This window comes from Ascaphus truei, chromosome 7, assembly GCF_040206685.1.
Source record: "Ascaphus truei isolate aAscTru1 chromosome 7, aAscTru1.hap1, whole genome shotgun sequence".
NCBI classification, from domain to species: domain Eukaryota; kingdom Metazoa; phylum Chordata; class Amphibia; order Anura; family Ascaphidae; genus Ascaphus; species Ascaphus truei.
Genome location: NC_134489.1, coordinates 6,922,517 through 6,994,605, shown reverse-complemented (window position 1 = coordinate 6,994,605; position 72,089 = coordinate 6,922,517). Strand labels below are relative to the sequence as shown.

Below are 72,089 nucleotides of genomic sequence, written 5' to 3'. Positions count from 1 at the left end.
GGCTCATTGACACATTCTATTTCAAAGTACGTTGACTATTTTCTACAGCCCATGGTCACCAGGATGCAATCTTTTGTGAAAGATACCACTGATTTTATTAATCAGCTCAGTACCTTATCAGGTATTACAAGCAATACCATACTGGTGACCATGGACGTAGCTAGTCTATACACAAATATCACACATGAAGAAGGCATTGAGGCTAGCAGATGTCATTTTGCGCAATTCACCAATCATCAGGGCCCTCCTCCTGATTTCTTGTTACTATTAATGCACATTATTCTCAATAAAAACTATTTTAAATTCGAGAATAAATTCTACTTACAGTTGATGGGCACTGCGATGGGGTCCAACATGGCCCCATCGTATGCTAATTTATTCATGGATACATATGAGCAGAAGCATATCATGAATAATAACACATTCAAAAATAATATTACCAAATATTTGCGTTATATAGATGACCTGTTCTTTATCTGGGATGGCACAGAAAGAGATCTATTATTGTTTGTAGACCAACTTAACACAATACCCTCTACCATCCGCTTCACTGTTAATTTCAGCAAAGAAGAGGTGTCTTTCCTCGACACAATTGTCTATAAATCCAATGGATCGCTAGCCACTAAACTTTATAAAAAACCAACAGATAAAAATACTCTCTTATCAGCAACCAGCCATCATCCAGGCGCATTGAAGAGAGGCTTGCCATATTCGCAATTTCTGCGTGCAATACGGATCACAAGTGACCAATCACAGCTGGACGAGGCGCTAATAGAGATGAAAGAAAAGTTCCTGATGCGGGGATATGCATATAATGATGTCTCTCTTGCCTTGGAGCAGGCCAAAAGTGTGGACAGAAGCAGGTTGCTGACACCTAAAGACCAAAAGACTGACGATAACCGGTTCAACATTAGAAGCACCTTCAGTACGGCATCTGGCTTCATCAAGAGGTGCATACGTAAGCATAGCCACATCTTGACCAATGACAAAGTGATTGGCAATAACTTTATCAAACCACCCAGATTCTGCTATCAAAGGGGCCGAAACCTGGGCGACTACCTTACAAAAGCAGATCCTACCGCCAAGTATGCTGCAAAACCAACGTGGCTATCCAGACCAGCAGGCGTGTATAAATGTCACGGTTGCATCAACTGCCAGTACTTGATATTGGGGAATTCCTATCCACACCCTCACACTGGCATCCGCCAGAAGATCAAGGATACAATGAATTGTGAATCCAAATACGTTGTATATTTTATACAATGCCCATGTGGCCTTTATTACGTGGGAAAGACAATGAGGATGCTTAAAGAGAGATTAGCCCTACATCGTTCTGCCATACGGAAGGCACTGGCTGATACTGAAAACAAGGAGGATTTGTCACATCAACCAGTAGCAAGACATTACAAAGAGAAGAGGCATGGGCTCGCCACCTTGCGTTGTATGCCAATTGCCCAGGCACGGACTTCGGGGAGAGGAGGGAATCGCAACAGGACACTACTACAGCTTGAAGCCAGACTCATCTACAGTTTGGGCACATTGAGCCCACGGGGTCTAAATGAGGACTTCAGATTAAGCTGTTTCCTGTAATCTCCGCACCTGGCCCATTGAGCTGCCTTCTGATACTAGGATTCATCTTTAACAGCAAAACCAGCGCATACTGCCTTGGGGTGTCAGCCAGTTAGCCGCATTTCCTCCATCATGTCTGGCACCTTAGGTCCCTTGCAGTCAAGATCCACCTGTGGCAATGTTTGCTGAAAGCGAGACACACACAATTTATCACTAGTTTCTCCATGTGACAGTGTCTGCATTATGTGTTTATGTTGGTATTTAAGGTGTCGCTCCCTGAAAGGATACATAGTCATCAATGCATTATCATTTCTTACAATACGCATTATGCGTTCTATGGCTGAGTGCTTTCAGCATTTATATACTGTCTTTTTTGTTTGTGCAAATTATTATGCTTTGATGCACGATTTCACTTTTTATGTATGCTGGTGCATTACAGTGTGTCAGATACCTCAGGTCCCTTTTAGTCAAGAGCCACCTGTAGCAATGTTTGCTGAGAGTGTGACACAGCATGTATTCTAATTTATTACCAGTTTCTCTATTTGACATTGTCTGCATTATGTATTTGTGTTGGTTTTTAAGGTGTCGCTTCCTGACATGATGCATAGAGTCATCATTGCATTATCATTTCTTACACTATGCATTAGGCGTTATATGGCTGAGTGCTTTCAGCATTTATATATTGTCCTAGATTCCAGTCAGCCACGTCATCCACACGTGTGTATATATGTTTTAATCCCTCACATTTTTTTGCACATTTACGGTGAGCACATCAGATGTTTCACATGTTTCGCTTAACTTGCAGTTACAATGTGTATTTTGCACGTCCCTGAAATAGTTAATCCATCCAGGTATCAGCTCCAGATCAGTTTAGCCCATGCGCACTCTCTCCGGTTATCCAAGATATCGCTGGGTCTGGCAGACTTATGTAGTCTCTCAGCAGTTACATTATGCAATTCCTGAGCCTTTATGCGCATGCCTAAACACATATCAGGTAAACAAATATAGAGTTAATATATTCAAAATGGATGCTCTTTACCTGCTGATACTGTGGATGCATGTCACATAGGCAGGTGAGGCTAATTAACTGTGATTGGTTTTGTTGAATTGCACTGGGGTTTGGGGTATATATATGTATTGTGCACTGCATTCAATTGCACCACCTTGAGAAAGGTCCCACTGGGGGACCGAAACGTCGTTTTTTGTGTCTTCTATCAAATATAGAACATTTTTGATTTACTTACCTGCGTGCTGTCCCTTGATGTCGTGTTGCAACCGGTATCGTATGGTCTGTTATTGCTTTATGGGATAAGCACCAAAACTTATTTACTTGCATATGGTGTGCCGGCTGTGCATTGGATTCTATATATATATATATATATATATATATATATATATATATATATATATATATAAGTATATATATATACTGACCCCCTGGAGCAACCGCTGGGGCACACAAGCCCTCTGGAATCTCAATTGCTGAGGTAGTTGATGTATCATCATCGGCCGCCCAAGTATTGGGGTCACCTTCATCTTTTGTAGAGAATGCCATTGGCTCTAGCAGCGTTGGATTGTGATAGTGTGCTCTGTTTACAATATATATATACTGTATATATATAAGAATTCCGTTACAAGATGTATGATGCATGCTATCTGTAGTCTCACAAGAGGCTGAGGTGTCCGCCGATGGATGGGGGACTGCAGAACAGGCTTCTGGAGTACATACCCGATATTTACTCCATGGTACTTAGCGAAACCATCTGCTGTAGGTTCCAGATGTATGAAGGTAATCTCCCACAGTAGAATAGACGCCTCTCCCACTGGAAAGGTTACACTCCAGGCAGAAGGTATATACAACAGGAACGGTTTAATTCTTCTCTGCTCCCAGCACAATCACTTAGCAGCTCTGCCTAATGCAGTCACAGCTCTCAAACTACAGATGGTCCCTGGACCTGCACTCTGGGTCAAGGGCCCCCGCAGCAGTCCTAGCTTTTTCCTTGTCCTCTAGCAGAACCAGTGGTATATGTAATCACTCACTCCCCGAAGGGAAGTTAACCTGGGCCTGCCAGTGCACAGCAGCCTGGGTGTGATATGCTGTCTCTCTCAATGGTAGAGACCAACTAACAATTTTGAGATGCAATCCCCTTGAGTACACTAGGGGGAGGGTACAAGGTCTGAACCCAGGATTGGGCAATCTCAGACCTTATCCCACCTCCTTCCCTGTCTCTCAAGGGTACTGCCTGAGTGGGAAAAACCCATGATTGATCCCAACACTGTCTGCTGTCCACTGCCAGGACTGATATGTCAGTACAGGGCAGAATATTAGCCACACCCAGACATGGCTACACTCTCCCTCTGGTGGCATCCAATGTTCCATCACTTGGAGTCTAATTTGGTGTATCATCTACCATTTGATAACTTGAAACATAATACCAACCCAAAGTGTTTATTACAGTATTATGCACATTATAACATATACTGTAAAACACAGTAAATAAGTTGAATATGAAATAACAATCATATCACTGTTTAGACAGAACCCAGGTCCCTCCCAATGTGGAGAACCTAATTACTCAATAGATTACCCCCTTAGGCTAAACTATACCTAGGCAAATCTCATACTCACTGCACCTTAAAGCCTCTGCAGTGTCCCATCGCACGGACATTATATATTTGCTACCTCCACTAGTTACACTACACGCAATATCGTTATCATCATCATCATATTCATCATGCTCATCCCCAAAGGCCCAATCCCGCCAGTCCTGGGAAGGCGTTGCAGGTTTAAACAGGCTCCGAGCCCACCATTTAGGGTTCTTCCAAAAGGAGTGTCTTTATAACACATGGGAGGTGGTACTAGTGGCAGGGGCTGGGGCAGTAAAGTCTTTCAACTCTCGGTCAGAGTCCTTGTTCTGATGCCCACCCTCACTGGATACCAGTGCGATACTGACAATATGGGTTTCTGCAACGGGCTGAGGCTTACGCCCCATAATATGGTCCTGGTAATGGGCCTGCTCTTCAGGGTTAAGTGTCTTAATGCTCAATGAAACCGCAGTCTTTTTCTCTCCAGGTGGGCCCATACATGGTCCATAACGTGTCTCACCCCAGGGGGTACATGCAGCAGTATTCACCATAGCGGTAATCAACCGTTCCTCATCCGTACCGGTGGTCGCCTTCTTGTCGATGTCATCAGGTTCTGGTCTCGCAGGATCCTGATAGAGGTCGATGTCCCACACCAGAAGTACGTCAACATCCGGTTTATGTGTTGGGGTGTCGTCGTCGTCCTCCGCGTAGGGATCACTGTCTCTGGGTACCCTCTCGCTGGAAGTCTCCATCGGTTCCTGCTGGGAGTAAGGAGGTGGGCTCTCACCTCTCCGCTGACTCTCTGGAACCCTGGGACTTGCCAATTGGGATGCTGGTTCGCCGACCAGGAACCGCCAACTATGGGATGCTCCTCCACCGCTCAAGCCGCACCGTCGCTGTCATTGGGACTTGACTGCACCGTCGCTCGATGTGACAGGTACTGTTGCCATCTTTGGCGGGATCTGTAGGGGTACACGCCGGCTGGTGAAGCATCACAGACACCCGGCCACTGCTCTGACTCGATGAGGGTAGGGACACCTCCGTGGGGAATAGGCACTGGAGCATTGCACTGTCGTCTATGGCAATCAACAGGCAGCATTTTAGCTCTGGTACCATGACCAACTGTGGCTACTTCTCACCCCAGGCAGTCACCATACCCAGTTGCTCGATTTCTGTCAGTTCCAGCTCACAGACCGTCTCTGGCACCATCTAAGGGACTAGGTCTGGAACAATCTTGGAAACCGCTTGTATCATCGGGGTACACTGACCCCCTGGAGCAACCGCTGGGGCAGACAGACCCTCTGGAATCTCAATTGCTGAGGTAGTTGGTGTATCATCATCGGCCGCCCAAGTATTGGGGTCACCTTCATCTTTTGTAGAGAATGCCATTGGCCTTAGCAGCGTTGGATTGTGATAGTGTGCTCTGTTTACAAGTAGCTACCCAGACAAGGTCTCTGCCCTGGAAGTCACACCTGGGGCACAAGCACTTTAGATATCGTGTCCCTTCCACCTTCACTACCAGGAGGCCTCCTGGCAGACGGTAGTGGGAGAACTCACAGTTTGCCATCTCTCTTGTGGACGAATTGCTTTGAGGTAGGAGAACCGGTAAAGTAGCTCCTCTCGCTCTGCAGGAGAACTGAGGGTGCGGTCGAACACATCCACCTCCTCCCTTAGTTGAGATGGTCTTTCGGCATTGGCTGTCACAGTGCCCCCTCCCTCTGGTGGAGATTAGAGTAGGGACGTACTGGGACAGGGCATAACTCTGGTTCCTCTCTGAGCCAGTCACATTGCTTGGGTGCGGCTCTGGCTTTCACGCCAGAACCTTGCAGAACCTTGCAACAATTGAGCATGCAACTTTTCTGCAAGCAGCACATGCGCTCTCCAATCTTGGGGGAGAGGCCATCTTGACTGACGGACTTCACGTGGTGTGTTCTCGAGCAGAAGAACCACCATTTTAAGATCACTGTTATACAGGACCACATGTCCCACACGATTCCAACCAGAATCCGTTCTCTGTATTTCCTTACAGCACATGGTTTTACTGTCTACCAAGCGTATGCATACCCCAGGCTAGAAAAACTCCTTCTTATATGCTGCACTCAATCACAGTCCATTTTGAGCACACTGTGGTTTACGGTGTGTTAATGGCTAGTGATACTGGTATGGTTCTTCAAGCAGAGAAGTATAGGCCCCTGAATACGGCAGGCACTTCCCCTAAGACAACACCCCAACAGTACCTTGCACGCCACCCCACCTGGCCCTGACACCCTAGTCTCCTTCAGCTGATCCTGGCAACTAGTTCCCTTCCAGACATCCTATGCTGCATCAGCCACAGGGTGACTTCGAACAGAATATTTATTTATAAAATGTTTTACCAGGAAGTAATACATTGAGAGTTGCCTCTCATTTTCAAGTATATCCGTGGCGTAGAGTTAAGATGACAAATAATACATGCCCACGGACGAAGCAGGTGGCGAAACATGCATCGGGGCTTGTCTGTCTCTTCAGGACTCGGTGGTGCCCTCAGCTGTGTTTCCCCCTCCCTGCTGGATCTCGCAGTCTGTGCCCCTGTCATCTTGGAGTGGTTGCGGTTTACTACCTCTGAACCTAGGAACACTCTCTTGGCTGTGGATGTTTGCTACTACCTTGCTGGACTGGTCTAAGTACTTCTGTGACCCCCTTTAGGCATTTGTCATTGTTACCTGTCATGTACATGCCTCTCTGTGTGTGCTTTATCTACAGGCTCAGCCCACATCATGTGATTTTGCTGATATTATATGTATCTATCTTTACATTTTCACCTCACACAGGGGGCCTTCTTTAGGTAGCCTTGACCGGCCGGTCAGAGTTATTTTGGGGCAAGAATTTTCTTGCCTTTACACTTTCATGTAAAGGGTTAATTCATTGTTCATGCCGTGTAGCACTGCTTTCCAGCACACATCTCCACATCCCAGGTTCAGTTTCTGTTCCCCCTAATCATTTTGTGGTATTTGTATGTATGTATAAGCTCATTGTTGCTTCTTTCCACTTATCTTAGAGGCTCAGCATTATTTCAGCTTTGAGGACACCACTGCTCCTTTTTAATGATTTATAGCTGTATTTATTTATTTATAAAATATTTTACCAGGAAGTAATACATTGAGAGTTACCTCTCGTTTTCAAGTATGTCCTGGGCACAGAGTAAAACAAAATAATACATGGTTACAAATACAGTTACATAAATGAACAAGGTATACATTATATACAAGACATCGCATGCACAGTTAAAGAAAATATATATTATGAGCGTATGAAACAGTTACAGACCAGATTAAAGTGTGAGACAGCCTTAGATTTGAAAGAACTTAAGCTGGTGGTGGATATGAGAGTCTCTGGTAGGTTGTTCCAGTTTTGGGGTGCACGGAAGGAGAAGGAGGAACGTCCGGATACTTTGTTGAGTCTTGGGACCATGAATAGTCTTTTGGAGTCTGAACTCAGGTGATAGGTACTGCATGTGGTAGGGGTGAGGAGCTTGTTCAGGTAGCTGGGTAGCTTGCCCAGAAAGTATTTGAGGGTGAGACAGGAAAGGTGAACTTTGCGCCTAGACTCTAGTGATGACCAATCTAGTTCTTTGAGCATTTCGCAGTGATGTGTGTTGTAGTTGCATTGGAGAACAAAACGACAAATTGAATTGGAGAGGGTGTCAAGTTTGCTAAGGTGGGTTTGAGGAGCCGAGCCATATACTATGTCTCCATAGTCAATAATTGGCATTAGCATCTGCTGTGCAATACGCTTTCTGACCAGGAGACTTAGGGACGATTTGTTCCTGTAAAGTACCCCTAGTTTGGCATAGGTCTTGGTTGTCAGGGAATCAATGTGCATCCCGAATGTTAAGTGGGAGTCAAACCATAAGCCCAGGTATTTAAAACTAGTGACAGGTGTTAGGGTGGTTTTAGCGTTGGTTCTAATCAGGAGCTCAGTCACTGGAAGCTTTACAAATTTAGTCTTGGTCCCAAATACCATTGTTACAGTCTTGTCAGTGTTTAAAAACAGTTTGTTTTGGGAAATCCAGTTTTCGAGTCTCAAAAAGTCAGACTGAAGAATGTGTTGAAGGTCAGAGAGGCTATGGCTGTGTGCATACAGGATTGTGTCATCTGCATTCATGTGTATTGAGGCTTCCTTACAAGCTGTGGTAAGATCATTAATGAACACTGAGAAGAGTAGGGGCCCCAGAACAGAGCCTTGCGGGACACCAAAGGTGATATCCAGGGGGTTGGAGTTAGAGCCTGAGATGGACACATGTTGGGATCTTCCTGAAAGGTAGGACTGTAACCAGTTTAAAGCATGTTTCCCTATTCCAGAGCTCTGGAGTTTGTTAAGCAGGATAACGTGATCAACTGTGTCAAAAGCCTTTGCAAAATCTAGGAATACTGCACCAGTGAGTTGTCCCCGTTCCATTCCACACTGGATTTTATTGCAAACTTTTAGCAGGGTAGTTACGGTGGAGTGTTTGGGACGAAACCCAGACTGGAATTGGCTAGGGAAATTTGTCTTGGTGTAGAAATCGCTTAATTGGGAGTGGACACATTTTTCCATAACTTTGGATAGAATTGGGAGAAGTGAGATTGGCCTGTAGTTTGAGACAGTGTTTTTGTCCCCACTTTTGAAGATTGGGACAACTCTGGCAGTTTTCCAGGTCTTAGGGATATGGCCTGCAGACAGGATAGAGTTGACTATGGACGCAATTGGTTTGGCAATGGCTGGGGCACCAAGTCGTAGGAACCTAGATTGTAGTAAGTCGGGTCCACATTGGCTGCTTAGTTTTAGTTTGAGGAGCGCTTGTGTAATCTCCTCTTCAGATACTGGGCTAAATTGAAAATTGTGGGCAGTGTTGGGAGGGGGTGGGACTATAGGGGTACTCACAGGATGAGATTCAGGTTTGGGGTTTGTGCTGCGTTTCGCTAATAAGTTAGTGGCACACCCCACAAAGTAATCATTGAATGCATTTGCAATGTCAGTGGGGTTTGTCAGAGTAATATCCCCCTTAGTGATATTACTTGGTTGTTGATGGTTAGGAGCCTGGAATATATTGTTGATAACCTTCCAGAAGTTAGCTGGGTTTGATGTATTTTGGTGGAGATTGTCAGAGTAATATTGTGCTTTTGCATGCCTTGTTTGCCTTGTGCACATGTTCCGCATGTGATTAATACATTTTGATATTTTTTGTATGCTAGAGTGCTACTTTGGGGATTCTTTTTTCTGTGTTGGTTTTCATATCATATTCATCCCCAGCACCGCCAGTAGTGGTTACTATTTACAGTGCATTTAACTGGCTTTAGCACTTCTCACTTTAGGTCTGTGCAAGTTATGACTGACTGACTGACTGACTGACTGACTGACTGACTGACTGACTGACTGACTGACTGACTGACTGACTGACTGACTGACTGACTGACTGACATACATAGTTAAGTTATGGTGAGTACAAAAAGTGACAAAAACCCTCCACAGCAAAGCATATAGCAAATGGAAATATACTGTATGCTCATTTGCATGTCTTAGGCAGGTCTGCAACCCCACCTTTCATCATTATCACCCAGCACACAGCAATTCCACTGCAGCAAGGGATTCTGGGAAATGACATGCAAATGAGCACACAGTATATTTCCATTTGCTATATGCTTTGCTGTGGAAGGTTTTTGTCACTTTTTTTACTCACCATAACTTAACTAAGTATGGTAAACCCCATCCTCATTGCTTCATTGCAAAGCCAGTTAACCAACCCCACACTGATGAGACCCATTAAGGTCGAAACAGCTGTCTGTGGGTGGTTTTCTGGGTATGCACCTTAACCCTGGCTGTGCTCAAAGCTGTGACCATGCAGCAAGCTTAAGCCTATAGGGAATCGCTTTTTCCTCCGCAATATCACAAAGATACGCCCTTTCCTCTGTTACTCAACTGCTAAAACTCTGACTCAGGTCCTCATTCTCTCACGTCTCTATTACTGTAACCTCCTGCTGCCCGGCCTTCCTACCTCTCACCTGTCTCCCCTACAATCTATCCTAAACGCTGCTGCCAGAATCGCTCTACTCTTTCCTAAATCTGTCTCCGCATCTCCCCTCCTGAAATCCCTCTCCTGGCTTCCGATTAAATCACGTATCTCACACTCAATTCTCCTGCTCACTTTTAAAGCTTTACATTCTTCTGCCCCTCCTTACATCTCAGCCCTAATTTCTCGCTATGCACCATCCCGACTCTTGCGTTCTTCTCAAGGATGTCTTCTTTCTGCCCCCTTTGTATCTAAAGCTCTCTCCCGCCTTAAACCTTTCTCACTTTCTGCCCCACACCTCTGGAATGCCCTTCCCCTCATTACCCGACTAGCCCCCTCGCTATCCACCTTTAAGACTCACCTGAAGACACATCTGCTTAAAGAAGCATATGAGTAGCACTGGATAATCATGGACACATGACACATAAATCTTGGCCCCTGCAGACGCACTTACTGGTATTCCCTCCTACTGTCTCTGTACGTTCTCCCTACCTACCAATTAGATTGTAAGCTGCTCGGAGCAGGGACTCCTTCCTTAATGTTACTTTTACAGTATGTCTGAAGCACTTATTCCCATGATCTGTTATTTACAGTATATTATTTGTTATTTATATGATATGTATTACTGCTGTGAAGCGCTATGTACATTTATGGTGCTATATAAATAAAGACATACAATACAATACAATATACTGTAATTAATGCCAGCTCAAAAAGGAGTAAAGTTGGAGATTTAGCAGCTTTCAAAGGAACCAAGTTCGAAACTAATCTTAAACACAAAAGGAAAAGAAAGCGCATGATCCATATTATAAATATTAATGTATTGGAGGGTTAGAACAGAAAAAAGTACACTCCAAAACACAGTGATGATAGGAAATCTGATAGCATATAATTACCACACTGGGACTGTTAGAGATCACTGGGAGGAAGACACCAGAGAGTCAGGGGACACTTTATAAACCTGTCACAATATGGGGATCAACTTCCCAAAATCAAATCTGTCTGAGGGTGCTGTGGAATCTCTCCACAAATAGCAAACAGCTTCTTACCTTGCCTCCAGCATATATCTGTTAGGAACAGACTGTCGCTGTAAAGGTTTCTACTTTCTACTTTGATCCGGTTGGTGAATAAAATCAAACACATTTTTCCATATTGTCTGCACAACGGAGTGAATATTAAAGCTCAGCTGGAAGAAGCTGATTATGAGACCAGTGGGATTAGTGCTCTGAGTCTCACTCGCAGAGGAACGTCCCACCTTTCCGCTCCTCTGTTTGAATCAGCAAAGATTGGTCAGAGCTGATTAAAAAAGGAGTCACCAGCAGGATTAAAACCTCTCAAAGTTTTGAAGGATTGCTGTGTCCCACACCTACTGCATTTTGTTGTGACTCTGCGACTTCGTATGGGACCCCTGAGGAAGTCGCAGAGTCGCGACAAAACATGTTGGACAGGAGGAGGGTGAGGTGAGTTAAGGAGCTGTAGAGATGGGAGAAGGGGATGAGGAGGGATCATGCACTGTGGAAGGATCCCGGTGTTTGAGCAGGAGGGTGAAGAGCTGCAGAGTGGGGTAAGGTGGGATCCGGGTGTGTTAGCAGGAAGAAGAGGGTCAGGTGAGGAGCTGCTGAGAAGGGGAGGGGGGTTTGGGATCTGGTATGTGTGGAGAAAAGCTGTAGAGCAGTGAGAGTTTGGATACCCTCTCTGGACAAAATCCAAATGAAAGGCTTAACCGGGCATTACCATTGGCCTAACAAGTCTTCCAGTAACATATTAGCTGCTGCAGAGTCGAACGTGGGAACAATGTGGGAGGGCAAGACAAGCCAGCAGGTACTAGCGAGTCTTTGGGATGGAGAAAAGCATGTTTGAGACCCCTGATTTTTACCAGTAAACATGTCACTGTCATTAAATCTAGAGGTTGGCCAATCCTCCCAAATCCATTTACAGGACTTTCTCAAATTTTCTCCCAAAAATCTGTTTTTTTGGTTTAAAATCCACCAATGGATTTGGTCGGTTTTAAACAGCGTGGATTCATCAAAAACTGCCATTGGATACAACCTGTGGACGGATTTGTAGAATCCAATCCACAGATTCAGCAATCTGCTGGACAATCCGTAACAACCTGCCAACAGATTGCTGAATCCGCAGACTGAATTCTATAAATCCCTCCAAGGGTTGTGCAATCCGTGGAGTGTATTGGTAATAATAATAAAAAATATGCAAAATGTGAATCACCGTTTTTGAAATTGATCCGCTGAAATCTGCGGACCAAAGGAACCGGTCGATCCACTGCGGATCCATATCCGCACCAAGTAATTGCCCATCTCTAATTAAGTCTCATTGATCCTATATGGGGCTGACCCTTTAAACATGCCACTTTAATTTGGTTACTTTGGTCCTACATGGGATCGGTACTTTAACCCAATATACAGTATATGCCACTGTTATAAAGTTACTTTGGTCCGACATGGGATAGACCTTTTGACCAATTACATATGTCAGTCATTGGGTCACTTTGGTCCTGTATGAGATTGACCAATTACCCAATACACAATAAAACATATCACTGTCATAAATTCTGTCAGATTTATCCATAGACGGCAACGTTCTTCCCTATCTCACTCATTCCTCATGTCTACTGTATGTTGCAGGCTCCTGACCTTGGGATATTGTATCCTCTGAACATTGTATCGCTGCTGGTTGCATGTGGTACTCCAAATGGAATAATATCAGCAAATCTCTGTATCTCGTGAATCACTGCATCCATATAAGGCATCTTGCTCCGATCATCCACCGACGGAAAGCGGCTCGGACCAATCACGTGGTCTATCTCCTCCTGGACTTTTCCTGTAGGAAGGTATGAAAAGAGACAGATTACAGTGTTTTTCAGGCCCCTCTTTACTAAACAATCTTACAATAAGGCACCTTACTACGCTGGAAGACACCATACAGCTCATTCATGTCAACGGGGTGCTGGAAGATGTCTTATGGCAGTAGATTGCTTAGTAAATATGTGTCAATGTAATGGATTCACAAAGCTCTTCTAACGAGTATTAGTGAAGATCAGGGTTGAATGCCATTCAGGTTATTTGGCTATAAGATTTCTTCCCACATTGGAAGGTGTTTTACAGTATGTAAGAAAACTGCTTAGTAAACATATGTCTATATAGTTGTGCCTGAAGAGTAATGTAGTGTGGGTAATACTTACTTTCAATGTCTGGGTATTTGAGAAGGATGAGGAAGCTGTATTTCAACGTTGTTCTTGTGGTTTCCGTCCCAGCCATGAACAGGTCCAGCACAGTCCCAAATAAGTTATCAAAGTGGAATTCAGTATTTGGGTTGTGTTGCTCCCGTGGATATTTACAGGAGAAACATAATATCTGACACTAAATATATATATATTTAATCTTTTTTTTAAATGTTAAACTTATTGTCACTGTAATCCCTGTAATAACCCATGTAATTGCTTTAACCCCTGTCTAAAACAACTTCAATAGAAAGCCTGTATTGGTCTGAGGAATCAGCAGGGAGCTGGTTAATAGCAGCTACAGCACAGATAATTAACCAGTCTTCGCCTGGCTCATCAGACAGGTAGAAAAGCCTCCTGCTTGAACTGCAGAGGAGCTCTTGACAAAAGAGGAACTGTATTGCCAGCAACAGACTAACAGGAACAGTTGACTTGAGCATAGAAGGCCTGTGCTACCAGCAAAATACCCAGAAACTTGACCCTCTACATCCAGGGAGCAGCGGACCCTGGGATGCGCCAGAGGGTGGCCCCCCAACAGACACAACCCAGAGACTGACAAAAAGAGTCTCCTGCTTACAGGTACTTCTTTGGACTTTGAGGTCATAGGTTTGCAAGGGGCATATCATCCCAGCACTGCAGATAGGGACTGGGAAAGAGCGTTATTCCTTACAAAGGGATAGCATGTTGGTTTATTTGGTTGCTACCTTAAATATGTGTTGTTTAAAGCTGCGGACTGAATTAAAGCCATGGTACATTTTCCCCAAATATGTATCCCTGGTTGTACCTCTGCACTTGTCTCTTACAGTCACACACACATATATATATATATATATATATATATATATATATATATATATATATATATATATATATATATATATATATATATATATATATATATATATATATATGTAGAGGTATCAGTACCGTGTTAGCCGAGCTTCAATAATCAAAAAATAAATAGATGATACCGTACTGTGGCTAACGAAATGCTTTTATTTTTTGCGAGCTTTCGAGATACACTGATTTCTTCTTCCGGCGATGTTACAATGAATGAAGCAAGCAAAGGGTATACTTAAAAACAGTGTCTCTTGGAATGTTATCTGTGCTGGTCCTTCTCCCGGTGTGGATGTGTTTTATGGCTAGAGGTGTCAAAAGGTTCTTGAAAGCAAGTGAAGAAAGAGTGTGTATGTGTATCAGTGTGAATAAAAATGAATGGAGAGCCCACAGTATATACAGTGCTGTACACAAGGTGTGTGTGGAGTGGATATAAATGGTGTGGGTGGGTGTGGAAATGTGAGAGTTTGTAGCACAACTAAAAGCGTGTGTGGATACTTTGTGGTCCCTATTGGTGTATAGGGATGGAAAAACAAGGAGTATAAGTATGTGTGAGAGACAGCTGTGTGTGCATACATATAGCACAGTATGTACAGACATGGCCTTTAGCGCTCATGGGAAGAGAGTTCACTAGTGTCAGTAATGACTCATAAAATTTCGATCTCTGTTTAGGCCACTGCTAAGTGTCCCGAACAGTTGCATAAATTTGTATTCATGCAACCGTCTCTCTTTCGGTCAATGAAATCTCGGGGACAGTTGACATCAAGGGTCTCTTTGTGACTTGCCACAGACTCTTTCACAAAGGCTTTTAACTTGGCAACATTTGTAAAGACCTTCTGGTGAGGGCCTGGGAGACGATACAGGGGTTTGGGAAATATATTCAGAAGCTGGAAGAAAAAGTAACATTTCATGTTACATATATAGGCAATAAATGTATGAATAATTGCAAATATTTATATTTGTATTCTGTATGTTCTCTCTGTTAGTATTGCGGTTTATCTTTCCAATGAATTAACACTACTCCCTTCCCCCCCCCCTCCAAAAAACTGAAAATATAAGTGTCATCACAGGGTCATTAATTATAAATTAATTTAAAGTATTAAATGTTTGAATTTTCCCTGCTTTGTTATGGAGTGTTCATAAAATATTCATTCATTTTATAAACAGCAAAAAGTTTTTCAAGTTGTTTTTTTATGTGAACATGTGGGAAACGTGATGCATTTTATTCACTTTTAAAGAAAAAAACTAGATATTTGTTCTTGGATTTTTTTTAAGAAATATGCTATTTTCCCAGCAGTGAATGTGCATAAACGTCTGTTAATGGAAATGTACGCAAAAGGTTTCCCACATCTCTACTTACAATACCCCACGGAGATGCCAGTATCTGGAACAGCTCCCGCAACAAGGAGAGCAGGGTCATAAACTTCTCATCTTCATAGTCAGAACGCTCACCAAAGATGATGGAGCAAATTACATTAGAGACAGACAAGCTCAGCAGATTGGTTGGATCAAATGGAGTATCTGAGGACAGACATCAAGTTTTACTCAGTATTACAACAATGCTTAATAAAGACATGAGAGCCTGACCTACCTGTAATAATAAACACGGTGCAGAATTAGCCTTTCTTTGTTCAATTTAACTCACTGTATTCATCTTACTTTAGCACACCTGTACACTTTTCTTTACAAAAAATAGACAGACTTACACATCATAATGTTCAAAAATCAAGAAGCTTGTAGAAGCCTTTTTATTATTGTATATTTACTTTAGACGGGGCTTTTTTTGTGTGACAGTACTGTCCGATATGCCATACTTTCACCTCTGTTTCCACTGCTGCAGGTTTTTGCCCTGCTTGCAGCCTCTGCTTGCTGAGGGGGCGGGGCCATCACTCCAAACAGCAAATCCCTCCCCGCCCCCACCTGTTACCCGGCCCCACGCATGGCTGAGCACAGAGCATCTCCAGACAGACTGGAGAAGTCCTATCCCCTCTCCCCAACCAAGCAACATTCCTATAGGGGAAATGTGTTTGTGTGTATGTCAGGGAGGCGACTGTTATGTTTATTGGGGGAGGGGGGTATTATGTGTATTGTTTGGGGGTTATGTGTATTATGGTTGTGGTTATTATGTGTTTTGGGGAGGGGTTATTATATGTATTGCAGGGATGTGTATTGGGGGTGTTATGTGTATCAGGGGTTATTATCTGTATTTGGGATTTATACTGTACGTATGTGGGGGAGTTATTGTATATGAGGGGTTATTATGTGTATGTTTATATGCACCACTCCATAAAAGACATTATGCCATTACAAAAAGTGCAGAGAAGAGCAACCAAATTAATAAAGAAGATGGACAATCTGATTTATGAGGAGAAGCTAGCTAAATTAGATGTTTACATTATTATAAAATAGGCATGTAAGAGGGATATGATAACTATATACAAATATATTTGAGGTCAATAGAAGGAGCTTTCAAAAGAATTATTCATCCAAAGGGCAGTATAAACGACACAGCTTCATATCATAAGGTTGCAGGGAAGGAGATTTCACCAGCAACAAAGGAAAAGGTTCTTTACAATAAGGGCAGTTAAAATGTGGAATTCATTACCCATGGAGACTGTGATGGCAGATACAATAGATAGCTTCAATAAAGGTTGAACATGTTTTTAGAAAGGAACATGATACAGGGACATACCAAGTAAAAATGGGAAGAATGTTAATCCAGGGAGAAATCTGATTGCCATTGTTTGGAGGCATTGGATGATATCTCACTGGGGTATTTAGTTTGCCTTCCTCTGGATCAATATACTCTACATACAAATATAGAGTAAAGTATCTGTCCTCTAAATTTAGCATAATAGACCTTGATGGACATGTCTTTTTTTCAACCTCATCTACTATGTAACTGTGTATTGTTGGGGGGGGGGGAGGCTTAGTGTGTATTGAGGAAGGAGGGGTTATTGAGTTTGGGGGGAAGAGGGGGTGAGATAGAGATGTGGCGGTGAGAGAGAGTGATTGGGAGAGATTGGGGTGAGAGAGGAAGTTGTGGTTTGGGAGAGAGCCAGAGAGATGTTGGGGTTTGGGAGAGAGACAGAGAGAGATTGGAGTTTGGGAGAGAAGTGCGAAAGAGAGAGATTCGAGGTGGGAGTGAGAGAGAGGGAGGAAGGAGGGATAGCATGTGAAGCTGTCTGTGGCCTGAGTACCAGCACCTCTTTTTATAATTTATAAATTATACCATATCATACAGGAATCAAACCCAGGACCTTTCATATGCTAGTACCAATTCTCTACCTGCAAGCTACAGGGTTTGTGTGATGTCACAGACTCTAAAAATAAACTTAACATATAGTACACAATGCAGTCCAGGTAGGGAATTGGTATTAGCATATGAAAGGTCCTCGGTTCGATTCCTGCATGTGTATTATATAATAAATGTGTTTTGTGCAATAATAAAGCAAAGCCAAAGTCTCTGGACATGCAGGGATGAGAAACCCTTTGTGATTCCCGCATTTCCAGAGAAAAAGGCTGGTGCTGGGTTCGGAGGGGGAGGAGAGATGCAGGGACAAAGAAGATAGTCTCATGGGTTGGAGATCGACCGGGGGGCCATCCGCCTGAAAAGCGGAGCAAATAGCTACCTCCCCAGCCAGAGCGGCGCCAGCCCAGCAGGAGATATCCTGTCGGCCGGTGGAAGCCGTTGTCGAGTTTTCATCATTTAGCTATTAGACAGTGAGTGCTGGTACTTACGTAGATTTGTTAGTACTATACAGGGGAATAAGGGTCCCCTTTTGTTCCGTGCACCCTGCAATTGCATATATTTAACACCATCAGAGTGCTGTCTATCGTCCCCTTTTACACAAATATAATTATCTACCCCATACCTTACACCTGCTGCACAGACTACATTTTCTGAATGTCTCTCGGCTATATCATCCTGGATGGCCCTCCGCCGACTCAAACTTCCTTTCAAACCTGGCCCTACTACCTCCTTCAATATTACTGTTGGAAGTACTATCTTTCGCTCAGTGACTCAAGCACGCTGCCTAGGGGGTCACACTCGACTCCTCTCTTACATTCTCTTCTCACATTCAAAAGGTAGCAAAAAAATTTAATTTTTTTCTCCGAAATATTAACAAGTACGCCCTTTTCTCTGTTGCTCAACTGCAAAAACTGACACAGACATTCATTCTCTCTCGTCTCGACTACTGTAACCTCTGGCTGTCCGGCCTTCTTGCCTCTTACCTGTCTCCCCTACAATCTATCCTAAATGCTGCTGCCAGATTCACTCTACTATTTCTGAAATCTGTCTCAGCGTCTCCCCTCCTGAAATCCCTCTCCTGGCATCCTATCAAATCCCGTATCACATACTCAATTCTCCTACTCACTTTTAAAGCTTTACACTCTTGTGCTCCTCCTTACATCTCAGCCCTAATTACTCGCTATACACCATCCCGACTCTTTTGTTCTGCTCAAGGATGTGTCTACCCCTTTTGTATCTGAAGCCCTCTCCTCTCCTACCTTAAACCTTTCTCACTGACTGTCCCACACCTCTGGAATGCCCTTCCCTCAATACCCGACTAGCACCCTCTCTATTCACATTTAAGACCCACCTCAAAACACAACTGCTTATATGTTATTTATATTATTTGTTATTTATATGATTTTCACGTATATACTTCTGTGAAGCGCTATGTACATTAATGGCGCTATATAAATAAAGACATACATTCATATTTACTTCCTGTTTTATAAAAAAAATGTCTTCCCTAGACATTATATCTCATGCATATTATATATATTCTAAGCTATATATTATACTATTTTTATAGTTAATGCATATATATGCTTTGCAAAGCATTGAAAGCATATGCTGCAATAACTGCTAGCAGGCAGAAAACTCACCATAGTCTTTAAAAACTAGATCAGAGAAGGCAGTGGTCCCCCTGGCACTGAATGAATCGCTGTGATCTACGAAGGCCTCTTTCACAACTTCATAACCAGCCAGTACCACCATAGGGCTGTCTGATAAATAGATAGTGAACACAGGTCCATACAATTTGCTGAACTGTGGGAACACATACAGTATACAATGAGCAGATAGATAGATCGTTACATTGTAATACCCTTTGAGCAAGGAACTTCTGGACTATCATTTTATTGTGCGTAAATTGGTGTTGTTCTTCTTGTTATTGTCTTCCACCCCATTGTACTACAGTGCTGAACATAGTGCAGTATAATAATAATAACAATAATAATACTAATAATAATAATAAATAACTGAATTAATTTAATATTCATAAATAAAATAATGTTTATTCATATTATTAAGAATACATAATAATAGCATTTTTTAAAATTAAGCTGACAGGGGTACACCATTGTACATTGAATTTTCAAGTACTGAGTCTCTGTCCTGTAGCTTTCAATCTCTTGTTTCTCTACCAGTGTACTGTATGCAGCCCTGTTCACATGATTTTTCAGGCACAGGTAAATGCCCTTTAGAGCTTACATTCTAATTTATGTGGTGTCTGAGACATAGAGGATAAAGGGATCTGCACAAGGTGACAAGGAGTTCACACCAGAGCACTAAACAGGGTCAGCCTCTTCAATGTGATCTTACCATTAAGCTAATGCTGCAAACCCATTTTACAACAGGTTCGCCTCTGGGTAACCAGTCATGTAAGGCTTTACCCTTATTGGCAGGGCCATCTTAACAACATTAGGGGCCCTCGGGCAAAGCAGTGCACGGGGCCCTGCCTACACTGTCGCTCCCAGCCTCCCACGCGCACACTAGCAGCAGCAGGCACCGAGAGTGCTGCACTGCTAGGCTGCGAGCGGTTGTGACGCGAGCCGGGGTGCCAGGTGGGGGGAGAATGAGCGGAGCCGTGGTGCCTGGCGAGGGGAGAGTGAGCCGGGGTGCTGGGCGAGGGGAGAGTGAGCCGGGGTGCCGGTCGGCGGGAGAGTGAGCAGAGCCGTGGTGCCGGGCGGGGGGGGAGTCCGAGCCGGGGTGCTGGGTGGGGGGAGAACGTGCGGAGCTGTGGTGCCGGGCGGGTGGGAGAGTGAGCCGGGGTGCTGGGCGGGGGTAGAGCGAGCCAGGGTACCGAGCGGGGGGAGAGCGAGCAGAGCCAGGGTGCCGGGAGAGCGAGCAGAGCTGGGGTGCCGGGCGGGGGGAGAGCATTGGTGGGCACGCATGGGCCAAGCGTGTGGGGCCCCCCTATGCTGTGGGGCCCCCAGGCAACTGCCCAGCGTGCCCATACGTTAAGACGGCCGTGCGTACTGGCCTGATCTAGTGAGGGAAAATCAGTTTATTTCCCTGTGTCTCCGACACCACATAAATTATATTGTAAACTCTAGATGGCAGGGACATGTGCCTGGAAAATCCAATGAATAATGCTGCATACATTAGACTTGTATAGAATCAAGGGAACTCTATGGGCATAGAAAATACTAAGTTAAGGTTTCAGACTTTGTATTGTCCATGACTTTGTAGCAAGTAGACATTCTGAGTGGGCTACATGATTCTCTCTCTGCCTGCCATGAATGTTTTAATTTTAAGGTTACTCACCTTCACCAAGGACGTTGGCATTTCCTTAGTGCTCATCTGCAGAATGTTGCCCAACAGGGGAAGGGGGGGTGGGCCTGGGGGCATGTTTTTTCTTTTTAGTTTCCCCCTCCATGTGAAGAAGTAAACCACGCATGTGACACATGTAGCCAGAAGAAGCGTCCCAGATACTCCCAGCTCCATCGATAGAGAAGCACGATTGCTGGAAGTGTAAAATGTTTATACCGTGGAAGTGCCTGTGGCAGCTGAGATTAGCTTGGATCAATGACTGTTCAGTGAGAACAAATGGGATATGTCTGTTATATAAACCTGTGACTTCCTTAATGCACAGTTCAATGTACAGGATTTGCAAGGGGTCACGTGGGAAGCAGAATCTACATTAGAATACAGTAGCATTCCCTATAAGGACATGCATGAGCACTGGGTACAGTGCACACATACCGTTTTCTGCATCAACTTGATGCATACACCCCGTAACGCTTGTATGAATTAAGGTAGACATGTTAAATTAAAGGTGCAATCCTGCCAAAAATGAAAATTTATTGTTTTATATAATGGGAAGTCAATAGCAGTTAACATGGGATCAAGCTCCGATATTCCTTATTTGAGCTTAATTAATCTAGACCTTCTTATGACTTGCGCTGAGCTGTCCCTGCTGTGGACATTCCTCTGACATCCTTGCCTGGCCTCTCCACTGCCTAAAAGAAGTGTCAGATTCCAATATACTGGGCTTTACAATTTGTTTACTGTCTTAGTGACATAGGCTGTGTTGCTGCAGTCTCCTCTACTGCAATGCTGAGGTACTTACTGGTTCTGCTCTCAGTTTATACTAAACCCTTATTCTGATTCCAATTTCCCTGACAATTCTCTCTGCCTGCTTGTTGCCCTGACTCCTTGCCTGCATTGACCATTGCTTGCCTGACCACTCTACTTGCCTGCGCCTTACCTTGACCCCAGCCTGCCTGACTACTCTTCGGATCCAGATTCCTGGTTCCAACTCACATTCTGACCCAAGATACTAAACCATCATCCCTGTGGATTTCCCCATGGTGCCTGATAGACCTAAGTTACTTTGTACTATACAATATAGTTTATCAACCCATTCCAAATCTTTAGATCCCAATTTTAATTATGAAATGAATACCCATTATCAGATGTTAGTGAATTTAAGCCCTGCCGTCACTTGTCTATACAATTCACATCTTGTTCTATCAATAAATTAACAGTGCTACACTAGATTACATCAGACAACTGATATGGCAGATACTGTATGCACAATAAGCAAATGCAAATAGGATGTGTTCAAAGTTATAACCTGTGATTATCAGTTATATTTAGTCTAGTGTACAAGGTTTATAATTGGGTCATGGGGAGGGCAGAATGAGATGAGAGAGAGCTACAGTATATAACCCCATATTTCAGCAAAACCCATATACAGTAAATACTCTACCATTACAAGTTTCATCTGGGTGCCAATGGAATTGAAAGAGTCCATGTGACCTTTGGCAGCGTTAATCTTATCATGATCCTGTGTATCACAGACCCAGTATGGTTTTTCTCCCTCCAGCAGACAAGAGATGTACATGAGAATTGTGCCAGGTAGTATTAGGACATGCAGATTGGGCATGCTGTGAAGTGGCTGCAGGCTTACAGTAGCGGCCGGGCTAAATCTAATGCGGCTGCCCACGCAGTTTAAAAATAGCGCGGGCGGCGCGCGGCTCTCTTCGGCCGAAAACTGTCCGGTTTTCCCGTGCCTCGGGCGCTTTCAATAGTAAGCGCCATTAGCGCTTATCTATTGAAGCGGCCGCCACGCGGGAAACTCCGTTTTTAAATGGAGAACAGACCCGCGGCTAGCCCGCTATGCACCCGGCAAGCTTTAGAATAAAGCTTGCCGGGACAGTATAACCTTTTGGCCAAAGGATTTACCTAAATGACTCTTACATATGAGCAGATAAGCACTGAGGTATTGTACTATATGTTGTTTCATTTTGTATGTTGCGCTGGGCCTTTCTGTTTTTGTTTGTCTATCTTGCCACGCTCAGTAGCACTGCTTTTTGACACTAATATATATGCTGTATATATGATGTGAGGGTGGGTTTTGGGGTTCTGGAGATTGCTGGGTTATGCAGCTGTTGTTGCTTTGAGGTGTGGCCCCTCCTCCACAGGCTTTAAGCTCGCCCCGCCCCACTTTCCAATTAGCAGTTTTTATCATGATCCTGTGTATCACAGACCCAGTATGGTCTTTCTCCCTCCAGCAGAAAAGAGAGGTGCATGAGAATTGTGCCAGGTAGTGTTAGGACCTGCAGATTGGTCATGCCGTGAAGTGGCTGCAGGTTTATAACCTTTTGACCAAAGGGTTTAACTAAATGACCCTTACTCATGAGCAGATAAGCACTGAAGTATTGTACTATATGTTGTGTCATTTTGTATGTTGCACTGGCCTTTCTGTTTTTGTTTCCATATAAAGTAAGTACTCTACCATTACAAGTTTCCCCTGGGTGACACTTGAATTGAAAGAGTCAATGAGACCTTTGGCAGAGTTAATCTTTCTGGGCCACATTCGGTGCAGTAACGGAACTGTTCATGGCCACGAGAATAGTAGGTCTGGCTACATCTGTAGATGTTCTTCATTTACACACTAATATTACCTACAGTATGGAAGGTAGCATGAAGGCCCCACTCTTTATAAAGCACCCGTTATCTTTTAAGAAGTATCCTGGGTCAAATTTCTCTGGGTCTTTAATTTGTTCGGGGTATTTCAGGGCTGAGCTAAGCAGTAGGAGCAACATGGTGTACTAACATAAAACATGCCAGAATGATTGAGTTTGGACCTAATGACATGGGCAGACCAAGACATTAGCAAAATAAACCTATGGGTAGCAAGCAGAGCTTTGTAATCCACTTAACAGGTCTCTGCTAATGAAAAAGTTAATACATTTCCCCTTACCTGTTCCTGTGGTATTTTCTGCCTGTATATGCCAGATGTTAGTGCTGTGTGTATGTCTATTTGTGTGTATGTACAGTATGGCTATGCCAATGCTACTGTACTGTATGTTTGGTTGTACCTGTGTGAGCATTTGTCTCCTGTGTATGTGCAGACAGAGGTGGTTAAAGTTTGAGGCACAATCTGTCACATCAGGGGGTTGCCGCATGACCAGAGGTCACAATCTATGCCCAGACCTTAGGTATCTGCTACCACCAGAGCCCTTGAGAGAAGGCTGCTCAACCCTATACTTGCTCCTGGGGCTACCTGAGACACCGGTCACACTTGCTAGACTTGGGAGTAAATAAACGTAGGGTTTATTACTGGGATTGGGTACAGCAACACAAACTTCCAACATTCAGGGTAGATACAGAGAAGGGGAGAAATACTCACCCTGTTCCAGTAGGTCTGGCCTGCTTATATTAGCCTGAGTTCCCATTCACAAAATGGGAACCCCTGGTGTTTCTAATCCCAGGCAGGATCAGAGTCCAATTTGGCTCTAATGACAATGCTCTAATTTTGATAGGCAAGTCTCATCAGCAGGTGGTCAAGCTCTCCCTGGTTCCTCAACAATGGGCATAATCCAATCACAGTGTACAGTATACAAAACCCATGTTTAATTATCTAAATCTACATTCACACGTGTATTTAATAGAGAATTCTCTGACATATACATTTAAAAAGTTGATTATATTTAGCAGGGGAGTTTAACCCTTAGGACAAGTCACAATCCTTCATGTTTTCTGTACTTGGCATTTTTAGCCAAAAGAGATTGCAAACGTTCCCATTTCTCTATCCCATTATTTATACTTTTATGTATCAAAAACTTGGCTGTATTGTACTAAAAAAGCCATCAATAGCATCACTTAGTATATGCAGATAGCAAAATGGGTAGACTGGGTGGGCAAAGTAGTTATTTTCTCCTGTCAATCTACAGTATGCCTTATCCAACAATACAGAAAGATAATTGTCATCCCTTATTAGTGTAATGTTGTTTCCCCCACCCTACGGGAGATTCGGCCATTACAGGTAGTGTGGTGCAGGTAGTGTGTTGGTAACAGGAGGGCTGAGCTGTTTGCCGATGGTTGTGGGGACTCAGAATCAGGTTTCTGGTGTACATTACCCATGTGGTTCTCTATCAGTGCAGCACCTCCATCTGCCGCAGGCGCCAGATGAATGAGACGATCTCTTTCGGTAGAAATGGTTACCTCTCCCACTAGTAATATCACACACCAGGCCGGAGGTATATTGAGCACAGTAACACGGCAGTTGCCTGCCAAATGCAGTGTCTGGATCGGCTACTTAGCTGAAGGATGGTCCCTGGACCTACACTACAGGCCAAGGGCACCCGCAGCAGTCCTAGCTCTTCCCTACCCCTCTATCATAGGCAGAGGAACGGTACACACTAACCCTCCCCGAAGGGTAAGAGAACCAGAAAAGGCCCAATGCAGCCTCTCTGCTGTGTGCTCTGCCTCTCTCAAGCGGGGAGAGGCACTGACCAATTTAGGAAGTATCTCCCTTAAGTACAGCAAGGAGGAGGGCACCAGGCCTGATTCAGGATTGGATATTCTCAGGCCTGATTACACCGCCTCCCCTGTCACTTAAGTGCAATGCAGGGAGTGGGAAAAACCCATGATTACTACTTGCAGGTCTGCTCTTACCAGGGCTTACTGCCAGGAGGAAGACCAACCAGTACACATGGCTACACATGGCTACATTAGTGTCAGTGAAGTAGTTGTATGGGGCAATAGGAAGAGACACTTGGCTACAAAAATGTTTTTTCTTGTGCGAAATTTGCATTAGTGCTAATTGAGATCTATAAACTCATCAAAAAGAAGAGTAAATTATCTAAATATCTCTCACTTCAAGAAGTCTAGTTAGCTGTAATGAGAAAGTGGAGGGTGGCGGTGGGGGGGGGGGTAGATTTCCTGTGCCGGTGCTCAAGATAATTGATAGGGACAAGAAACTTTAATAAAGTTCGGATGTAAGAAATAGTGAAGATCCAATAATGTAATGATGTAGATGTTCCAGGAAATATATAACTGCTAACCAATGATAGCTACTATGATAGCCTGCATGCATGTGAAGTAACAAGACGGGAATGGGAGTGAGGGTCCAGGAGGTGGAACCTGCTGCGGGAGCCCCTGTGGTGAGCCTGCGCTCATAGTACAACCACTCCTGTCACTTACTGATCCCCAGATGTATCCTGCTGTTCTAATGAGGCATTGAATCAATGAAAAGACAAGATAAAACGACTCACATTAGTCTGTGATCTCTGTCCTGTAGCAAAGTAAGGCAGCGTTGCAGTTCCTGGCCAGCGCGTGCTCCAGCAAATTAAGATATCCAAAGTAGTGGACTCTAGTTAGCTGGAATATTGCAGCAAGTGGGTGCTATTTTTTCTGTGACAGTACATATGATAAAATAAGTTTTCTCTATGAACTTTGATCCCATGTCTATGGTTTTCAACCACTGCTAGGCAGCTTTGAAATGGGGCACCCACTTTTCTTTAGCAGTGCTTTTCTCAGCTAGAGAGAACCTGATTTTGGGAATTTAACCTCTCAAAGTCACATCGCTGCTGGTTGCATTTGGCATCGGGAGGTCCATCGGACTGATATCAGTGTATCTCTGCACTTTGTGGATCAGTGTCCATGTTACTGTAAAGCATCCTGCTCTGATCCTTCGCTGATGGACATCACTTCTAGCCAATTACACAGTCATTCTCTTTGTGGATCTCTTTAGATAGGTTAGAGAATCAACACACAGACACACAAAGATAACTCATACTTGTATATCACATTTTAAAAGTGTTTTACTAATGGAGAGTTAGTATTATATGTCAGCCCCCAGCACATAGAAAGTCAGATCTGCCATATGTTAGAATGCAAAAGGTGATTAAGTACCCCCAAAGCAATAAAAGTATGATAAATGTAGTGAAGGCTATCGCCACTAAAAATAACACATGGTTATCCTAAACATTTAATAAAGTCAAGGATTTAATAGGGTCATATGTTTCACAATAGATAGAAAAATGGGCAGGCTAAGTGGGCCAAGTGGTTCTTATCTGCGGTCCAATCCCTTGTGATGTTCTGGGAATGTCATACAAGCAGCAGATTCCTTTGACATGCATTGGCCCGAGGGGAGCTTTATTAGAAGGAAATCCAAAATGTGAAACATTTTGATAAATGAAAACATGAAAAGTTGAATAAGACGTGCATGGCTGTGTTTTCAGAAAGCACAGGATGGGAACTTATTAATTAGACCCAGATGTCCAGAGTAATCCTTCCTTCCACCAGGAAAATTAAACGCAGATAAAGTTGTGTTACCAACGCTGAGCAGATATCACAGACATCGATTAAGCAGTGGATAAAGGTTTCCTGCATCTCAGCTCTTCTTTTATTATCAGGAAGCAGTCAATGAAGTCCCACGACAGTTCACCATTCAGTGTTTCTTGGTGTGTCTATCACTAATTCTTTCAGCTTGGAAAAATGTGCAAATGTTCATGAGTAGGCAGAGGATATTCTGGAATATATTAATACACTGTGACAACAACCACATGTACAGTATTGTAATAGTTACTGTAGTATGTGTACAACAAGGGACACTGTCACCACAGCGTGACATCTGTCCATTCTGCCACCATATACTTTATCTTATGCTGCAGAATACTGATAATTGCTTTTTGGAAGGCTTGTTTTTTTACTATATTAGAGGAGACAGAAATGTTTTTAGCAATGCTACACTTATGTTTGTTTTCTCTTGATAGGTGTATAAAATATTAGAAGGCCATTTATTATTTGGGACTTCACCTTCATACGTGTTTTTTATTAAAATAAAAAATAATTACCTAGACCACTTGTTTGCTTTCCCCTACATGTCTTACTTGGAATAAATGATCTTCTGTTATTGGTTTTCAAAAGATTTTGTCAATCAACAAGGAGGTGGTTTGATAGACTCAGGTAAATTGTTCCAGAATTGGGTGTTTTGAAAGTGAAGGAACAGTGACCGGATTGTTCATTGAACCTTGGAACCATAAGCAGGTGTCTGGAGGTGTATCTCTGGAGATAACTGCTGTGTACAATATGGTTGAGAAGCTTGCTCAGATAATTGATTAACTTGTCCATAAAGCATTTGGAGATAACACAGGAAAAATATAAGTTGTGTCTGGACTCAAGTGATAGCCATCCTATTCTAAGAATCATATCACAATGGTGGGTATTGCAGTTGCATAATAAGACAACATACAGTAGCACATTGAGTTGTAAAGAAAGTCAAGGTTGGTGAGGTGAATGTGGAGTACTATACAATACACTGTATCCCCCATAGCAGTGGTTCCCAAACTTTTTCGGTTCAAGGCTACCTAAGGCGATCAGGATTTTTCCACGGCGCCCAAAGTGAAAACAAAGTTGTATATACATATCTAACAGTTGCAGTGCACAGTTGGTGTCTCTCAGACTCGCAGACACTCGCACAGACTCTATTAAGTTTGGAATAGATTAAATGTGTCAGTTTGTCAATATGCAAGCACAGTTAGATGGGAATATAGCCACGTACAACAATATTTAAAGCTTGTAACTGAGGATAGATTAGTGTTAGAGTTAGTACTGATCCAGAGCTGAGTTATGGTTCCCCTACCTGTGGGAACCCTCTGTTTCCTGAGAGCGTGTAGTGTTGACCAGTGGACACAAAATGGTTAGAGGTCAGGCCCATTTCTTAGGCCAATAGAAAGTTGCAACATCATTGGGAGATGAGACATCAGGAGATAATGTTGCAAATTTCTATTCTTGACCCCACTGCCATATTTGCTTCACAATGACCTATAACAATTCACAGGAGGTAGGCTGTGGGGGATGAGACTGGCAGGCTAATCCCCACAGAACATTCACCCCCCCCCCCGGCCCCTGGTTCCCACGGCTGCTGCCCGGAGCAGGTGGCTGGCGTGGGGGAGCTGAGTTGGCGTTCATGGGGGGAGCTGCGTTGACAGGTGCGGAGGCAGCTGGGTTGGCGGACGTGGGCTCGCCACGGTGCTACCCCTCCATCCCACATTGGGAGCGGGGGGAAGCGGGCCCACAGGCAGCGGGCCGGACACCTTGCTTCCCTGCGCATGCGCACCGAGACCTCTGCTCTTCGCATCCGCACGGGGATCGCCGGCATTTTATTTTTTCTGCCAATTTTTTTTAATGAAACGGGCACGGCCACGCAGGGGGCCCGTGGCCAGGTCCCCTGACTCACCGGGCCCAGGACACCAACACCGGCTGTTAGCGGCCCTGCCCATTATGCACCGAGCCATCAGAAACACAACAAAACTCCATTCTCATTACACCTACCGATCTCAGTTCCATAGATTCAGTTAGTTAGTGTAGCAGTGTAACTACATTTTTTTGGGCCCCCTGAAATTTTTTTGAAAGGGCCATCTAAAGAAAAAACAAAATAAATGTAGTTTCCACCTGTGTGCCCATGTGAGTGGCCTTCCAAGCACCCCTCCTCTCACACACCTTGCTCTCACCGCTCACGGTCCCTTCTCTCATCCTCACACTCTCCCCTCTCATTCTAACTCCCCCCATCCTCATGCTCCCCCACTTTTACTGTCCCGATCTCTCAATAGCTTTCGTACTCTTCCTCCATCTCTCTCACTCACTCTTCCCCCACTCCTCTCTCCATCACACAGCCTCACTCCTTACTCATTCCCCCCACCACATACACACAATTCCCCCCTCATACACACATACACACACAATTTCCCACATACACCACACACACAATCCAAGGTGGTTATGCTACTGAGTTAGTGTTATTCCGATATTTGTGCCAGAGATACCCAAATCACGGCACGTTTGTATAGAGGAGCAGGACTTTCAAACTTGTCAGGATACAACTAGCATCCCTATGGTACCATGGTACCCAAAGACTATTGGTGTGTGGAAGACATCCTGCGTACGCCTATCGAAGTGACGCAAATCTCTAGGATACCCCCGTAAACTCTGGTCGGTGAGTGTAACCCTGAAGTTGTGCAGTGTATTGCTCCTGTTGGCTCTAGCCAAAATAAACTTGCTTAATTAACTTCTTCGTTCTGTATGGGGTTTGCGATCTCGTGTAATCATCCTGGTTTCCCATGACACAATCAATGGGATTTTTACCTTTGATAAATCTGCTTTGTTGTCCCAGTTTTGCAGCAGAGAGGCTATTATACACAGACCTCAAAGTTTGTACAAGGAGTTAAGGTCCTGATACTTCAACCTACGTTAAACACGGAGTTAATATCACACACAGTAAAAAAAAAAAAAAAGTACTGGGTCTTATTACTACAATTTTATGACGGCAATATGAGGTAATAATTTACTGGGCGCAATATTTACATGTAGTTGAGATTCGCAAATTAAATCAACCGTTAATAACGCATCGAGATCACATTACTAATATTTCTATCATAGGCGTCTGTAATATCTACTATTACAGTACCCCTATGGTAAAAATACCATTAACGTCTTTGATACTTGTGGTTACCAATGTATACCACAGCCATCAAAGGGTGGTAATACAGAATCAAACTACACTACCTACACCTCTTGCCTTCCTCAATGGCTAGTAAAGCATTGCAATGCTTTAGTTACCACTAAGGAAAACAAGGGGTTATCCTCTATACCCTGATTAGGTATTTAATTAAAGTAAGAGAAGACAGGAGAGGAAAAGAACCCTATAAATAACAATATGATAGTTAAATCATGGCAACCTGTGGTCTTACACTGATTCAGACCCTGTAAAAGAGGTCTGGATGTGAGTAACACCACTTAAACAGTACTGTATGACCTAACTGAGGGGTGCGCAAACGTACTGTCATGCGCCCCCCTCTCTCTTCCCCCCCCCCCTGCACGGCTCCGGTGTCAAATGACACCGCTGGGTCATGTGACACGTCGTTGGAACCATGGTAAGTTAAGAAGTTACAGAGGCCTCACGTGATCTCCAGAATTTATTTTAAATGCCTATGAGGAAGCACGAGGCCTCTGTAACAGCCGCACCCCCACCAGAAAATCTAGCACCCCCACTTTGCAAACCTCTGACCTAACTAAAGTAACATTAAATCCGTGTGTTAACTATAAAGCCAGGTCCCAAGTGGCTGCTCGGCGCCTGCTATGGTGTGCGCACCACACACACAACACAGCCCTTTATGGGGCAGGCCCCAGTGGCCGTGTGTGTGGGCACGCAAAGCGCCATGATGCGTACACTGGTAGGGAAGACAATAATTTTGTCTTCCCGTGCCCCGTCATGGTCGTGCCCCCCCCCCCCATCATGGCCCCATCTCCGTGCATCCCATCGCTCCCCTACAGACCGCACAACACGGCTTTCAACTGTGCACGCGCCGCCAGGCTGCCAGGCGCGCGTGCTGCGGGTACCACTGGGGCCATAGTCCAACGGCGCTCTGCTGATGTGTTGTTAAAGGCTCTTTTTCCTATCATTTTGCATATTATTAGCACTAATGTCCATTAGCAAAATGCAAGGGTTCCTATGGCTGAAACTCCTGTGGAGTTTATAAAAAGCACATACTGTGGGAGCATGGTGCAGTCGGTGTATGCGCTATACAAGACAGATAGATGGATAGATAGACTTTGAAGATCCCCATTAGCACTTAATGAGATGTTAACTGAAGTTGACATCTTGTTGACTCATGGATGGAGCTCTGTGGATCTACCCCATAGTGCTGCTAAATGTTAACCCCTTAGCACTGTTTCATGTCACGCATTCCATGCTATTGTCTACCATTGTTTCAGGTCACTATTGACTACTATTGTTTCAGGTCACTATTGACTACCATTGTTTAGTTTCCGCTTTTCTCTTGGTAGTGGAAGAAACAGAAAGGAGACCGTATAACATTGGTAGTGTATCTGCTGAAAGGGTCTATACATTTACGTGGTTGCAGGATTAACATGTTTTGGCCAAAAGATTGAATTAAATGACCCATACTTATGGGAAGAAAAAACATATTGAAATGAATGAAATCATTTCCCGTATTGGATGTGCATTATGGCTTCTTTGTTAACCTTTAAAAACTAACCATAAAGGAAATGGGAACATTTTAATTTTGCTGCTTTTTTCTGGGCTCAGATAAAATGGCCAGAGATTTCTCCATGTCTGTGTTACAAATATCTGTAGCCCTGCTTTGTAGGTATAAAGATTTATCGCCCTGCTTTACAGTATATGTATTTGTATAGACAGACATAGGCTTCATCAGGAAGCCAATCAAGTGCAGCAAAACACGCATTGAGTTTTGGACCATCTGAAGATCCGTAAAGGAGGAGAGGGAACCCAGAAGTAGCGTGCGTGTCAGCGTGGATGTCCACCCCGGGAAGGGGGAAGTGACATCAATCGAAGCCGCAGATGCAGGGAGCAGCTGCAGTGAGGTTGCGACAAACTGCAACTGTGTTGCCCTGCTTATCCAAATGCCCGATATACACTGATACCATGCAAACCTCCAATTTTACGTTTGTGCTGATAAATTTGTTTATTGTCTGCACTATTGATTCTCTTCTTCTGTTTGAGCTCCTGAAGATTCCTGTGCATTACCCCTGGAAGAATCTGCCACTGTGTGAGAATTTTGCATACTATTCTGCTCCACTTGTGAGTAGATTACCTATAGATCACCTAATTTTGTCATCACATTTTATTGTCATATTGTGATTTCTTTTTATTTTCATTCTTTTAGTAAAGACATGTTTCTTTACATTAACTTAAAAAAAAATGTTTTACAGAGAAAGATAAAACATGCCAGCTTCCAGCATGGCATTTTCTCCAGAGGTTAGAATTTGGGTCTTATTTATGTATCAGTGCTATCATATAAAAAACCATGCTCTATTCAACTTATTTCATGGGCCCTATTAGAGATATGTAAACCTCTTCACTTTGCAAAGTTCCCATTATTTTTTTAGAATCAGCAAAATGTTGAAACAAAGGAAATGTATTTATTTGCGTGCTAAAACGTGTGCAATTCTCAATTTTAGTTTTTACTATGAATATTCGTTACATTTGCCAGTGTTTTCCAACTTTTTTTATTGTGAAAGTTGGTATTATGACATGAAGGAATTAAGTTGTACATCTTGTCCAATCTGGGGAGCTGTTAATGCTCCCTCATTTATGAAGCTACAAAATTATATTTGCCACCAGCAAGGGCATTAGCGATTTAGCAGTATAACCCGGGGAGCATGACACTGAATTCTGCCTTGTCAGCGAGGCACAGTGTACATCATGTACGTCCGAGGTCTGGCGCCATTGCTGTTTGGTTCCGGCGTGACGTCAACATCCTTCTTATCCACCGTTGGCTTCAAGTCGAACTTCTGTAAGATGGTGGTGAGGAAGAGGAAGAGCTCCATACGAGCCAAACCTTCCCCCAGACAGGCGCGTTTCCCTGGAGTGAGAGAGGAACAAATAATGAGTGGACAGTCTAAAAAAGAAGTTCTTACTATAGGGGTATTCATGGCTCACCAACAGATCAAGATGTAAAAGTAAAAATGTTTTCCCAAACGAGTAAACAATGGCTCCACACTCATAGGGGGTTATTCTTTAAAATGTGATAGTGTGAATTTCCATACGATAGTGCCCATTAAAGCACTACCGCAGTTTAATGAGTAACCACCATAGCCTTATCTTGTAATTTCGAGTTGGCTTTAGTTTTGAAATGCACAATGATTTAGTTACCATACCAAAAGAGGTCTCTACTCCTAGTTCCTTTCTCATATACCCTTGGTATTTATTGGATTGTTGGGGGATTTTTTCCCTTTTTGTTGTTTATGAGTTTTCATGATTAGATATAGATACAACATTAGTCCGTATTTCCTCTGAGTTGTCTATATTCTTTTTTTCAGGCCATAGGTTAGCGGGGGACTTACTAACAGTAGATATATTTCTAATTTCTTATTTAGAACTAAGATTACCTTTTAACAAACATATGAGATTATTCCGGGGCAATGGTTGATTTTGGATTGGGGACCGCTTATATTTATTTGGCTACTTTAGACATCCTGAAGGCCTCCTTTGTTTAAGAGATTTGAAGGTGTATTCTCACCACCATAATATGAATGAGGTATCCATCCGTTACAACATCAAGTGTACATGTGTTCTTACTTGCTACGTGTACCTTTTATTTTGTACATTTTGTTATAGACTCAAATTGGAATTGTATTTATTATGGCCACCATATATGTGTAGGTCTGTGACTAAAAACCATCTTTGTCTTCGGTTGACCCATGTGGCCTGTCTATCCTGGATTTAACATTATGGTGACTGTATGATGCCTCTCTGAGACACACGATAACTGATATTTCCAGCAGAAAATCTTATGACATGATGACGTCATCTCTGGTAACCCGTTTGGATCACCAGCCTCCATTGATGCACTCACGCGATTTGGAGCCATGGAGTGACTATACCCGATAGGGACAGCCTCTTCAGATGATTTCATCAGATCGGGTCCTTTAAGATGGCGGATCATGCAGTGGGCGGACAGGCATCTTTTCCATGATTGAACTGTTTCTCTGTTTAGCTGACTGTGTATCGATACTTCTCATTTGTAACTTGCTGATTGTCGAAATTACACTGGAACATTAATTTATTCTGAGTATATTTTGGGAGCCTTTTTTGTGTGAGGAGTTATAGGGAAATACCAGTAGCACTTGTCCTTTGGGAATGGGCCTGAAGACAGGGTTCACGTTGCCCCCCTTTTTTAATTACTTTATACCTTTTTTCCCCTTTATTTTTCTCTCACTTTGTTTGGTACTTTTTGTCCTTTTTGTTCCTCCCACTGTTTTCCGTGATTGTATAGTCTCCCCATGATATTTATTTTCTTTGCTCTCTTGTGCTGCGTACTCCACATCATTGTTTTTGTTGATATGTGTTATTTTTGATTGACTTGTCATATTTTTGCTTTGTCTATATTGTCAGTGTTGTGTATACTGTGTTCTCTGCACTAATCCTGTTGTATAGATACAACCTAACGGACTTTTCAGTAAATGCTGCCTTTTTCTGATTTCACTTTGTCAGGACATCTTTGACATTTTGAGAGCTGGGAACTCCCCTTTTGTTTTCTTATCTTCAGATTGTTGTCATCAATCCTGATGACATAAATAAAGCACATCACTCTAAACCGCCCAAGGAGTAATTCACATGTACTGGTCATCGCACATATCCTTATATAGTTCAAACGAACATTGTTCTGTATATTTTAGAGACAGAAGTTACATGAGAGAGTGGCATATGGTGTGAGGATAAGCGCACGGTCCCGTCCCCATTGTGTATCTCGCAACGTCTCTAATGATGCGTGCCTGCCAAAACCTGCGCCCAGGCACAGCGCTGCTGTAAGGGCAGACACCGCAGGGGCCGTTCCCAGGCTCCGCACACCTGTGACGCATCCCACGACATCACAATTGACGCACGTCAATCACAGCCTGGCGCAGACACCACCCTGCTCGGAAGACTGACACAGCGGGGACCGCCTCCGTGACGACATGGGCACCGCATAGCGTACACGGAATACGTGCAGACGTCACATAGGCACTCAAGGGGTTAATGGGATAACATTCCACAGCAGCTATGGGCTCCGCCCCTGCCTAACACTATACTGATGCTCACTCCCTGCAGCCTTCCCATTGGCTCCCTCTCCTTTATACTGTATGCTCAGCCAGCCCCTTGGCAAATTGGCTGAGCATAATCTTTGTGTGCTTACCTCCTTGCTTTCTGTTGCCTTGACGTTCCTTGTATTTTTGACCACAGCTTGCACCCGGACTCCCGACTTCTGACCCCTGGACCACGGCTACGGACTCAACAATTCTTCTCTCTCTACCCCTGAACTCTGGCACTGTATCAATGACTGTCCGATCTCTCCTCTCCTTGACCACGGCAAGATCCTAGACCACTCTGATATCTTCTACCCTGACCCGGCTACACGACAACCACTCTGCATTCCGGACGTGCCTGCTCGGTTGTAGGTCGGTGGCCATCAATATCCCCACCTCAACCTCGCGATCCTGCCTTATTTGTGGTGAGCACTCATGACATATGGTTCCCCTGAACGATTTTGCAATTCACCTTCTGTCTCTACTTTCTGCAATAAAAAAATTTGTTTGACCTACAATATGATGTTCTTGATTACCATGTAATTTCGTGTATTTTAAAGTAATTATTTTTTCAAGGGTGCAAAATGTTTTTGCTTAACAATCAACTGGCGCATAAACTGATGTCTGTGAACAATATATCAGAAATATGTTGAAACCAAGGTCATCAAAAACAGAACATTTTAATAAAAAAAAGAACAATTTATTAAAATAAACATGATAAAATACAAATAGAGCACCTGAACCATAGTGCAATTTTTTTTGACCATATAGTACTGGCCAAACACCTTCTAAACATTGGATTTTAAATCCAGATAATTCCAGAGAGGAAAAGGTTATTTTGGAAAAGAAACAGAGTATGTTTCTTTATAATCCTGTCTGGTTTCCACAGTCTCGGCCCTTAATCCTGAATCTGAGGTCTCTTAATCACAGATTTGATTGCATGTTTTGTGAATTTCCAATTTCATGTGAAAAAATGCCGTGCTGTTATTTTGAAAAAACACAAATGTCCTTAGAGTGTTTCCACAGTGGAATTAACCCTTTGTGATCAGTTTACGTCGTTGGTATTTCTTACAGGTAAGGTCTATCTACGTATACACGTGTATACGAATTTCTCAAGAGTAGTAACCCCACGATATGTTACATAGTAACACCCTCAAGATGAGTATTGGCAGAGTTAATATAGGTATTTCTGGTTTACTGTGCTGCTCCGCATGAGCAGTGCTTTCTTTGCAAGATACAGACTTCACCTTATGTCTAGTTGCACAGACTGAGGCGCTGCGGACCATGGAGCAGGATGCCGTTTGTCGAGTCCCCTACAGCAGAGAGTCGTGGTTTGCTGCCATCTTCCGTGACTTGCCCTACTCTGGTAATTTGGATTTTCTTCTACTCATACAGCTATTTCAAAAGCGTCCAGCCAGCAGCCACTTTGTAGCTACAAATGTGTATGAGTGGAAGAAAAATTCCACGTTAGCCGAATAGGGCAAGTCACAGAAGATAGCAGCAAACCACAGCCTTAGTCCTGCCAAGTCAGCAACAAGTCTGTAAGAGCTGCTCAAAGGTGTCACAGAGAGAAGCTCTCTCTCTCTCTGTGTCTCACCAGAGTAGCTATTTTCAACAATTAAATGCATCTTTAAAAAAAAAAATCTCTACAGGATTGAAACAGGGATTGTCCGGAAACCCATACAGAGGTCTGTATCTCCTGAAGCAAGTGTTCCTGGAGCTGACATTAATGGAGTTCAGCTCATGTTAATCCAAAAACCCATTGATCGGCATTGTGGATACCTAGGCCTTCAATGTGGGTTAGCCCCCTTCATTACCTTAGTGACTAACCGCTAAGGAAAAGAAGGGGCTAACCGCTCCTGCTACCGCCCAGGAGGCCTAACTACCCTCCCTGGGGCAACTACCACTATCACCCAACAGTCCTACCCCCAACAAAAGTACTTTCTCTCTCCCCCCCCCCCCCCCCCATTGATGGAAAATAGACCTATTAGCCAAATGTGGCTAATGGTGCTTTTGTCCATTGAGAAGAATACCAAATACATATTAAAATAAAATACACATTACAATAAAATGAAAACACAAGCACTAGCCATTTAATCCTCAAGCCTCCCTCCAAATAATACCGTATATACAGAAACATATGTGCTCAAAAAGGAGCATATTTTAGATACTGGGCTAAAAAGGGTGCATACCTGGGATATATGCAAAGTATATTTAAATAAGTCGCATACGACAATTCTTAAAAGGATTTTCATAAGATCTATATTGAATAAGCTAAGGCAACTTGTGAGAACAAAAGCATGTCGCAACAGTGGTGCTATGCATCAGCTGGTTTATCTTGCACTACAAGAGATGCCGCCCAAAACAGCAGAGATTGCACGTTTTCATCCTCTTGGGCCCAACACCAGTGCCTCATTAAAGAAATTCTTCTAGGAGGTGTGGGGTGGGAGTAATTTAAATATATTTTGCATATCTCCCAGGTATGCACCTTTTTTAGCTCAGCTGTCTCTCCATACTGTATGTTATGTGGAGGGTAAATTACTGGTATAAAATGATATAAGTGACAATATATAGTTAGACTATAGATATATATTTACTTTCTTCATGCAAGACCAATAACCTCAGCTGATATGACATGGATCTAATTGCATTCTCTTCACAGGTATGTCCCTGATCTGCAAGTCCTGTTTTAAAAGAATTACCCTCCCGGCTTGTAATATTGATCTCTCTTGGTATGTCCCTGATATGCAAGTCCTATTTTAAAAGAATTACCCTCCCGGCTTGTACTATTGATCTCTCTTGGTATGTTTGTATATCAAAAGGTGGAATATTTTTTTTTTTCCCCTCTTAACTGTTTACTGCTAATTGACCAACAGGAACAAGCTGATTTATTGGGGCGGGGGGGAGGGTCATGTGACTGCTTTAGATGTATAAAACAAATATCCCCCTGCATTGGCAGGATAGCATTGGCATCTTAAGAGTGATGCATTTAAAGTGACAATAATAATTAGACTATAGTTTGACTAGAGGTGACTGGGGACTGCATCCTTTCTGCAAACTCTCTTACTTAAGGCAACAAACAGTGAGCTTATATGACCACACTTTGATCCCATGCTTGTTAACCTGCATATTTTAACCCCACACCCCTTTACAACGTATTTCACTGCAGCCTCTCCCAAAACTGACAGCACAAAAATACCTCCCACACTAACTCAGCCCACTGAAACCCAGAACTGACCCTAGCATTGCAATGCAGCAAAACATTTGACAAGGAACAGGAACACCCCTTCTGTTTAGTCTGCTCACACTCACAACAGCTCCATGCAGCACTGCCTACCTCTGGCATAATTAACCTGCTATGTATCTTAACTTTTTTCTTTCTCCTGGCCTCATGGAGATGTTACTCCCTCTATACACTACAAACTCCTCCATCCTGGCCCACACCAACATCACCATACACCCTGGACTACTCAAAAGCCTTGCACTATCTACAGAATGTTGGTGGAGAACTCTAAAAACCAGCACACCAACCACTGCTCACTCTAATGGCAAACACCACAAATTTACAACTTGCAAACAACTACCCAAATTTCTACTCGTACTATTACTCTCTTTAGCAAGTGATATTGAACCTAACCCAGGTCCTCCCATTTCAAATCTGTCCCATGCCCCTGAGAATTCTACCTTTAAATTCCAAAAAGGGCTATCTGTCGCCCATATAAATATCTGGAGACTGTTGCCCAAACTAGACGAACTAAGGGCATGGTGCCTTATGCATAAACCCAAAGCCATCGTTCTTACAGAAACATGGCTGACCCCTAAAACCCCTGATGCAAATATCGCCATTCAGGGATACTCCATTTTTAGGAGAGATAGGTCAAAGAGAGGAGGAGGGGTGTTATTTTATATTGCAGACACATTACAATTTACACTGTTAAATTGCCCCCCAAACCCACCCTCTTTTGAAATTCTATTTGTCAAAATCTGCCTCCCCTTTTCTAAGCCCATCTTGCTCGCTGGCATCTACCGCCCCCCTAAAGCCCCTCTACAATCCCTGGCTGATATCACCCAGTTTCTTGGCTTCATTTCCTCTCTGAACGAGAAGATTGAGCTGCTAGTTCTTGGGGATTTCAACTTCAACTGGCTTGACCCTAAAAACCATAAAATCCAGATACAACTCAAGTCACTTAACCTATCACAATTCATTTCCCAACCTACACGGACAAACCTGAAATCGCATAACCATTCCTTGCTAGACTGGATTCTCTCCTCAAAGCCCAGCAGAATCCAATCCTCTGGCATCCTTCCTGATATTTTCAGTGACCATGCAATAGTGTACTGTGTAAGGAAAATTAAAATGCCCCATTCAAGCCCTAAAGTTCTCCTCACTAGAACATTAAAAAACTTTAACCCACTGAATAGTTTTAAGTCCGAATTAAGGAGGGCTATGGGGCGGTAATTACCACACTGTAGTGGGTCTCTCCCTTCCTTTGGTATAATTGCTAAGTTAGCTTTGGACATAGATGTCGGGATGGCTGTTCCTTCCAGAAACGCATTAAACACATCTATTAGACATGGGGCTAGAACCATCTTAAATTTTTTGTAGTACTGATTGGTAAACCCATCTGGGCCTGGCGTTTTGCTGGGTTTTAGTTGGGCAATTGCATCTAGTAATTCTTCCAGGGATATTTCCTTATTCAGGTCTAGGAGGTCACTTTCCGAAAGTTCCGGAAGTGTACATGATTCCAGATATCTACAGATCGCCTCTGCGTTTGAGAATTTATTTTGTGGAAAATTTAGGTTATACAGTTTATTGTAAAACTCCGAGAATTCGTTCGCTATTTGTTTCTCTCCGGCAGACAGGCCTCAGACAATACTAGGAAAATTATAGACATAATTGATCATGTACATCTCTCATCCACGAAAGCCATCCTGTTGAGCTTAGATGCGGAAAAAGCATTTGATAGGATTAGGTGGGATTTTCTAGACCAAACACTAATCAAGTATGGATTTAAGGGCCAATATCTGGAAGGAGTCAGAGCCTTATACCGAAATCCCACGGCTGTAGTGAAACTTCCAGGAGGAGACTCAAACCCTATTAATATAAAGAATGGTACTCGCCAGGGATGCCCCTTGTCTCCGCTTCTGTTTGCTCTCTCCATAGAACCCTTGGCATCAACAATTAGAGACGAAAAAGACATAAATGGTTTTAAGATAGGAGAGACAAACTATAAAATATCCCTATTTGCTGATGACATTATCCTGACGCTCGCCAACCCCTTGACTTCACTCCCGAATTTACACTGACAATTAGATAAATTCAGCAAAATATCGGGATACAAAATTAACATGGATAAGTCGGAAGCATTAAACCTAACTCTATCAGATCCCGAAGCTAAATTATTACAAGCAAATTTTAAATATAAGTGGAATTCCACAAAGATCAAATACCTAGGAATCTAAATAACAAGGGAGTATACTACGCTGTATAAACATAACTACCCACCCCTATTTGAGAGGTTAAAAAAGGACCTCCAGAGCTGGAATGAATACCAGATATCTTGGCTAGGCAGAATAGCCACGGTCAAAATGAATATCCTACCAAGGCTCCTGTATTACTTCCAGACTCTTCCAATAAATATCCTGATGTCAGAGCTTAAAAATATGCAAAACAGAATTTTTCAATTCATCTGGCAGAACAAAAGACCCAGGGTAGCTAGATCTATTTTGCTAGCTCCAAAAGATAGCGGAGGCTTGGCAGTCCCGGATATCATTAAATACTATTTGGCGGCCCAACTCAAACAAGCAATAATGTGGAATAACGATCCAAATACAAGTTGCTGGGTGGGAATAGAGTCTACCTACACGAGACCTCTCTCTCTCCCGGCAGCCATGTGGACCAAGAGGGGAAGAGAGACCTTCTCAGAAACATTAAAACTGGGAGCAATGAGATGTACATGGCGAGTGTGGTCTAGAAATAAAGATAAATATGGTCTGACAGCCAGTCCAACACTACTGACTCCCATATTCAACAACCCTGAATTTCCCCCAGTCTGGCTCCCACAGAGACTCAATAAATTCATGACGTTAAAGCTGATGGTAGCTGACGACTTTGTAGACAATGGTAGAATCTTACCTCTCCCAGAGCTGGAGAAAAAAACACCAAATAGTTAAAGTACCAGTGTTTGGTTTCCTCCAAATCAAACACTACCTGCAATCAGTCTCCAAATATTCGATATTCCAAACTCTAACAAATTTTGAAAGACTGTGTAGGAAAGGATATTACTGTAAAGGGCTGATCTCGGAAATATATTTGGGCCTGGCACGATCGGGGGGTTGTTCCCAACACAGCTATATGATTAAATGGGCAGAAGATTTGAATGCAGAGATCGATAGAGGAGATTGGGAGGATATCTGGGAAGCAGATTCAAAAACATCAATCTGTACCACTATTAAGGAGAATATTTATAAAATTTTGTTTCATTGGTATCTAACCCCAAGCAGGCTGAGCCAGATTTTCCCCGGGTCCCCGGATTTGTGCTGGAGGGGATGCGGGCAAAAAGGAGATATGGCTCATATTTGGTGGAATTGTCCAAAAATTCAGGTATTCTGGGTCATGATTCAAACATTGATCCGAGAGTACCTGGGGGTGGAGGTGGAGGTGGAACCGCTGACCATGGTGCTGGCCAAACCAATCGAAGATCTGGAAATGGTGGAAAGAAAAATGACAATTCACGTGTTTACGGCAGCCCGCTGTGCTATTGCAGCGGCCTGGAAAAAGGTGAACGCGCCCTCTAGACAGACGGTGTTACGGAGACTAAGGGAAATAAAAATGATGGAGCTCCTTTCAGCGCAACTGAGCCAAAAACTTGACAAATTTCACAAAATCTGGGAAATTTGGCCTGGCAATTAGGAACACATAGACATAACTACAGAGAAACTAGATAAATGGGCTCCCCCTCCCCCCCCTTTCTTTCTCTTCTTTTCTCTGTTCTTCTCTATTCTTTTCTAAATTCTACGAGAGTCACGCAAGGAAGCGGCTGCTTCCCTAGCACAGCCTAAGATGTGGAAACAGATCATATTAACACAAAAACTATGTTAAAACGAATATTTTACTTAAGCACTGATAACGAATTGTAGAGGTTTTTTTTTGTTTTAAACACAACTGGTAATACTTGAACAATATATGTGTACCAATGTTGAATATTTGTTGTGTCTCTCCAATACAATAAAAAAAAATTTGAAACAAAAAAAAAAACTTTAACCCACAACAGTTTCTGGATGACCTTACCAACTGCCCATGGCACAGAATCGATTTAATTTCCAACCCTGATTCTGCGCTCGACTATTTCTAATCCGAGTTTCCAATGCGATACCCATGCTCCACTAAGCAAAATAAGGGTACGGGGGGCCCATATTCCGTGGGTTACAACTGACCTTATTGCACTCTACTAGCTCAGGGATACCTTGTGGAAAAGCTACAAAGTAACTGGCACTACCAAGGATCTCAATCACTACAGATGCCTTCGGAACATGTGAACAAGGCACGCAAAAGAACAATATTACTCTGACAATCTCCACCAAAATACATCAAACGCAGCAAACTTCTGGAAGGTTATCAACAATATATTCTAACCATCAATATCCAAGTAACATCACTAATATTACTCTAACAAACCCCACTGACATTGCAAATGCATTCAATGATTACTTTGAGGGGTGCCACTAACTTATTAGCAAAACGCAGCCCAAACCACAAACCTGATGTCACGCCTGTATGCCCACAGACCAAGCTAGACCCCAGTACTGAGGTGGGAATGGTATGATACCACACACCCACAGCATTGGGAGCAAGCCCGGAGTGTGGTATAGCGTTGCTGGGCCTGTAGAAAGAGTTGTTAATATATACTTGCAACGCGTGGGAGTGTCCGTGAGAATAGTCGTGTCCATTAGCCAATGTTCAGGGGATCCAGAGTGTAGAGTTGTCAGAGAGCAAGCCAGGTCCTAGGAAGCCAGAGGTCAGTGAAGTCGTATACGTAGCAGGGTTCAAGGGGTTACCAGAGAGCAGAGTAGTCCAGGGAGAGCAGGGGTCAAAGCCAAGGAAATCCAAAGTAACACAGGAGCAGGTATTCACAGGAGCACAGAGGGAGCACAGCATAGGTCAGGTACACACAGGGAAACAGGAACTATGCAGAGCGAGGAAGAGGTGGACAGACAGGGATTATAAAGGGAGGTGCACCAATGGTAGAGAGGGGAGGAGTAGAGAGAGAAGTGGGAGAAGCAAGAGAAAAGTCAGGAAGAGAAGAGGAGAAGACAGAAGGGGCAGTCATGGGAATGGCCTGAACAGCTTGGGAGGCGGAAACAGGGAAATCCTGATAAGAAGAGTCTGTGCGCGTGCCCCCTGTAAGCTGGGGATGCGCGCGCACAGACTGTAACACAGGCGCGGCCCCTGTAAGCTGGGGATGCGCGCGCACAGACTGTAACACAGGCGCGGCCCCTGTAAGCTGGGGATGCGCGCGCACAGACTGTAACACAGGCGCGGCCCGCACGGAGCAGGGGAAGACCGCAGGAGAGGGACGGAGCCAAGCAGAGGGAAACGCGGGCGAGGCCTGTGCCCGTGCGATGGCCAGCAAGGGCAGAGAGGAGCATGCACACGTGTCCCCCATGGGCTGAGGGGGCGCGCGCATCGGACGCGTCACCAGGCGCGTGGAACGCCGCTCTGTGGGCACCACAGGCGGAGGAGGCAACGGGACGGAAGGCACCATAGGGGAAGGTAAAGGAGCTATCGCGGGGGAGAGGGAGCGGGGAGGATTACGGCAGGGACCTGCGGGGAACGCGCTGCGGCAAGGGGAGAGAGGTAGACGGTGAGGGAGAGGAGTGAGAAGGGGCAGAAAGGCTAACGGGAGATGGGAGAGAGGGAGAGGAAGAGGAAGGAATCTCCTGAGTCGTCACACCTGAATCTCATCCTGGGAGTACCCACATAGCCCCACCCCCTCCCAACACTGCCCACAATTTTCAATTTGGCCCAGTATCTGAAGAGGAGATTACACAAGCGCTCCTCAAACTAAAACTAAGCAGCCAATGCGGACCTGACTTACTACAATCTAGGTTACTACGTCTTGGTGCCCCAGCCATTGCCAAACCAATTGCTTCCATAGTCAACTCTATCCTGCCTGCAGGCCATATCCCTAAGACCTGGAAAACTGCCAGAGTTGTCCCAATCTTCAAAAGTGGGGACAAAAACACTGTCTCAAACTACAGGTAAATCTCACTTCTCCCAATTCTATCCAAAGTCATGGAAGAATGTGTCCACTCCCAATTAAGCGATTACTATATCAAGACAAATTTCCCTAGCCAATAAAAATCTGGATTTCGTCCCAAACACTCCACCGTAACTACCCTGCTAAAAGTTTGCAATGAAATCCATTGTGGAATGGAACGGGGACAACTCACTGGTGCAGTATTCCTAGATTTTGCAAAGGCTTTTGATACAGTTGATCATGCTATCCTGCTTAAACTCCAGAGCTCTGGAATAGGGAAGCATGCTTTAAACTGGTTTCAGTCCTACCTATCAGGAAGATCCCAACATGTGTCCATCTCAGGCTCTAACTCCAACCCCCTGGATATCACCTGTGGTGTCCTGCAAGGCTCTGTTCTGGGGCCCCTACTCTTCTCAGTGTTCATTAATGATCTTCCCACAGCTTGTAAGGAAGCCTCAATACACATGTATGCAGATGACACAATCCTATATGCACACAGCCATAGCCTCCCTGACCTTCAACACATACTTCAGTCTGACTTTTTCAGACTCAAAAACTGGATTTCCCAAAACAAACTGTTTTTAAACACTGACAAGACTGTAACAATGGTATTTGGGACCAAGACTAAATTTGTAAAGCTTCCAGCGACTGAGCTCCTGATTAGAACCAACGCTAACACCACCCTAACCCGTCACTAGTTTTAAATACCTGGGCTTATGGTTTGACTCCCACTTAACATTCGGAATGCACATTGATACCCTGACAACCAAGACCTATGCCAAACTAGGGGTACTTTACAGGAACAAATCCTCCCTAAGTTTCCCGGTCAGAAAGCGTATCGCACAGCAGATGCTAATGCCAATTATTGACTATGGAGACATAGTATATGGCACGGCACCTCAAACCCACCTTAGCAAACTTGACACCCTCTACAATTCAATTTGTCATTTTGTTCTTCAATGCAACTACAACACACATCACTGTGAAATGCTCAAAGAACTAGATTGGTCATCAGTAGAGTCTAGCCGCAAAGTTCACCTTTCCTGTCTTGCCTTTAAATTCTTTATGGGCAAGCAACCCAGCTATCTGAACAAGCTCCTCACCCCTACCACATGCAGCACCTATCACCTGAGATCAGACTCCAAAAGACTGTTCATGGTCCCACGGCTCAACAAAGTATCCGGCCGTTGCTCCTTCTCTTACCGTGCACCCCAAAACTGGAAGAACTTACCAGAGACTCTCACATCCACCACCAGTTTAAGTTCTTTCAAATCTAAGGCTGTCTCACATTTTAATCTGGTCTGTAACTGTTTCATACGCCCATAATATATATTTTCTTTAACTGTGGGTGCAATGTCTTGTATATAATGTATACCCTGTTCATTTATGTAACTGTATTTGTAACCATGTATTATTTGTCTTAAATCTGTGCCCAGGACATACTTGAAAACGAGAGGTAACTCTCAATGTATTAACCTACCAGCTCTTGATTCCACTCTACGCTCCTCCCTCTCCTCTCTCAGTTCTGCTTCAGACCCTGACAACCTGGTCAGGAGCTACAACTCTGCCTTATCTTCCTCTCTTGATCTTCATGCCCCGCTTTCTCTCTGCCGTCCTCGTCCTTCTAACCCCAGACCCTGGCTAAACTCCCACACACGCATGCTGCGTTCCTCCACTCGTTCCTCTGAACGCCTCTGGAGGAAATCTCATACGCTCGCAGACTTCATTCACTACAAATTTATGCTATCCTGTTTCAACTCTGCCCTCTCTCAGGCTAAACAAACCTACTTTTCATCACTAATCAACACACACAAGTCTAACCCACGCCATCTCTTTTCTGTCTTTGACTCTCTACTCAGACTACCCTCAGCTGCCTCCTCTTCTTCCTCCATCTCACCTCAGGACTTTGCTGACTTTAAGGAAAAGGTGGAATCCATACGGCAGAACATCCCATCTGTTGCCTCCTCCCATCCCACAATGCTTCCCAACTCTCCTCCTGCCTTTCTTGACTCCTTTTCCGCTATCTCAGAGGAGGATGTGTCACTGCTGATCTCCTCTTCTCCCTCTACCACTTGCCCTCTTGACCCCATTCCCTCCCATCTCCTAAAACGTCTTGCTCCTTCTATAATCCCTATGCTCACACAGATCTTTAACTCTTCCCTCTACTCTGGTACCTTTCCATCATCCTTCAAGCATGCAACCGTTATACCATTAATCAAAAACAGCAAGCTTGACCCTACCTGTCCTTCTAACTATCGACCTGTCTCCCTCCTGCCTTTTGCCTCCAAACTCCTTGAACGTCTTGTATTCTCTCGATTGCAACACTTTCTCAACACCTATTCTGTCCTAGACCCTCTACAATCTGTATTCCGCATTGCTCACTCTACTGAAACAGCCCTCACTAAAATAACGGACGACCTCCACGCTGCCAAAGACAGAGGTCATTACACTCTGCTCATATTACTTGACCTCTCTGCAGCATTCGACATCGTGGACCAACCTCTTCTCTTTCACATTCTCCATACTCTTGGTATTCGGAACAAAGCTTTATCCTGGATCTCCTCTTACCTCTCCCAGCGTACTTTCAGTGTCTCTTCTGCTAACACCACCTCCTCCTCTATTGATCTCTCTGTGGGGGTACCCCAGGGCTCTGTCCTGGGACCCCTTCTCTTTTCTCTTTACACACTCTCTCTAGGTGACCTAATCACATCTTTTGGGTTTAAATATCACCTCTATGCTGACGACACACAAATTTACCTTTCAACCCCTGACCTTACACCAGCTATTCAGACGAAAGTTTCTGAATGCCTCTCTGGAATATCATCCTGGATGGCCATCCGCCGACTGAAACTTAACATGGCAAAAACAGAGCTCCTTATACTTCCTCCCAAACCTGGCCCTACTACCTCCTTCCACATTGCTATTGGAAATACGATAATTCACCCAGTAGCCCAAGCACGCTGCCTAGGGGTTACACTTCATTCCTCTCTCTCATTCTCCTCTCATATTCAAAACGTTTCTAAAACTTGTCGCTTTTTCCTCCGCAATATCACAAAGATACGCCCCTTCCTCTGTTACTCAACTGCTAAAACTCTGACTCAGGCCCTCATTCTCTCACGTCTCGATTACTGCAACCTCCTGCTGTCCGGCCTTCCTACCTCTCACCTGTCTCCCCTACAATCTATCCTAAACGCTGCTGCCAGAATCATTCTACTCTTTCCAAAATCTGCTCCGCATCTCCCCTCCAGAAATCCCTCTCCTGGCTTCCGATTAAATCACGTATCTCACACTCAATTCTCCTGCTCACTTTTAAAGATTTACATTCTTCTGCCCCTCCTTACATCTCAGCCCTAATTTCTCGCTATGCACCATCCCGACTCTTGCGTTCTTCTCAAGGATGTTTTCTTTCTACCCCCTTTGTATCTAAAGCTCTCTCCCGCCTTAAACCTTTCTCACTTTCTGCCCCACACCTCTGGAATGCCCTTCCCCTCAATACCCGACTAGCCCCCTCGCTATCCACCTTTAAGACCCACCTTAAGACACATCTGCTTAAAGAAGCATATGAATAGCACTGGATAATCATGGACACATGATACATAAAGCTTGGCCCCCTGCAGACGCACTTACTAGAATTCCCTCCTACTGTCTCTGTACGTTCTCCCTACCTACCAATTAGATTGTAAGCTCCTCGGAGCAGGGACTCCTTCCTTAATGTTACTTTTACAGTATGTCTGAAGCACTTATTCCCATGATCTGTTATTTATATTATTTGTTATTTATATGATATGTATTACTACTGTGAAGCGCTATGTACATTTATGGCGCTATATAAATAAAGACATATAATACAATTCAATACTTCCTGGTAAAATATTTTATAAATAAATATAGGCGAAAAACAACTAGACAGGTGATCACTGTGAATACTGTATAGTGAAGTGAAAATAACACTTTAAATAAAGTCAAAATAAGGTGCATATATGATACTACACATAGACGTGAACAATTGTGATAAACCAAATAATGGTGACAAAAAGAATATTGAATTTTAACCCCCTGCTCAGACCCTCTGGTAGGATTAGTCTTCACTTGTCCAAAATGTTGCAGTAGATTAACAGATTCCAGTGGGAGCATAAAGGTAAAAACAGACAAAAGCACTGAAAATCTAATGCAGGAGAAATGCAGGGTGGACAAATGCCAGCTCCAAAACTCTGCTCGTATAGAGTGTCTACTTACAAAATGTAAGAGTTTCAACAGCAATGTATAATCAAGGCTTTGGCAGTCAATCCACGGTGAGTGTCAGCTCAAAGTCATCAGAGGAAAAGCGACCACATTACTCAAGGTGATAATACCCAGATAGAGAGAGAGAGAGGAAAAAGCTACACAGCACAGATTAACCAGGTTTAAAAGTTTTAATCTAAATGATAAAATGTGCACTTACAATATATCAATAAAAAATGGGCATGTCACACTTCAATAGTGTACAGGAGAGACTGCTCAGCACGCAAGCTCACCGTCCTGTAGCCACCGATAGACCTCCATCTCCAGCCCCTGCTCCGTCGTGTCACGCGAGTCTGACGTCAGATCCGGTTTCACTCCGGTGGTAACCCAGCTCCCTGCGGCTCCTTTCCAGACCGCTCCGTGTAGCAAGAAGACTCCCACTCAACGCACTGATTGCACTAGCTACTTAAGATCAAATTGAGAATGAGACTCCACACTCCTGACGAAGCCGACGCTATCACGTGACGAAACGCGTTGAGTGGGAGTCTTCTTGCTACACGGAGCGGTCTGGAGAGAAGCTGCCGGCAGCTGGGTTACCACCGGAGTGAAACCGGATCTGACGTCAGACGCCCGGACTCGCGGTGACGCGACGGAGCAGGGTCTGGAGATGGAGGTCTATCGGTGGCTACAGGACGGTGAGCTGGCGTGCTGACCGGTCTCTCCTGTACACTATTGAAGTGTGACATTCCCGTTTTTTATTGATATATTGTAAGTGCACATTTTATCATTTAGATTAAAACTTTTAAACCTGGTTGATCTGTGCTGTGTATTTAATATAAAATCCGATGGTGAATTTCACAAAATCTTCCTGGATTTTTTTAGTAGCCTTTTGATTTCTGTGCGGATTGAATTTTTACAGGTTGTGCCATCTCTAGTACTTTACTATCCAATGTGATATAGTTGGCAGAACTGCTACTTGCCTCACTACAATTCCAGATGCTAAGTAATAAGAATATATACAAACTCAACTGAGAAGAGCTGGAAAGATTAGATTGTATCCTTTATTTTAATGAGATATCACATAAAACGAATGTTATGATAAGCCCCTCAGTGTGAGATAGCCTTAGTATGATCTCCCTAATATGATCTAAAGTTTGTATCTACACAGATGTTTGCAGAGGGCTCATACTGAATATATTTATGAAGAATGTATTCCACGTCTTTAAATCAAAGTGTTGGTAGAAAATGTAGAACACGTTTAAAATCCTTAATTTCGAGCCCTTTCAGTGCCAATCTTGTCAATTATATAAATGGGGACTTTTGTCTTTTTTTTTTAATTCATTTAGATTTCAGGTTTTTTTTTAAATTTATTTTGTAAGTTTACTGTATTTTTTGTTTGCTTCTTTAACTGTTGTGGGTTAGAGTCCCCTCTATAATGCTCTGAAAACATGCCCAGCAAACCACACATGGGTAAATATTTAAGAAGCAATGCTAAACCGTAAGGCACCTTTTGGCTCATTCACTTGGAATTAAATGGGCTGTAATAAATATTCCAGAGCTGGAAGGTGTTTGTCGTATGAAGAATACTGCATAATAATACATTGTAGGCCTTAATGTCTCATTCTCTTAGCAATTTTGAGTAAATGTCTCTGATGTTTTACAAATGGTGCAAAGGTTCTAGAGGGTATTTTCCAAACATCACCATGGATATAATATTCTTACCTGCAGAAAATGGCATAAAGGCATCATTCTTCTTAAAGCAGCCATTATTGTCTAGAAAATGCCCAGGGTCAAACTCCTCTGGGTGTTTGAAGTGTTTGGGATCGTGCAGGACAGAGGTCAGTAATGCGATCACTAAAGTGTCCTAAAATAAAATTAAGACAATGTTGTAACCTGGAGATTTTGAATCAATTGGCAAGGTAAAGTTTAAAACATGTCTGTACTTCTTAAAGGGTCACTCTTTCCTAAGACCAGACTAATCTAATGGCAGTGGGATATTTAAGGGGTTAGTCACACCTTGGCAATAGTATAGTAATGGCAGTGACATGCTTGAGGAATCAGTTTATCATAAGACCAATGTGTATTAATGGTGGTGGCATCTGGGCAATGATTAATGCCTTTTGTACTGTACCAAAGTCTGACAATTTTGATATACGTTTTAATTATTGGGTAAATATGGTGATCTGGCTGCTCCGTCTTGTTTGATTTCAATGTGTATTCAACATGAGTTTGCACAGGCAAAGCCCCCCCCCCCCCCCACAATCCCTTTAGCTTTCTAATAAAGACAGGATGAGCTAATAATAAAGGAAATTTGATTGATAATTCAATTAGAAATTCATTTTCAGACAAAGAAAAAAGCCAGATCTTTGCTTTTAGTGCTGTTAGATTAGTTTAAGGCGACAATTAGCGCAATTTTATTGAAGTGAAACTTCTTTGCTGGCGCTTACAGGGTTTTTATGGGTGACGTCACGGTACTAATAGGCGCCTGCCGTCACTCGCACCATCGCATATTGCCAATGCGCGTTGCCTCGTGCATGCGCAAAAAAACACTGCGCAGTGGCGGCCATAGTCTGGTACACATGCACAGTGGTGGGCGCAGGCTGGTGCACATGCGCAGTAGCGGCCGGAGTCTGGCGCACATGCGCAGTGGTGGCCGCAGTGTGGTGCACATGCGCAGTGGCGGCCAGAGTCTGACGCACATGGGCAATGGCAGCCGGAGTCTGGCTCACATGCGCAGTGGCGGCCGGAGTCTGGCGCTTGGGAGACAGAGTTACCCAGAGGCACCCAGAGGTGCACACACACAGGCAGACAAACCCACACACACAGGCAGGCATTGACACACACACACATACACACACACACAGAGAGGCAGGCGCGCGAGCGCACACACACACACACACACACACACACTTAGTATAACTATATAAGTGCAAATAGCTAAAAAAGGAGGTGTGTGCTGGGAATGCGCGTTCTAAGTCAAACTTCTTTGTGTTTTGCCACTGACATTGTGTTTTGAATTTTAATTAAAAATATCACCATCACAAATACAATATCTGTGACAAAATAGTGACCAAAGACATAGAAGTTTCACTTAAAATGCACGTGCTCAGCACAAAAGACTGATTTTTGTTTGGCTACGTGAGATTTCAAGATTAACCTTACAGATATGTTCTCTTTTTGACCCACCATGTTTATCTGCCCCTGAACAGGATAGCCATTTTGCATTCAGCTCTATCCATATGCCATTATGTGATATGCTATTCATACGTCACCAACTGCAAAGCGTCCTGACCTTGGGAATGTCATATCCTCGGAAAGTTGTGTCTTTGCTGACTGAATGAGGCACGCCCATGGGAACAATATCGGCAAATCTCTGAAGCTCGTGGATAACAGCATCTGTATATGGCATTTTACTCCGGTCCTCCACTGACGGACAACGATCTTGGCCTATCACATTGTCTATCTCCTCATGGATCTTCTCTAAGGGCAAATACCATACATAAGGATTTTTCTATTATTTTCCCACATAAAAACAAAAAAAACATAGATGTCCCTTTTATTCCAAAATGTTTGTTCTTCATACTGCAGGCCAAGGTGGCAGCAAGTGGGTTAAAATATAATTTACAGAATCCCCCTTACACTAACAGGTCTTCCTGTGTTAAGTCACATTTGCTGTCTCTCTGTGCTTTAAAGTGGTTAGTGGACATAGAGGCAAGCAGTGACCATGTCATTATATGTATTGGTAGTAGCTAACAATTGTTTGTGGAAAGTGCTCATTATACAGTAATTGTGTAATCAGAGTGGGTATTTGCTTCGTAATATAGTTCAAGTGCCGGTTACCTTGAATCTCTGGGTATTTGAGCAGAATCAGGAAGCCGTATGTTAGCGTTGTGCTCGTAGTCTCTGTCCCAGCGAAAAACAGGTCAATAACCGTCCCACATAAAGTCTCATTCTGGAATTCAGTGTTGGGATTCTTGTTCTCCTGGGCGTATTTAAAAGGTCCATGAGAAAGAAAGCATCCACAATTCATCCAGTAAAAAAAAAAAAAAAAAGGCAATGTAGTAGGTTAATGTTTCTCAGGCCACACCTTGAGAAACCCTAGCTTAGAAGGTCATTCAAGGTGACATGGCCACTGAAAGATAATAATAATAATAATAATAATAAATTGTGTTCCTGTGGACCTGAGGGAACAAAATAATCCTTAAAAAACAGACATGTATATAAATTTGCTATATGCTTTACGGTGAAGGTTTGTCACTTTTTTTATCCCCCATAACTTAACTAATGTGTGGTGGATACCTATCCAGGCTTCAAATGGCAAAGCCAGTATAACCAGTCTCACACTGATGAGACCCCAAATAGACCCCCCAATAGTCGAAACAGCTGTCTGTGGGTAGGTTTTCCGACTATGCATCTTAACCCAGGCTGTGCTGAAAACCTGTGTAATGCAGTATAAACTTAAAGGGGTTCATGTCAAAATGGATTTGAAGCAAAAGGTGGCATTGTGTGCTCATTTGCATGTAATTTCCCAGAATCCCTTGCTGCAGTGGAAGCACTGTTGCTGGGTGATAATGGTGAAAGGCAGGGTTGCAGACCTGTCTAAGACACAAATGAGCATAAAGTAAAATTTCCATTTGATATATATATATATATATATATATATATATATATATATATTATATATATATATATATATATATATATATATATATATATTTGATATAGATATAGACAGTGGTCGACAAACCACCAAAAAATCTACTCGCCGAACAAAAAAATCTACTCGCCACCTAGTACCACACGTGTGCTTCTTGGGCCAATAGGAGCTCGCCACGATGTTAAATCCACTCGCCCGGGGCGTGCAAATGTATAGGTTTGTCGAACACTGGGATATATATATATATATATATATATATTTAATATATATATATATATTTGATATAGATATATATATATCTATATCAAATATATATATATATATATATATATATATATATATAATATATCAGATATAGATATATGATATAGATATATATATATAATACAGAAAAAGACCTAAGCCCAACCAGAATATAAGAAAATGCCCTATATAAGGGGTGAATTATAGGACCACTGAAATAATGTAAGTGTACAAAATAAACTAATCATAAATGCAAGTGATAACATCAATTAAGTAATAACTCATTGGAGTAATAGTAGTTTCTTTCGTGATGATGAGATGGCCTGCAACTGAAATATTGCTTGGAATTTTACTACACAAAGATCAATAGGCCACTTACAATTTGTAAGTAGTTTTAGGCATGTTGGGGCACATCCTGGCAAACAGGTAAGTAAACAGAATTTCCCGCCATGTCTCAGCTGTCTTGGATGTCGGTTGTGCGCTCTGTGGGGTCTTCTCTCCTTGTCTCCACAGTGATGTCATGAATCTCAGCAACGCCCACACATGCACACAGATTTGTCTCTCTCCTCTATTCATCTCAGCTGTTCCTCAATCTGTCAGGATTCTTTGATCTCGTGATTACTATAGGATGTAGAAAACTTTTACCCTACGCATTTCGCTATAGTTAGCTTCCTCAGTGTTATAGTGATGTGTTCTATTCTATTCCTTTAAATACTGTAGCTCTCAAATTGAGAGGGTAATTAAAACGTTCACCCATTGCATTAAACAGATGGATGTGCCTCATGACAGTTGCAATGTATATATATACATTTTTAAATTTAATATTTTTTATTTTCATTATTATTTTTATGTTTATTTTTTATTTTATCTTTAAGATTAGATAATATTAGGTCATAATATGCTGCTACCCATTTTTATATGTGTGTTTTTATATGTGAGATTTTGTTATAATAATATATTTTTGTAATTAAATATATAATTTATAATATTTGATAGATAATAGGGGTTAAATCACTTTATTGTATTCCTCTAGTCCAGAATATCAAACTGAATCACTTTTAAGTACTTCACTTTATATTATATTAACAATGAATTTGAGCTCTGATTAAGTTTTATATATACTGCTGCGGCCGAGTTTATTCGAGCATTTGCCCGTTCTCGGCCGCAGCAGTAACCTGGCGCGCGCCGGAGGGTGCCGGGCGCGCGCCAAAGCAGCGGAAGAGCGCCCTCCGATCGGGGCGCTCTCCCTATCGCTGCCAGGGGTCCGCCGGGTCCCCTGGAACCCCCTGCCGCCGTCCCGCGATCGCGGGACACCAGGGCTCCCTCGGGGAGCCCTGGACGTGCGTGCAGGGGGCGCTGACACCCGATGACGCGTGACCGCGCATCGGTGACGCGCGGCACGCCGAGGGAGTGGGGCTAGCATGCCGGGGCATCCCCCGGCTTGCGGAACTAGCCCTGCTAGGATAAAGTGTGTCGGTAGTGTATGAGTATTATGTTATTTAGATTCTTCCCACAACATGTGTTTATTCTTTTATATATTTTGTCCATGATCTGCCATTTATCGAGTCAGTCATTTAAAGTATGTGCCTTAATGAGTATGTTTATATATACCACCTTATCAGCACACTACGGGTCAAACAATCACCCTATTATGGGTTGCTAAGCAATGGACTGGCTATAAATGGGCAGGACTTCATCCCATACACTATCAGCCCTTTGATAAAGTCGCCCAGTGGTGACGAAACGCGTCAGGGATTCTGAGAGCGCAATTACGTCACGACGACGCTGCGCACGCGCACGAGGCCAAATCCAGCGTGGGAACTATACGGCGGCCATTCGGAGTGGAGAGCTGAGTTTTCTGGACAGCAAACAGACGGCTAACGGCACCCCTGGTATCCGGTGAGCGGTGACTTCTACTGGCAGTCCTGAAGGAAACCACAGAGACGCTATTCCGCAATACAGAACCGGATGGTGGTGATATATATTCACAAACTGCCTTTTTATCATTTTTATCTTGTGAGTGCGATTCCTTTCCCCCCCTTCCTTCCCTTCCTTTTTACAATAAACATACAGTATTATGCTATGGGGCATGCGCTCTCTCTCTTTTTCTGTTATTAGATATTCGTGGATGTGATTTATCCCATGTGAGAGCAGCCGGAGACCCCTTTGTCTACATCAATTACCTCCATTTATGGACTAACTATCAAAGGACTGGTTGGACTTTATTTATTCATTTTTTCTTTCTTATGCACTTTTTTGCACTTTTTTATTTTTCATTGAATATGTTTGTGTTTCACTTTATAGTTTAGTAGATTTCATTGCTATATGTCATTTGATATTGCATTTCTTATATATTTTCATATACACTTTTAGCACTATATATACTTTATTCTATATTATTAGTCACTATAGTCCACTTATAGATATTCTATCACAGTACTACTCTGGCGCCACATTTTTTTGCTCTCATATATACCTATATATACATATATAAATATACACACAGTCCTAATCATCTAAAAAAAAAAAAATATAGAATCTTTATGATGTATACCCAATATTGTAAAAATATCAAATTAAACACAATATAATAAACACAAGAAGATACCCGCTCTACCTATGATGACCACACGTCATCCAACAAGCAGGTGCACTAGGGAAGCTAAATTGAACACAAACAGAAACATCCGGGCAGAGCACAGACACTCAAGAGTGGACAGGTCCCTATAGCCTGCACTCAGTGCTTGTGAGGGGAAAACAGTAACTCTGTATATAACTGTCACGAATGAGGAAATATGGTGATGTGAATGGAGGTCCAGTTAGTAGCGTGGATATGGTAATGTTAAAACCACATTTAATGGGTATACATTAAGAAATGAGGACCAAACAATGAGAACAAACAGAATGTCTTAAAAAAACAGTATTAAACTAATAGAGCCATATCATTCTGTTAGTAAAGCACTGTAATGCTATATAGTATATACCTATAGTGGGCACTACCAATATGTGCCTATTATAGGGTGATCCCATTCGCCTGGATGGCTGATGGTATGGTAACCCAAATTTAACCAACAAGCAAAACACTAGACCCATTGCTTTGGGAGTCAATGTTTCTTTGCAATTCTCCATAAGGAACATTGTACAGCCATTTGTGATAGTGGCTGCTGTTTGCCTCTATATAATTACTGCAACTTACTGGTTTATTGAATGTTTTTGTGCAAATTCTATCTTGTTCTACATAAATGAGATGGTCAATCATCTCAATTTATCTACTACTTATTTTGTATGTAAATTGTAAGAATTGTTGTTTAATATTTCAGAAAATCCAAGCATGTTGTTTGAAAAAAGTAAAAATACAAAGTAGCATAACAGATTTAAAAGGATAGTATAAGTGGCTTAAAGGCAAAATGTGCAAGTTATATCCATATGTAACAATACATATCAAACAATTTTCCTCTACGGTCACAGGGAAAGAGGTATGAAATGAATAACTTTGTTAACTGTAATTCTGAAAATATAAATGTACTTATTACAATGCCCATGTGGCAAACAATATGTAGGGCGGACAACCAGGAAACGAAAAATCTGAATCTGTGAAGGATTAATATATGTCCCCGCTAATACAGTACATCTAGCCTTATACATCTGGTGATTAAATCTCCATATTAGAGCATAGCCCCTACTCTATGTTGCAACATTATTGTATAAATCTATATGGACTGAATGTGGTTACATTTTTGTGTAGAAATGGTACTGAAATTTAGGTGCTATTTTGCACCTTGAGATTTATTGACATATATATTGTTTTATTTTTAATGTCAAAGTTTTGTATATTAGTATATATTGTGTTAAATGTTATATTTTTCCAATATTAGGTATAAGATATAAAGATTCCATATTTGTTGTTTTTGATATGCGATTAGGACTGTGTATATTCAATTTTTGTTGTATAAATACATTGTAACTGTCATGAGACACATTCATCATCTGGAATTTAATGCAATTTGTGAAGTTTCTAATTACACCAATTACATACACTCTCAATTTGAGAGCAATATTAAGGGATAGAAAAGAACACACCAGTATAACCCTGAGGAAGCTAACTATTGTGAAACGCATAGGGCTAAATATTTGGATATCCTATGATATGAAAGAATCCTGTGACAGAGCGAGGAACAGCTGGAAGGTATACAGAGAGACAACTCGATGCCCATTCCTGATGTCACAATGAGACAAGAAGAGTCATGGCATCTTGATTTGCAGACCATATTTGTGACGGTGAGGGAGTAACCAGGTTCCATAGTAAAGGTTAAGCCCGTTTGGTTACCTCAGATCCTTGTATTGGGGTTTGGGAGTGTCAGCCCAGTGATTGTCTATGCATTGTATAAAATTATGTGACAATAAAGAATTTATATGTTTTTACCTTTCCAGGAGTGCCAGCAAGCAGAGATTGCTGGGCTATGAGTTACAAGGGGGGTTTTACGGAGAAAGTGTTGTCAGAAAGTGTCTAGCTAGTCGGGGCCCAGAGTTGCTGGAGACCTCAAAAACGTACGCAGGAAACAGGTCCGATTCCCAGATACATTGTGACACATTGCTCCGGCAAAATCTCCCTTTGAAAATGCTTGCACGACTCACCGCTAGGATTCCCTGCTTCAGCACAGACCAGAAAGGTAAATGGGGCATAGGGATGTGTGGTGTCCCTGGAACGGTAAAGGGGTCCCTAGGTTAAGGGTGGATGCTCAGTTAAGGTCCAGGTCACCCAGTCTAGTATAGTGTGTGGGGAATATGGCTAGTAGGAATAAAGTGCAACTTCTCATTCTATTCCATAACCATAAGACTTAGGAAAGTATATAAATGTATGGTTTTATTAAACAATGTGTTTAAAGTACATATATGCTTATGCACAGTATTATGAGCTGGGTCTTTCTGGACTGATGTTCAGCCACAGAGGCTGCCAGAGGTGTGAAGAGCACTTGGGCAGGAGGTTTAGGCATAGCACCCACGTCCTGGAATGAATGGAAGTCCTCGGGTTACCATTTGTCTTTCCCAGACCGTGAGCAGCCTAAACCAGTGGATGGCTTCTGGCTTCTGCTTACCAAGTTGGCGCATGCCCTTGGTAGATGCCGAAGATCTGCTTGCCTGGATTCAGAAGACTGGCATCGCTATGATTGGCTAGTAGGAAATTTCCCACGCTCGAATTGGATGTAGTATTTCATGAATGAACTCTGAAATACTATAAGAAACCCTCAGCCAATCCGGAGACCAAATTCTAAGCGCCAGAACAGCAGCGGCAAATTTGAAACGACTAAAAGAGGCACTTGGAGAAATAGCAGTGAGCCGGTTTCAGAAATATTTTCTAAGTCCCTTTTTTCGGGGGCAAGTTCTGAGAATTGAACGCAGCGGTCGCGGCTAGGATTACAAGCCGAAAACAGTTCTCAGACGTTTGGGACAAATTCCCAGTCAAGGGATTTCAGCACCTCCGGAAGAAAGAGAGCGGTGGCGCCAGGAACTTAAAGTTGATTTGTGTTCCAAAACATTTCGGGCCAAGTCCCGGTCAACTAAAAACTTTGTTTCTTTGCATATTTCAACCCGGAAAGGCTAGATCTTTGCCCCAGACCCCCAGTAAGTGTGTCTTTCTCATATATTTTGGGTTTCATAGTGTGTTTGCCTGTTTCATCAACTCGTATTGCTCAGTGTTATAGACTGGTCTGTAAATGCCTGGTCTCTCGTGACAACATCATCATCATGAAAGAAACTATGTACTATACTTCTGTTGAGTTATTACTTTATTTATGCCATCACTTGCATTGATGTTTAGTTGATTTTGCACACATACACTATTTCAGTGGTCCTATAATTCTCCCACCCCCTATATAGGGCATTTTCCTATATTCTGATTGCGCCTTTGGTCTTTTTCTGTATAATACTGTACCTCTCCTTTGAGGAATCAGACCTCAGACCAGGCACTACACCAAAATATATATGGTATGAAATGTTTTGCTTTATTTAATTTTAAAGGTGGTTTGAATGTGTGCGCTTTAAACTTTTCTTCTTTCACGCGTGCACACACGTATGTATATATATATATATATGTACAGTGTTCGACAATGATATACATTTACACGCCCGGGGCGGGTGGATTTAACCTCCGGGCGAGTAAATATTGGCCCAAACAGCACACGTGTTTGTTTTTTTAAATTTCCCTGCTTGCGCTGAAATTTTCCCTGCTCGCACTGAAAAAAAAAGCTCCCCCTACATGACAGCTGATTGGTGCGCGCTCCCAGGCTTTGTGGGCGCGCGGCCAGGCTCTATATGAGCCCGCCCCCAACGAGCGGCCATTCTTTTCCCATGGAGGACACAGTAAGTACTATCTGTGCCTTCCCCCACCTCCCTCCCTCCCCGGCGCTCCTGCTGCCCGCAGTTATGGAGGTGGTAGTGGGGGTGTTCTCCTGTCCCTGATTCCCCCCGTGTCAGCCCGCGGGGCTGGGAGATTGGAGCGGGGATGTCCCTCAGGTCCCCGCTTCACCCTGATCCCTGTGTCTGCCCGCGGGGCCGGGAGATTGGAGCGGGGATGTCCCTCAGGTCCCCGCTTCACCCCGATCTCTGTGTCTGCCCGCGTGGCTGGGAGATTGGAGCGGGGATGTCCCTCAGGTCCCCGCTTCACCCCGATCCCTGTGTCTGCCCGCGTGGCTGGGAGATTGGAGCGGGGATGTCCCTCAGGTCCCTGCTTCACCTCGATCCCCCAACGTCCCCGGCGGTCCCGCTGCTTGCATGGAGGTGGTAGCGGGGGGGGGGGTTCTTCTCCCCACGTCCTCGGCGCTCCCGCTGCCTGCCGTGCGGTGGTGGAGGGGGGGAGGCGGGAAGACCCCACATGCCCGGTGCTCCCGCTGCCTGTGCAGGGCAGGAGATTGGCGCAGGAGGAGGGGGAGGGGTGTGGTGGTGCTGGTCACGGCCTTTCCTCTCTTCTGACCCCCTCCCCGTGTGTGAGTAGAGTGTGTGTGTGTGTGTGTGTGTGTGTGTGTGTGTGTGTGTGTGTGTGTGTGTGTGTGTGTGTGTGTGTGTGTGTGTATATATATATATATATATGGGAGAGAAAGTATGTGTGTGTGTATATGGGAGAGAAATTGTGTGTGTGTGTGTGTGTGTGTGTGTGTGTGTGTGTGTGTGTGTGTGTGTGTGTGTGTGTGTGTGTGTGTGTGTGTGTATATATGGGAGAGAAAGTGTGTGTGTGTGTGTATATATGGGAGTGTTTGTGTATATGGGAGTGTGTGTATATGGGAGTGTGTGTGTATATGGGAGTGTGCGTGTGCGTGTGTGTGTGTATATGGGAGTGTGCGTGTGTGTGTGTATATGGGAGTGTGTGTGTGTATATGGGAGTGTGTGTGTATATGGGAGTGTGTGTGTATATGGGAGTGTGTGGGTGTGGGTGGGTGTATATGGGAGTGTGGGTGTGTGTATATGGGAGTGTGGGTGTGTGTATATGGGAGTGTGGGTGTGTGTATATGGGAGTGTGTATATGGGTGTGTGTGTGTGTGTGTGTGTATGGGGAGTGTGTGTGTGGGTGTGTGTGTGTGTGTATATGGGGGAGTGTGTGTGTGTATGTGTGTATATGGGGGAGTGTGTGTGTGTATGGGTGTGTGTGTATATGGGTGTGTGTGTGTGTGTGTGTGTGTGTGTGTGTGTGTGTGTGTGTGTGTGTGTGTGTGTGTGTGTGTGTGTATGGGGGTGTATATGGGGGTGTATATGGGTGTGGGTGTGTGTGTGTGGGTGTGTGTGTGTGTGTGTATATGGGGGAGTGTGTGTGTGTGTGTGTGTGTATGGGTGTGTGTGTGTGTGTATGGGGGGAGTGTGTGTGTGTAGGACACCAGAGGTACCCCCCAATCAGTCACCCCCCCACCTAGTCAGTCAAAGTCACCCAGTCAGTCACCATCTCCCCACCCAGTTCCCCCCATCAGTCAGTCCCCTCCCCCCATCTCCTCCCTGTCTCTCTCCCCTCCCTGTCTCTGTCTCACCCACACTCTCCCTGTCTCTCACCCACACTCTCTCTGTCTCTCACCCACACTCTCTCTGTCTCTCACCCACACTCTCTCTGTCTCTCACCCACACTCTCTCTGTCTCTCACCCACACTCTCTCTGTCTCTCACCCACACTCTCTCTGTCTCTCACCCACACTCTCTCTGGATATCTTATTTACCCTATATATCTTAACTGCCCATACATACATACATACATACATACATACATACACAGTGTTCGACAAATCTTCCAAAAATCTACTCGCCCAAGAAAAAATCTACTCGCCACCTAGTCCCGCCCCCAACCCTGCTTTAAAATAAAATATATAAATAAAATACATTTAATAAATTCCTAGTCAGAACAACATTCGTTTTTGTTATATATATATATATATATTGTGATGCCGACACCACATTGCAGTCTCTTTTGTCCCAAATGAGGCAGGAAACACTGTATTTCTCTATACTTGGGGTTTATTTACAGGAATAAATAATATGAATAGGCCCACCGTCCCTTTGAGAAAAACCAAATAATAAAATCAAATCCTATTTCCTTTAGGAAAGCTAACTACACATTTCAGCAGCAACCCTTACTAACCCGGCTGCCAGCTAAGCCAGTTGTCAGCCCCAAAACATGTACATTGCATACAAAGTCTCTGCAGATAATAACAAAGCGCTTGCCTTATCTTTAGTCCTTTAAGGTCCTCTGCAACCAGACGTCACTGCTTCAGCACAGCTCTCTCAGCAGTGTCTCTCAGACTTCTTTTACCAGCCTCCATTAGCTGGGGAGCTCCTCTGTCTCATCCCTTCTCTGGGATAAACTGTCTCTCTGTGCCTTACAGCTTCCAGCATTTTAAAGCACTTCCTGACTATTCTGAACAGGTTGATTAGCTTCATTAGTTATCACCTGAATAGCCTTTCCAAGGAGGATTAAATTAACTCTTTGTGGTGAAAAAGTCCAATAGCTTCCCCATTCAGCCCCTAGAGGACAGCGATGGCACCACAATATATATATATCAAAAGACTAGTAATGACAAGTAATACATTTAAAGTAAAAACAAATACAGCTCAACCCCGTTATAGCGCGATCCACTACAACGCGAATCCGCTTATAACGCGGTCTGAGCATGGCTCCCGAATTGAAAGCCTCCATTTTGCCGCCTTATCTGCATCTCAAATCCTCAATTTTGCCACCTTACGCTCTACTCTTCCAGCTGTCCTGTCCACACGCTCATCTCTCTCCTCCTGCTGTCCACGTGCTCATCTCTCGGCCCGTCGCGTGCCATCGTATTTTTTTTTTCAAGCATTCAATTCAATGCTTTATTGACTATCAGACAGACACACAAACATTAATACATTTTGTACAAAACACATGCAGGGATTGAACTCGGGACATTCTGATACCAATGCCTTGCCTCTTACCTCTACACCATAGGCTTGGTGTGACAAGACATACCCTATAACTATATTTATCAAAACCATGGCCACAGGGTACATGTCACTGTTAAATCTTAAGTCTATTTCTAGATGTCTATGACATCACACAGCTTCTGTGTTGCAGAGGTAGAAATCCTAACCAACATATGAAAGGGTCCTGCGTTCAATTCCTGTATGATATAGTATATTATAATTTAAATTTATAAAAAAATATTATTTTAATAATATTATATAATTTATAAATAATATATCATTATTATTTATTATTCTTTATTAAGTAATAATTATTTACTAATAATTAATAATGATGTATTAATAATGATCTGTAATGAGGAGGCTCGAGAGCTGATGCGGGTGAAATTTTAACGCGACCCCGGTTGTAACGCGGTCTTGGGCTTGTGGACCCAAAGGACCGCATTATAACGGGGTTGAGCTGTAATATCAAAAATAAAACAGGTAAAGCAGTGAATCATAAAAAATAAAAAGATGATAATAATCCACTCATCAGATTGTCCAGTCAGTTGTTGTCGCTTGAATGGGTGTGGGGCAGCTTTCAGCAGATAGACCAGTTCCACAAAAATCTATAGGACTGAAGAAGAAAGCGCACAACCCATAGCGTAAAAACGTACAAATAGTTTAATAAAAATATATTAAGAGGGAAACAAGCTCACTCACAAACATAAAAAGTAATTGGGCATGTATGAATATAATATCACCACACGGGAACAGCATGGCAAGATCTCCTGCAGCGTCAGATGGAACAAACGCGCCCGCTCGTGTCCCAAGGTCACAGAACTCATGGATGGTGTAGAAACTTGAAATCTTTTGAGTCCTGGGTTGTCAGTCTCTCCACACCAGACCGGCTATCAACCGCGCCAATTCTGGGACTGTGTGCAGCAGGGCTGGAAGCTTGCCACTGCTTCCGACCCTTGTTGATGATGTTGTGTCGGCGCTGCTTCCTGACGCGTTTCGTCAGACACACTGACTTTTTCAAAGGATATGAATGATATCTGGTGTGGAGAGACTGACAACCCAGGACTCCAAAGATTTCAAGTTTCTACACCATCCATGAGGTCTGTGAGTGAGCTTGTTTCCCTCTCAATATATTTTTATTAAACTATATGTACGTTTTTACGCTATGGGTTGTGCGCTTTCTTCTTCTGTCCATTATATATATATATACACATCTATATATACATACAGATGTCACACATGCGTTGTTCTCCTGATAACTTAACATATCCCTGGGTAATGCAGAGCATCACACAGATTTCAGAGAATTCCATGGTAAAATATAGGGGGCATAAAATCACAATATATCCCAACACATCACACTAGATAGAACAATGAAGCATGCCATGTATGTACTGAAGATTCACAGTAGCAAAATAGATGTCAATGTCATTTCTGATTTAATATATAGGGCTATAATACCTTATAACAGGGCCTTTCCTCTGTCTAAAAGGCTTACAAAATAAAGTCTGTGTTTAGCTGATGAGTCCGGCAGGGAACTGGATAATTTCAGCAGGAGTTAATTGACCAGTCTCCACCTGGCTCATCAAGCCTGCAGTACAGACTGCAGGGGATCTCTAGAACAGAGAGAGTCTGTGCTGCCAGACAGATTCCAGGGGAGGAGAGACTCTGTTCCAAGGAAAAACTATCCCTGGAACCTCCACAGACAACACCACAGACCCTGGCCTGACGTGGAAAGCACTCTGCCTAAAAGTACCACTGTTTGAACTGGTGTAAAAAGGTTGGAAAGAGGCCTAGCCTTCTAGTACTCAGATAGGGACTGCTGAATGTTAGTTAGTCCCCTACATGGGGTCAGGCCTGGTTATTATTTTCTTCTCTAATTTTGTTTCTATTTAAAGCTGCTGGCTAATAAAGCCTACGTTTATTTCTCCTAAAACGTCTCCGGTGTTACCCTCTGCGCACATCTCCCACATACTGCACCGACACACTTTATTCGAGCAAATACCCGGTATGTACCTGGCAGATACCTGGAATGCGCCACTCCTAACCTCTGACAAGCCCCGTTGCATTTGCCTTCCCAGCCTGGGTTCATGCCTGGCTGATGGGCGGCTGATCTGTTAAATGATAATGATTAGGGTTTAATAGGCTGCAATGCTTCGCGTGTCTACCAGATGGCATAAATTCATGAATTGTAATGCAGTTTATATATATATACTTTGCAGTATTGCAGCCAGCGGGAATAAAATGCTTCAATCCCTGCTTGGAAAATAACTCAATGTACTCGGGCAGAAAACAGTCACAAACCTCAATACACCCGGGTATACCCGAATTCGTGGGACTAGCCAAGCTCAAATAAAGTGTGTCGCCAGTGTACACCAATATTGTTTTTTAGCCCTATGGAAAGTCTCAGACGTCCTGAGTTATAGAGGGCTGTATGTGGAAACAATGTCATAAGCTATACAAATATAGCGGGTGACATTGTACACTAGATAACACAACATACTGTGTCCTGGTATAATGTTGAATATCAGAGTTTCTATAGGATTCAATGGCAATGCTGATGCAGAATATCAAAGATTATCCACAATAATACACCCGAGGGGCAATGAACTCTTCTACAGTATATCTAAAAAATAGTTGAATTTGAAAGTGATAAAAATCAGAAAGAGATAAATAGCTGTATGTTTTTTTTGTTTTGTACTGGAGGGGATCTAGTTGTAGTAGACCAGAACTAATTCTACCATTGCAGAAGAGTTCTGTAGATACTGTATCACAGTTATTACCAATAAGTGGAAAATCCAGACTGGCCGAATCTCACCTCCTCCATCCTCATGAGGAAGCAGTCGATAAAGTCCCGTGGGCAATTTACGTCCAGCGTGTCTCGGTGGTTTTTCACGGTGTCCATCACAAATTCTTTCAGCTTGTCAAAATTTGTGAACACTTTCTGGTGGGGGCCAGGGAAGAGGCGAAGGATTTTCGGAAATATGTTGAGAAGCTGTCACAAAAATAACATGTATACAGTATGACATCTGCCCCATTTCTACCTAGGCAGGTAAAGGGATGGAGGACTATATAGATGATAGATGAATAGACAGACAGATGGCTAGAGAGACAGACATGACAAATTGACAGACACAATGCCAATGGAACATGTTCTCCAATTTCAACTACACTGATGTTACTACTTCTGTCCTCTTCTTCCCACAAGAGTACCTGTCTTTCTTTGAAATGTCTCACCTGCCCAAGGGGTGTGGCGAGCAGCTGAGAAATCTCCCTAATCAAGGAGAGCAGGGTCATAAACTTCTCATCTTTATAGTCGAACCGCTCACCAAAGACGATGGAGCAGATCACGTTGGAGACAGCCAATCCCAGCAGGTATGTGGGATCAAACGGGGCATCTATCATAAGAGTTATAGAATCTGTTAAAGGGTCAGTCCCTTCTAGGACCAAAGTAAACAAAGGACAGTGTTTGATATGTTAAATGCAGTGGAACTGAAGACTTTTTTTTAAAAATCAGACAAGTATAAGTATTTAAAAAAAGACTTTAATATTTATATGGTAAGCAAAAGCTTTGTTTTTATTACAATCTGCATCTAATGTCATTTGTTGTATTCTTTGTTTGCAAAGCAAATATGATGCTGTACAGTAAGTCAAACAGGTAAACAGAAGTATTTGCTATGGTAAAATTCAGTGTGACTAGAGAAAAGTAATTCACGTATTTGTATCTTGTGAAAAATGAATGTAACAGTTACTTTTGGGGGAATTAAATGTTTCTGAGCAAACGACCACACTATGTACATTTTAAAATATATATATATTTAACGGCTAAAGGTACGTCTCATTGCCCCTTTAAGTGATCATCCTGTAACTATAGATGTGTTACTCTAAATGTTTTACTTTATGGAATTTTAAATACACTTTCAAGCTTTACAGTGGTCTGACTTAATTAACACATTTACTTCACAGCGCCCACATGAAGAAACCTGAGGTTTGGAAAGCTCTGTACACATGAAGAAGAGACCAGTGTAGTTGGGATAGCTCTGTGCACTGTAATTTCATCTATCTAGAACTTACCTGCAACCAAACTACACTACTCTACGACAAATACAGTGGGACTTATTACTGTCTCTGGTTCTCTTATTCCTGCATTGTATAGTATTATCTCTATACTTTGATTGTCCGTTTGTCTACACTTGTTTCTACCGAAATATTCATATTTAAGACAAACAGGGCTCCTTCTCAAACTCCCTTATTCAGAAAATAATTACAGGTATAAAGTAGGTAATATATTACTAGTGAGTAATTATGAGATAAGGTATTTCGCATTTAATTGAAGCAACGTTCCTGTTGCTTCATTGACTCTTTATTAAAAGTCAATCACAGACTATCTTCACCAACCTTTGTTCATCCTAAATCCATCCCCAAGACATTGCGCTTCTTCTTGGATCCTTTCCTCAATGCTCCTCTTCCCCATCCCAAAATTCCTCAGGGTCGTTAGGGAGAAGCGACGCAGCTGCTTCCAGCGTTCCCCGTTGCTTAGGATGACCCCTGAAGATTCACAAATATTATTGATAAATAAGCTTGTTTTAACAAAGCAGCTTCTCATAGTTAAATTAGAAGATGATGTTACTGTATAACAGAGTTGATGTCTGCTCCTGAGATTTATGAATAGCTCTAATATTCTACTTGGGATTAATGATGAAAACACTGGAACCACTGCCCATATTAAAAGCATTTTCTGGCACCTACGGTCCATCATCCCAGCGTCAACATCTGACATGTTCCAATATCTCAGAATGGAAAACCACAGATATTTACCTCCTCCTTTAACCGTAGACCCAGATGCATGAAGCTTCCTTAGCCTATTTAATGTAATGTTAACCAAAACCAGTCCAATATGATACTTTTTTCATATCAAAAATACTTAACTAAGAAGAGAGAAAATCTATTAAATGTTATATTTTTTTTTAAAGTAGACAAAATTATTATTTTTTGGGTGGTTAATATTGAAACAGTTTTCCTTATTGTTTTGCATGCTAATTAGATTAATGAGGTCCAATGACCAAATTAAAATCAACTTTTTATATGCTGCATTTTTTGAGTACATGCAGAACACTGAAAGAAAGCACAGTCTAAAATGCTATTGCAAAAATGTGCAAAAGACATTGTCCCTGGATGTAACAAATACTGTACTTTTGGGAGTGAAAAGGTGATTCCTGGAAATAAATGAGGAGATAGACAAAAATACCCATGTCTGCATTTGGGTGTGTACTTTCATAAAATATATACTTCAGTAGGGGTATTTTTTCTGCTACTGTAAATGAGTGTTTTACCTTGCGAAGGATGTGAAAATCTGAAGTTAGTGTAAATATACATTATGAGAAAAAAATATCAATGAAACTGTTTTCAAAAAAAATTTCTGGCTAGAATTGTTATTGGAGGAAGCACATTATGCATGTGTAAATTCCCAATGGTGTTTACCTCAGAAAATATATACTTTCATGAGAGTATTTTTATGCCGGAGAGTAGTTTGTCATTAACAATATTTTTGCCCCAACATCATGTAAATCTATAGATAAGTGGTATCAGTGAAAACATGGGACACAGGGTAATAACATTTAGTACACTACCGACACACTTTATTGCAGCACGGCTAGCACCGCAAGCCGGGGGATGCCCCGGCATGCTAGCCGCACTCCCTCAGCGTGCCGCGCATCACCGGTGCCTGCGCCCCCTGCACGCGCGTCCAGGGCTCCCCGAGGGAGCCCTGGTGTCCCGCGATGTGGGGGACGGTGGCAGGGGGTTCCGGGGGACCCGGCGGACCCGGCAGCGGGAGGGAGAGCGCCCCGATCGGAGGGCGCTCCTCCGCTGCTTCGGCGCGCGCCTGGCACCCTCCGGCGCGCGCCAGGTTACTGCTGCGGCCGAGAACGGGCAAATACTCGAATAAACTCGGCCGCAGCAGTATGAATTAATTTTAATGACATCGTTCAATTTGTTAGAAATATATGGGAAAATACCAAGAAAATTAGTAGAATTTTTCATTTGTTTTTCATAATTATGACATCATAATTTGGTCACATATTATACATCAGAAGGGTACCAATGGAAAGCTCAATTTATAACGAGAAAAAAAAAAAACTTTATATGCTGTACTCTAGTTTGCATAGGTATGTAGAAATTATCTCACATGAATCATAGTTAAACAAATATACAGTTACATTTTGCTTGGTCACGCAGGTGGAAACTATCCTTGCCAGCAAAAAAGTTAACATTATCGAGCTGCCCTGAAAACAGGCACAGTACAACTGATTCGTTTTCAAATGTGGTTAGCAGGGTAAGCATCTGAAGGAGAGGCTGTTACAATTTCATATACAAGGACACCAATGAAATGCAATGAGTTGCCTTTAATTTCCATTAATCAGTTTCTTCGATTCATTGGGCCACTGTAACGCTTGCGCTGCCCACGAGCAAGACAGGACCCCAGGACAGAGGTGGGGAAGTATTGAACCACGCACCCACAGCAGCGGAAGCGTGCCTGGCAGGCAGATTGTCAACATAGCCTGGTCTGGGATGGAGAGAGTGGGTTAGTCCTGAAACTTGCCAAGGTCTTGGGTTGGAGAGATTAGAATGGTCAAAGTTCGTATAGCTGTGGTCTGGGGTTGGAGAGGTCAGAATAGTGCTAGTCCGTGTAGCCGTGGTCGGGGTTTGTGAAGTCAGCAGAGTCGAGGGTAAGCCGGGGTCAGTATCCAAAGGAGTTTCCAAGAACAAGCCAGGTCGGTACACGAGGGGTTAACTGTAGAGAGAAGCACAAGACAGGGAGCAAGGCACAACAGACGTAGAAGCACAAGGATACAACTAGTTATGCTCAGCAAAGCAGGAAGGGCACAGCAGGGTATAAGTAGGACACGGGAACCAATAGCAGGGGAGACAGAGTGGAGGCGGAGGCAAGGATTGGCTGCAGGAGACAAGTGAGCTGGGAGAATACTTGGCACGCAGCTTTGGAGCGGTGCACGTCACGTGTGCACGCCGCGTGAGAGAAGCAAGGCGCATCCGAGGGGGCGGAGCCAAGCTCTGTGGCACTCTAGAAGAGCTGTGCGTGCGCCCTCTGTAAGCGGAGCGGGGGGGTGCGCACGCGCTGGTGCCAGAGTAGAGGACTGTGAGAACAGGTAAGGAGGGAACACGCCTCAGAGGACGTGTTCCAATTCCTTACAGTCACTATTTGCCCACAACGGTACTATCCCACTTTTAATTTTTTGCAATCCCAACATTTAAGTAGTCTTCTTCTTCTTGTGCTTTACAGAAAGAAAATGTAGTATAATAAAGTTGCCATGTAAAGGTAAAGGTCTCGTAGACATCAGTATAATGTCAAATAACTTCCCCAAATGACAGGAAGATACAAAGTAACTAAATATTCTAACAGCAAAGATACTTCTAAGGCCGTGCCTACAGCGACACGACGGGTGACGCCACCGCCGAAAGTTATATTTCGCCGGGCAGCGGCGGTGCGTAATTCCGGCAACTAGATTGGTTCAAAAATCAAATTTTGCCGGCTACCAGTTTTCGCGACAGTGATGTCGCTCGCTCTATAAGTGCATGCGGCGGCGGCGGCGGAGGCAATGCTTTTGTTTTTGGGCAACGTCGAGTCACTGCCACTATAAGCACGACCTAAGGCTGAGTTCAGACGGGCTGCGATGCGACGTGCGCGCGCACGTTCGACACTCTCTAGCTTTGGTTGGTGGGAGTTTTCAAACTGAAAACGACCCCTGGTGGTGAAGTACAGCGTTGTCGCCGCTGCACTTGAAGACGACAATGGACGTTATGATTTCAAGTGGCAGCTGCGTCCCGTGTACTTTGCCAGCCAATCACAAACACACAGTTTTTTTTTTTTTTTTTTTTTTAAAGTCCCGCCTCCAATCGCATCATTCTGTCTGCTGGGGATGAGCACACATCGCCCAGCAGAGCGGTAGCGCAGCTGGATTTCTGAGCTCAGCCTAACACTAGGGAGTGGGGGGTACAGAAACTGTCTGAAATGAGAAGTTTATATTAAAATTACACCTCATTTCAAACATATCCTTCTGTTGTCACTGAACAGTCCCTGTCTGTTCAGAATCATAAACTACATCACAAGAGGTGTCAGTCAGACAGCAGAGAGATACAGAGCACTGAACATGGCAGCACACAGAGGAAAACCATGACTTGGGACAATCTACCTACTAATATTGAGTTTTTTCTAAATATATTAAGCACACAAAATGATTTCCTTATATTAAAATGATTTAATATGGCCCTTTGTTTTCTTACCATTAGTTTGGAAGACTTGTTTGATGATTTCCGATGCACCTCTTTCACTAAACGCATCGCTGTTATCTAGCAGTGCTTCCTTCACAGCATCATACCCAACCAGCACAATAACAGGGCTATGTGCCAAGTACATGGTATACACTGATCCGTACTTCTCACTTAGCTGTAGAAAAACACACAAGTGAGGCAATAACATTGCATGAACGACTTGTCTCATTACAGATATATATTATTTTGCCTTATACAGCATAGAAGTTGAACCTGAGAAACCTGTTCCTGTTCCAAAATTCTCCAGACATCAAAAATGAACAATATTGATTGAACAGTACATTGCTATTTTCTCCAAAGTGTTATATACATTATAAAGAGTAGAACAACCTATGATAAATAGAATAAAGGTAAGTCTGGTATGTCTCTTCCATACGAGTTAACGGCCCCTCCCACCAGTTCACCACCATAGCCCTTTAAGAAGCAGACATCCTGGTCAGCTCTGTAACATTAACTGCAGTCAAGGAGACAGACCTGCAGGGGAGAGGTAGACAGTATCATAACCAACCCTTGACCTGGGATTTGGTGCCTAGACAAGCA

The 72,089-nt window shown here is 43.2% G+C and overlaps 1 protein-coding gene across 2 annotated transcripts; it reads right to left on the bottom strand.

Annotated features, from left to right (window-relative positions):
* Positions 1-32,728: 32,728 nt before the first annotated feature.
* On the bottom strand, positions 32,729-71,682 carry LOC142498672 (cytochrome P450 2C8-like). Of its 2 annotated transcripts, XM_075606931.1 has the most exons (8): positions 71,502-71,682; positions 67,599-67,748; positions 66,438-66,598; positions 66,019-66,195; positions 52,716-52,857; positions 52,168-52,355; positions 50,598-50,739; positions 32,729-33,191 (listed from the first exon to the last, which is right to left on the bottom strand). In XM_075606931.1, exons 1-8 carry the CDS (start codon positions 71,632-71,634, stop codon positions 33,010-33,012), a joined length of 1,275 nt encoding a protein of 424 aa, XP_075463046.1. In that variant the 5' UTR covers positions 71,635-71,682; the 3' UTR covers positions 32,729-33,009. The 2 variants fall into 2 exon arrangements, with proteins under 2 accessions (XP_075463046.1, XP_075463045.1); XM_075606930.1 differs by lacking the exon at positions 66,019-66,195 and having other exon boundaries at positions 71,502-71,664.
* Between the last annotated feature and the right edge of the window lie 407 nt (positions 71,683-72,089).

Coding starts and splice junctions, on each gene's coding strand:
- LOC142498672 (XM_075606931.1), bottom strand. CDS start 71,634: ATGTACTTGGCACATAGCCCTGTTATTGTGCTGGTTGGGTATGATGCT. Junction 52,356..52,715: donor CAAATACCCAGAGATTCAAG/GTAACCGGCACT, acceptor ATTTGCCCTTAG/AGAAGATCCATGAGGAGATA. Junction 33,192..50,597: donor CTTTATGCCATTTTCTGCAG/GTAAGAATATTA, acceptor CTCTCACTCCAG/GGAAACGCGCCTGTCTGGGG.